A 60948-nucleotide genomic window follows, 5' to 3' on the forward strand; every position below is an offset into this window, starting at 1 on the left:
CTTGTCAATGCCTTCCCACCCAGTTTTCTGTGATTTTTAGCAGTTCAGCAAGTAATGATTTTTAAAAACATCTCCCAAAAGACTTGGAGCTTCCTGAAGACGCCCAAACCTTCTTTTTCTGCAAGCTTTTCCCACTGCCTTGTATTTCCACTGGCTTCAGTGAAACGAGGACTTGCTGGCTGCAGCTCTTGGACCACATCAATGACTGCTCACAGTCAAACATTTAATTTACCTCCCAGCCACACTAGGAGGCTTGGGAGCGAACAGCTATTTTTGAAGCCACCATCCTGCCACACTGGAACGTTTGCTCGGCAGTAGAGAGTGTGCTCGAAGAAATAATGACTGCCTTTTTATCCAAAGACTATTATAGCTTATGTTTAAAGTACACTAAAAAACATGTTTCTGTATATTTGTATGGAAGGTATATTTAAGGCAAATGTCCCTCCAACTCTACTCAATAAGCAAAGAGCACACAGCAATACTCCACTCTTGACATTTTAAACAGCTCTCTGATGTTCTTTTCTTCCTTTAACAATGGGGCCAATTTTCCTTTCCTGGCTGCCAGCCTGCCCTCGCTTTTTCTTTTATCACCTCTTGAAATTACCTTGACCTCACCTTTACACACTCCCTTCTCCAGGACACTGAGCTCAGGTGGTGTGGGAGGTGTTGCTGATGGAGGAATGGAAGAGCAAACATCAGCATAAAGATGAGAATATTATTAGCACTTGCTCTACTGATGACCCAGCAACTCCCTGGGGCCACCATTAATATTGATCATGGGCCTTGTCTCTGCCCTGTAGCTTCTCAAGGCTGCAAATCTCTGATGCTTTCTGGCCATCATTCTCCACGAAGGACTGACTGCATCTGTATTTGGGAGGGGAAAGAGTGTGGACAATGTTCATTATCTCCAGCCATTATCTTCATGACGCAGCTTGGTCTCTTGCTGTTTTACTGCTGACCTGACAGAGATAGATGTTGACTGCTGCTGCCACACACTCATCCTCACCAGACAGAAGGTACCCCACCTCTCACAGTTGGAAAATAAGCAGTCTTCTTATCTCATCTACAGGTTTAAACACAAAAAACCCCAAAAATTATGAGCCTCCCCATTCTAAAACTAGAGAAGTCCTCCACCAGGCCCAAAACTGTGAGTGTGCCTGTGTTGGAGGAGTTGCATTCCCAATTCAGCCTCTCTGCAGTCCCAGTTCTACCCTTGTGGTGCACTCTTACCCAAATTTTTCCCTTGCCCCAACTGATTGTCCCTGGGTAGTGGGGTGAGCAGCCCCAGGGAAGGTGCTGATACTCACACAGCTCCTCCTACACCCCAAGGCAGTGGACCAGGCCCTCCTTTCTCCAATGCAAATCCCCACTGCTTTGGCTGCAAGATTGATCACATCAGCATCCCAGAAACAGTGTGTCATGCTGTGGTCCTCCCATGCTGTTGTAGATCCCTGGGTCTTTGTCCCTGCTTTCCCATCCATCACTACTGACTTTTTTTTTTATTATTATTATTTTTTCCTTTTTAAATTTTCTGGCCAATCACAAGCCCTAATATTTTGGTTTGTGGCTGTGGGCTACTTGTCGTATAAAAGGAAGGAGGAGGGAGGTCCAGCCTAAGTGTGACATAGAGACAAAGGGCTTGTAGGAAATGCAAGGGGGAGAAGCGGGCATGCCTGCTTATCACCTTCCAAATGACTCAAATGAGCAAGGAGAGCTGGAAAAGCAGGAAGCACACTGCTTCAGCTGCTCCTGCAGCCGCGGTGTGCCAGCAGTAGGACCAACGATAACCATCTCCTTTCTAGAGAGAACCTCCTGCACATGTGGCTGCCACCGATTTTGGGTGACCTTTTTGAGCCAAATCAGCTCCAGAGGGCCCATATTTTTGCTTCCAGGAGATAAATGCCAGCAGCTGGCACAGCCACTGGCAGCATGGACCATGAAACTACAGAAGACGATGGGAAGAGGTGAGGAGAGAGGACAGACCTAGACATCCACACAAGATTTTCATAGCTGCACAGTCACCTTACCATGCCCTCAGCTTTCACAAGGTGCTCAAGATGCAAATATAAACACAGCCCAACCTGCAGAGGGTCAGTAGTCTCACAAGATATGAAGAAGGCAGAAGACCTTGAGAGACTGGCAGATCCACACACAGTGTGTGGCGTGGGGTAATATTACACTGTGGATGACAGCAGAGACATGTTATGAGGAGATTTGAGCAATGAGACTTCTGTAGCTTGATGAATCATCTCTCTTTCCAGTAGACGGAGGCAACACCCCACTCCAGAGAGCGCAAATTAGGGCTGTGCAAATAGCTGAGGTTTTTTGGCTTTAATCCCAAATCAAAATATTTTAAGAAATCAGAATCAGAACAACCTGAGAAAAAGATTGTTATTGTTTTGGGCTAAGTAGACTGGTTTGAGCCACCCATCCTTCTCCTTCTCTCCAGTGATACTACAGAAATATTTTGTATGGAAGCACTTATTTTGGGTCACTTGAAGAAAAAGGAAAAAAAAAAAAAGAAATAAAGAAAGGGCTGCCTTCTCCCGTACTGCAAATAACTGCAGGAGACTTCCCTCCCTGAGCTTTTCGTGGCAAGTGGCTGGTGTCTTGGGGCTCTTGGCCCTATCAAGATTTTATCACCATGTAGATCAGGGTCAGGAACACTAGAGCTAGGGCTAAAATCACAAGCACACAGAAGGTAATGGCAACCTGTTAGGGAGTCTAGACAGAGGGAGAAATCAAGACTGATCCCATGCTTAAAGGGAGTCCCTTGTCTCACTACCAAAGACCAATGGGGTTTGTACTGACATGACCCAGGAGTCATCACTGAGTGATTATATAGAAGTACTGGTGTGAAGAAGTCAAAATTGGGGCACCTGAGGAAGAGAACTTGTCAGTACTGGGCCAAAAACCAAAATTCTGCTTTGTAGCAAATGTTTTATTTAAAAATCTCGAGAATAGACCAGACTTCAATCCAAAATTTGAGTCAAATACCTAAGACAGAGTTTTAGCGCATCCTTTTTGGTATAAAACCCAAATTAGAGAACAAAGCCTTTCTGAACCATTCTCCATCCTCACCAATTTCTTTCCAGTAATTTCGGTTAGATTATCAAAATACTGTCATTAAAAAAAAGTATTCCTGAAAAAAAAAGTCATTTTTCTGGTAGAAAGTCATCTACTGGTATTTTTTTCAGCTGGTCTAGTGCTAGGAGTTATTTGGTGTTCTCTGTGATGAACTGGGAACCCATGGCAAATGCATGCATATGACCTAGTCAACATGAAAATATTATTAGGAAGAGGGAAAAACAGCTGTAAATTTTATTTGTCTTATCCTGAGTTGTGATTATTTTTATGAAGTAATAGGATGCTGAGGATCTAAGGGTTTTTTTACATTACTAAAGCAAAATTTAGAAAGCACCCCTTGACTGGCATTTATTAACTTTTTTTTCAGTCATTTCCTTTAAAAACATAACTGCATTTTCACTTCCTCTGAAGGTCTGCAAGAACCTTCAGCATGGGAAAAATTAAGCTGGTGGTCAACTGCATCAAGGAAGCAGTGAAGCAAACTGCACCCACTGCAGCTACATGCAAAAAACAAACTGAAAAATAGAAAGCCACTCCTCATTTGAACTGACTCCTCAGTTCTTGTCAGGCTGAAACAAGAAAATATATACTTACCTCTTTCATAAAGACCTTTGGGGTCTCTCAAAGAGGAAAAAAACTCTATAAAATCTGTTTACATTGTTTTCAGAGAAGTGAGATTTCTGCCTCATCAGCAGGCTCTTAAGCTCTCAGGCAAGGCTTGCTCCAGTTGGGGCTTTGCAGTCCTGTCACTTGAGAGGTGGAAAGAGGCAGTTTCTTCCCTTCTCACCATTCAAGTTATGGCAATGGATGCCTAAGACTAGGGAAACAAAATGCTTTTTCTTCCAAAAGTCGTCATACTCTGGTGCAGGAGAACGGTGTGAGGAGCACAAAAAGCTTTATGCTTTCCCTCAAAGCAGTGACCCTTTGCATTGGTCACATTTGTGAACCCCTCAGGGCCCTTTGTAGTTGCATATCCACCACCTTCTCTTCTCCCAGGTGTTGCTGTTCCCCTCAGACATCCATGCGCCTTCTCCCTAGACACCAAAACTCTTTCCTAGCCCCAACTTTCCTTACCTGGGACCCACATCCACGCTCTGCCTGGACATGACTCATCACCTGCTATGTTTGAGACTGTCTGTGGACCCCATGACCATCTGTCCATCCCTTTGGTCCTTAGAGAACCACGCTGTTGGGGAAGGGACAACCCACCTGGGGCCAGCTCGGCTCCCAGCTCCACTCCTCTCTGAGACAGACTGGCCCTGGCTGCTCCCTAACACAGGGAGCACATCAGGAATGCCTTTCTATCAGGAGAGTGCCATACACAGCACCAGCACAGTCTGAGTTACAGATAATTTTGAATTGGAGGGGAAAGAAAAATATTTAGCAAAATTATGTAACCGACATTCAAAAATAGCTTATTGCCATCTGGTTGTGCTATTTTGATGACCAAAAACCCCTCAAGTCTTTTTAGAGCTAGCTATACTGTTTGCAAACTCAGCCAATTTTTTTACAAAATCTCAAATTTCACATGCTTGATTTACCTCTGGAGTTTTTTGAACCAGCTTTGTCTGCACATGAGCCATACCCAGTCATACAGCTCCATTCCACCTCTGCCATTAATATTTTAAAAGCCCCACCACATTCCTGTAAAACCAGGTACACCATGTCAGGGGACTGCAGGAAAAAACCTAAAATAAAATAAAATATAAAATAAGGTAATTAAAAAAAATAACCCCCCTCAAATACTGTGGATTAACCCCCAGCCTGCTGCCCTGTCTCCACTGGGCATCAGGAGACAGCTATTTTAGCAGCCCACGCTGCAATGGAAACATCATTCCCAAGCTGTTCCATTTGCTAAAGCAACCAGGAATTGCAGAGAGCCTGAAACAGTGTCCAGGCATGACCTTCCCTATTAAACAGAGGACAACTTCATGCCATTTGCACCCAGTTGAAATGTCAGCATGGCAGGGAGCATCACCCTTAAACTCCTCCAGGCCAGCACGGTGGAGGCAAGGCCAAGCACCCGGGAGTGTAACAACATGCCAGGAGGATCAGCTATCCAGCCTTCCCTAAATCAGCCACACGTCATCACTTCTTAGGTCTAGTATTCAAATATCCCTACTGACTACTAACCTTACCAACAAATCCCAGGAAACCACCTTCCTGCAACTGCAATTGAATCTCGAAAGTTGTGCGTCAGTGAGAGCGACTTGTGTGGAAACCTTTACCATCCAATATCGGTTATTTATCTTTTTCTGTTCTATAGAAGAAAATAAGGCAATGCTTTCAAACGAATTCCTCCCTCATCTAGCCTGAATCTGACCCCTGCAGCAGGGATGAGTGGCTGCACATACCTGCTCAGCTCTCAGACTTGCCACCACAGCACTGAGCTAATGACTTCCACAGCCAACGGATCGGGGGAAAGACTTTCCCTTCAACGGTTTTATGTGTATTGCCTTTCAGCCTCATTACATAAGGTTAATTATCTCTGACCTGCTTCCTCTGTACATTTGGCTTTACACACCTATTGCCTGCTCTGCTGCTTTGCAGTCCTGACCTCTTTTTACATTTGCCTTCTGAGATAGGGACACGAGGTAGCCTCCCAGCATAGTCCTTCCTCACCTCTAGAGACATTATCCACCTCCACTGATACTCACAAGTGTCCAAACCTGGAGAGAAATCTGGTCTGAAGCAAAGCCTGGGATCACCTCATTTACCTCCAGGAGGCTGGTTGAGGCGCTCCTGCAGGAAGCATGGTCACAGAGCTGCACACCTAGTTGTAGGTAAACACTGAAAGCAACACATTTAATAGCGTTATTATAGTCTTACTTTCTGAGAGTGAACTATTAGCTAATACTCAGGACTTCATAAGGTTGTTTCTCCACTGGAAAAATTGAGACTCTAATTAAGATGTTTCCAGGTGCAATTCTGTTTATTTATGGCAACTGAGCACAAAGCCTTGTTTTGTCAAGTGTGGAAGAACAAAAAAAAAAAAAAAGGCAATAACAAAAAGAGCAATTTTCTTCCTCCCATTTGCCAAAAGTACCATTTGCCATGGCAGCTTATAGCTGAGGCTGCTGCCACCCTGCCTCCCCACAGCCTTGGCCCCTGGTGCTGCAGGGCTGCCTCACTTGTCTAAGATAAGAAGAATCTGATCAGACTGCCAAGGGGATCAGGAAGGAGGTGGAAGGGATGCCAGCATAGATGTCAGGATGCCATAGGAGTATCAGCCTCACCTGTCTGAAGCTGTACTCTGTTAGCAGGTCTGAGTTTCCAATGAGCTCTATCCCTGATGGACAGCAGAAATATTGCCTTCCTTCTCGAGGCTATGGCCAATTAATCCCTCTAAACTTGTGATTACAATCCCCAAAAAATCCTACCACTCACTGCTCCTCCGGACAAGGCTCCTGCTGGTCTGGGCTTGACTTGCAAGGCTATGCTTGCTGGCCATGTTGGCCATCAAGTGACAGCACCTGGCTATACCAGGCGCTCAGAGGGGAAAGAGGTGCTCAGTACATCTGTCACCCCTACCAGTCTGTGAATAAAGATCAGAAAGACTCTTGGTCACAGATATTAGATAGTTCTGCAGTTGGTGGCATTTCAGCCTCATTTTCCCTGTCTCCTGGGCAGCCTAACACCCTGCTTGCTGCACCCCTGGATTTGGTTGTCTGCAGCAACACACTGGTTTATTCTCTCCTTGGGCTGTCACAGTTAATTGGGAAACACAACACAGTACAAACACTTCAAATTATTTTCTGAAGAGCTATTGGTTAACCTCTCTCAATGCTGAATTTGATCAGTGTCTTATTTGGTCCCTAATTAACCTTGGTGCAGAGCTTTGGCAGCTCCATCCTCACCCTCCCTTGGTGGTCACTCCTCAAGATGATGAACATGAGCCCATGAGCCCCCTCTCACCCCCATCACCCTGAACACCCTGAACTTGCCCTGATGGTGTGCTGTGCCTTGCTGCACTCCCATCCTGGCTGTCCCAGAGGCAGGGCTGCTCACCTGTCTCATTGCCTCTGGGATGGAGGCTCTGTAGTCAGAGCAGGTCACAAAAACTTAATTCAGTGAACTGTAAGTTTGACATATTGTGCTGCTCTACATGACAACATGCCAAGTTCAACACAACAATTCCGGTTTAAAAAAAAAAAAAAAAAAGATTAAAAAAAGAACAAAGATTTATATTGGCATTTCTAGCAAAAAGCACTAAACAGTATTTTTTGTTTGAAACTGACTTTTTTCATGAAAAAAGAAAGTCAACAGGTGAAGAACCACATGGTCAGACAGAATTCTCCCTCCGTCTCCATGTCATGTAGTTTCCACAGATTACCCCCTACAGCAGGAAGAGGGGATAATCTGTGTTATCCAATAAAATAATAACATTAAACAACCAAAAACTGACTAGGCACTTAATGCAGTCATGGAACGCCATTTTCCCAGCAAATGCTCTACTGCTGGTTGGGGCCATTAAAGTTCTTGACGAAGTTTCACCTTCAGTCCAGTACAAAATCTCCCATCAAAGCCAGACAGGTTGGTTACTCTCATTGCTTTCCAGTCCCCTCTGATTTTAAAGGGCTTGATTTTGTTTCATAAGGGAATCACCTTTTCATTCTGGTTTCATGCTGGGTGGAGTGCACATCAGTTCTGTGCTCCATAACCACTGTGTGCATCACTTCCCCCTCCGTTAGGCACCATCATCTCTTCTACGTGTAATTAAGACAGATGAGCAGCAGTTAACAGGGCAGAGGTTAATGGCAGTTCAATTTGCAGCACACCATGGGCAGTGCAGTGGCAGTGGATGAATGTAGTCACACGCTCATCTGTCACCACCTCCACCGAGCAGCCTGATCCTGGTAAAGGTGTATGTGCAGAGTGATTCCATCTTCCCTTAACTGCTTCGAGTGCTTTGGGATAGTGCTGAGCAGGGTGTTCCAGCCAGAGTTATGCCTGCCTTACACCTGCTCAGGGCTGAGCATAGAGGGACTCCTCTCTCTCTTAGCCAACTATACAAGGAACCCTGCTCCTAGTTTTGAGACCCTAGTTTGGTGCCTAATACTAGGCAAGATGATTCCAGGTCATACATTTGGAGCTCAGTCTCTAATCTCTCTCTCTCTTTCTGTTCCCTAGCAGGCAGAATAGATCAGGAAATTCAGCATCTACACCTGCGAGTTACCAGCATGATTTCCAGAGAACAGTCAATTCAGGAAGGCAGCAGCCACCACCCCCAACCTGCAAACTCAGAGAAAGCATTTCTGGAGAGGGGCTCTTTGTACAGCCTTTGTGAGGCGGAAGAAGGGTCCTACCACTGGTGTAAGCTATCAGTGACTGGGGGATTTTTGCCCATGCTTCCTAAAGTAATGATATTTCTGTAAACACTTGTGTATTTAGCCTGGGAGCATTAGAGTGGCATCCAAGTTGTCCTGGGACAGGTCTGGGTGATGTGGGATGTTGGGCAGGTTGCATTATTGTTGTGGAAAGGTTGCAGAAGTCAAGCTTGAAACAGGTTTCACATAGTGAGATCAAGGGGTATTTCAGGAGAAAGCAGAAGAGCAGGAGGTGCTGACATTTCATTTTCCAGCAGTAGAAGCACAGTTAATTGGACATGTACTCAATTCAGAGATGCACCAGGACCCAGCATTCCCTTGCTTACCACATGCTGAAACTTTCATTTTACTTTGCAGCACCTGATGAGTGTCTCATGGGAATTTGATGAATTCACACCACTTTGTTCAGTTAACTGGAAGTACTGGTATTTCTTGACCATCAGTCAAACTATGGTTGCAGCTGCCCTATGAGGGAACAGCAGGAAGACAATGAGTTTGGAAAGCCAATTCATAGGTGTGCAGCAGAGATTTCTCACACAAGAGAGCATCCTATGACATCCTTCAGGATGTCTAGAGACTGAAAACAAGGCAGGGACAAGCCTCTCAAGCAAATCTGCTTTGAGTTGTCCACAACTGTACCTGCAGCTTCGGCTGAGCAGGGGCCAGTTGTGCAGCATGAGTGAGATACCAGAGCTGTTGCTCACCTGTGCTGCTAAAGGCTGGAGAGAGGTAACAGCCTTTCTGGAAGCTGTGGTCTTGTAGGTAAAGAAACTTGTGGATAAAAAAAAAGCTTTCAGAGGTCTTCTTGGAACTGACATTGCCTACACATCAAAGGGAACAGCATTTAGCTTCTCATGCATGGTAGGAAAAAAGAAGGTTTGGCTGCTGTTAGGGGTTAGGAGCCTGCAGTAAAGTGTCCCATCTGATCAGCAGGTTTTAAGGAAAAGAGTTGCTAGACAGGAAAGAGAAGCTCTTTTAAAAAGACTATTATTCCAGTTTCCTGCCACTGGCTCTGGCCTGGCATGTGCAGGCTGGTGCCCTGCAGACTGCCCAGTGGCCCTGGCACAGGCATTGTCCCTTGCAGCCAGGGTCTAGTTACACAGGGCTTGTTCAATTGTCCCAGCTGAGACCTCGCCCACAGGCTGGCTGGGAGCCAGGACTGGGAGCCTCTTTCATTTCCTTCATGCAGACTTTGTCCACAGTGGAGTGAGGAGGCCAGATCCCAAGCCCTGGGCACAGCCCATTTTGCTCCAGTACAGCATCTCCCTGATGCTGCCAGGAGACTGTGAGGCAGATGCTTTCTGCCTGACACCTCCTGGAAAAGATCTTGGGAAGCCTGTCCATGCTCTACTTAAGAAAAAAAAAAAAGAAAATCCCTCTACATCCACAAATTGCATGAGAAATGGTTAATGGCTGCAGAAACAATGACTACAGGGAAGAACCAGAGTCTTCATTGTAGGCTGGTGTCATTGCTGATGGGTTTGTCCCAAGCTGACAAAGACAAGATCTCCTTTGTGCCAAACACTCAGGAGCCTGGGAAAGTCCCTGCTTTGATGCCCATCCTGAAGAGCAGGTCACACTGTAGATATCCTTGATACAGCTCCTGCCAGAGAGCCATAGCAAGGCTGATGGGTAGAGCATGAAGCAGAGCACCTTGGTTGCCTCTGTGAGAGTATATGTTCAGGAAATATAAGAAGGGAAACATATTGGACTCGTGCCCTGTTCTGATTCTTTGTGTATGAGAAGATGGAGTGTTTTGTTTCTGCTTTTTCGTACTTAAAAAAAAAATTCAAACATCAAGTTGTGTTTTGGCAGAGGTCTCCTTGGAAGATCTATGGAAGTGGAGTGGGAGGTTTTGCAGTTTCTAGTGAAATGGGGAGAGGCGGAGGTGTCAAACTGCAAAGATTTTTTTCTTCCAACTGTTGGTTAGGAGTGAAGTTAGATAAATGTTAGCTAAATACAGACGGCCTAAAACATTTTGTAGGAAAAGCAATTCTACTCAAAATTCATCAGCTTTTACTTGCACTGTCATAATACTATTAGTTCTCCAGTGAAGAAAAAAACAAACAGGAGAGACAAGACCTGTATTGCTCGTGTGAAAACTAGAAGCAAAACAATTTTTGTACCATCTTCACACAACTAAGAAGTTGACTGAGTGCCCATTTCTCCTTAACTTTGCACATTCTTTGCTACTTCTTCCTCTTACAGTAAGCATGAGAAGGGAGCACATGGGACTTACAGTTTAATTCACTGCAGTGCAAGATGCCTCACCCTCTTCGTACTCCCAGTGCACAGGACCATGGGGATTTCTGACAGTGACAGGGGTCTAGGAGGTATAAGTATAGGCCAGGCAAAACTGATTTCTCAGGTCTAGAAATGGAGATGAGGATTGGAGGTTCTGGATGGAGGACAAAGCTGACAACTCAGCCCGTCACAAGGTATTTCTTAGGTGGGGGGAAGAGCCTGCTGATGGCTGTTTATGGTCCTTGAACCAGTTAGTGGTCCTCTACTGACAGATCCTAAACAAACTGTCTGATCAGAAGTCAGTATCATGGAGAGCAAACCCGGAGAAACAGACTGATTACAGATGAGTTTCCACTGTATACCTACAGAGACACCAGCTGGAAATTCAGCTTGAGTCATAGGCAAGATGGAGAGAACAGTGACCTGCTCTGCTTGAGTGAGCACAACCAACCAGGAGCAGGTTGCATCAAACTGAAGAATGAGAAATTGATGAACCTCTGAGACACATTGGCTGGAGGAAGATGGGACACTGCCCTGCCCCTGAGTGACACTGAGTGACAAAAAGACCAGCAAAACATGCTTGTTCTTTTGGCATACCAGTGTGAAGCAAAACTGACACTGTCAGGAACAGGCTTTGAATGCAACTTGGGTTTTGTTCTATTCTTGCATTGACCATATTTTCCACGTCTTTTAAACAAATGGAAGAATAGCAGCTATCATGTGTCCATTTTATATTGGCTTTTAGAAAGTCTTTGACAGGGCAGACAGAGACTTTACATCACAGATGTTCTCCAATACCAGAACAGTCACACTGTGTCAGATGGAATGTCCATCTAGCCCAACAATCTGGCTCTGACAGCAGCCAACAAGAGATGTTTAGGGAAGGAACATAGGTATGGAGCATGCACACAGTGATTTATTTTTTTCCTCCCTAGGTGTACTACTCTCATTTCCCATCCCAAGCACCTATGACTTAGGGTTTTATTGAGCCAGAAATCAATGTATTTAATTGCCTTCAGTGGATTTTAATTTTCCTTGACTACCTACTCACTTTGTGAATCCTCGTAAAATTCTGTCATCTACATCCCCTGGCAACGCAATTCACAGATCAACTGTGTGGTGTGTAAATGATTAACCTTTTCTACATTTTGAGCCAACCTCCTGCTAATTATACTTGATGATCTTCAGTTCTCATTCTGACAAAAGAAAGGATATGATCATCACACATTCAACTCTTCCCTTGCCTCCTGTGATTTCATAGACCTCTCTTACATTTCCCCTGAAGATTTTGATATGCTAGAAATATTTAGTTACCTAAACCTAGAGGAACCATCCAGACACCGAGAAATGCTCAGTGCTACCACTGAGCAACAAGATCAAATGTGTCTCCTTCCCTGAGCTGGAACAAATACTCCCTTCTTGCAAGGAATTGGCCTTTCTCACGGAAACTACAGTTCCAGGTTTGGACAGCATGGTTGGTGATCTGGGCTTATCTAACAACATTTATGTCCTGAGTGATAAACAGGATGTAACAGCATACCAACAGCCTGGTTTGAACCATCTCGCAATGAAAAAATCTTAAAATCAGAGGGGAAAAAGTGAGTTTGTCCTCATAGCATCTCCCAGAAACAGGATTCTTTAGAATTTCTGTTGCATTTATTTAGCTAGGCAGCAGTTTTCCTGAATCTGGTGACTTCATCCACAGTGGATAGCACTTTTTTTTTTTCTGAATCAGTAATGGAATTCCAACTCCCTCAGCACCAAGCTACAGCTCTTTATCAGTACTGCCCTAAGCACAGGTCAGAATGTTAGAGGAAAGGTAAATCCAGCCAACAGCAGTGAAATAGCTTTTATCATGAATGCCTGCAGCAGGTGTTCAGAACAGAATGGTCAGACACAATGAAAACTGCTGAGATCTTATAATACAGAAGTCCACACACAGCTGTACGAGTAGCACAGGAGAGAAGGATTTTCTTGGGTATGTCCTACAAAACCTGGGCAACAGGGTGTCTGAACAAACCCTGTTATAGGCAAAACCCCAAACGAAAACCAGTCCAGTGTCATCCCTGCAATAAAGAAAAACCCTTCACCAGTGATTTCACATGGGAACAATTTGAAAAAACAAAAAACATTTGTCCACTGTGGGGCTGTCTGGCAGGGACAAGCTCTGCATCCTGCACCTGGCAGTGATATATGTGTCAGGATGAACAGAGGTTGGATTGGAGCTCATCAGGAGCATCAGAACCAAACTGATCTCAAGTACCACAATCCCTCTACTATGAGTAAAGCCCTTATATGCTGCCTGATCTTCCTGGCTTGCTACAGCCTCATTATAGCCTTTGTGCTTTGAGATGCCCCAGTCCTGTGTCCCATCTCATGACACTCAGTGTCAAATGATACCACAATAAAAAGGGTCTCAGCTGTTCATATGGCTGACTAGAGGGCCTAATTTTATCCACATACATATAAAGTGTTAAATATAATCTTAAAAACCCCACCTTTTTGCCTTTGAATGGGAGTATTGAGTTATTTTGCCTTGAGTCTCATGGTATAGCATTACCCTTAGGAAAGGGAGTGAGTGAAGGGAGACGAGTTTTAAAGCATCTTCTATTGCAAGCTTATGTAACTTCACAAAATAATATTGCTAGACAACTTCACACAATAGTTTACAGATTCATAAGCTTTTTAATAGCAATCCAAAATTATTGTCTCCCAATGTTGCCTGACTTTGGAGGAGCCTTGCCAGTTTTCCATCAGCCAGGAAATCTGTTCCTTGGGCTCATTCACAGAACATTCTGAGCATCTCCGGCAAAACATTTGGCTTGAGAAAGAGAAGAAGTTACCCTGAAATAAACTCCAAAGTAAGTATGTAGACAGCAGTAAGCAAAATTCTAGAGTAAATTAATTTTCATCGGGATACACAGGCACTAAAATGTCCACAAAGTGACATTTCAGCATCCTCACAGCCCTGGCACAAAGCAAATGGTCCCAGAACTGACGGAGGAACAGCCAGGGCCACTGGGCCTGAACAGCACATAAATCAAAATGGCTCCAGCACAAAAAGTAAGTTTTTGTCTTGTTATTTTGTTGTTTTGTTTTGTTTGTTTGTTTTTTTCACTGAAGGATTAGATCTTCCATTTTTAAAATAAGTACCTAGAGCACTTGATGTGCAGCTTCTTCCTAGAAGCAGTGCAGAGTCACTGTGCAGAGCAGCTGTGGTCATGGCCTTCCTGTTGCTTCTACAGGTAGCTGGCAGAGAGGAAAATAGTTGCCTGAGACTAGAGCAAAAGCTGCCTGAAGGCATATCTCAAAGCCCAGTTGTGGAAGCTTGGTGCCCCCTTACCTGGTCTGACATGAAGGACCCTGCACACCCACAAGAGAGGCAGCAAAGGGGCTCTGCACAGCACCCATCTCTCCATACAAGCACATCTACAGCAACCCCACGATTAGGGGAGGTACTCCAGTGCTTAAGGCTCTGCAGTTCCTGCAGCGCTGATCCCAAGGGGTGCAAATGGCATTGGTTCTCAGAAAAACAGCAGATTAAAAAATCAAACAGTCTTCCAGTGGTCTTGCCTAACAACTTCAGGTTACCAGAGGGAAGATTTTTACCATGCCAGTGAGGGTTCTGCTGGCACTGCACCAGCACAACAACCTGCAGACCCTAATCCCAGCTCAGGTTAGAAGAATGTTCTCACCCCAAGACCCTCTGCTCCTGCTGCCTTTTCACATCAGAGCTTCTAGCATCTTTATGCACTCACACATCAGCATTTAGCTTCCATTCTCCTTCCCTCCAGCTCCTCCTGCCCTTCCAAAGGGTTAGAGGAAAATCAGCCTGGTCTTTGGAAGGTCAGAGGAACACCATCCACAAGGGAACAAGCAGCATTACAGCTCATCTCACTCTAATACTATCACAAAGCACAAAATCGAGGCATTAGAGATGCCTCTTGGTTACTTTGTTTCAGTAACACGGCACACAGCTGTGGAAAAAACCAGCGGTGTCATTACCATCAACTGTAGTTAAGGAGTTTTGCAGGCTCACATACTTCAGCTGGAAATTATCAGCTGATCAGCAGTGTTTATTTATCATTAACATAAATTAAAAAGTAACCCTAAGGAGCTCTTAGTCACACACACACACAAAAGGTTGTGAAGGGATTTCACCTGCTCTGTATCACTTTTCACCTTCCAAAAATAATGTGGCTATAATGACTCCTCTTCAGCAGGGACCTTTGCTGCCCGCCGCCGTTTACACTGCAGTTTTTTATAGATGTCCCATGCAAAGAAAGGAATGTTTTCCTGCTCAGACAGAATGAGCTGTGAAGTTCCTCGGCAGGGCTGTTTCACAAGTTACCTGTGCAGCAGAAGTCCCTGCCAGTGCACCCCATCAGCAGCTCATCTCCCTCCCCAAGGTCTGACACCTCCCTCACCCTCTCCCTCAGCAGTGGTGGGGCTTTGGGCACAGCCTGTTTGCCCGTGGCCTCTTTCCTGCCCTGTGGAGGGAAAAAAAAAATCACTGAATAGAGAAAGTCGAGCTTCCTTTTGTTTGCCTCCCCCACCATCCCTCTGAGTCACCACGTGGAGGGTACATGGTGCCTCTGAGTGCTGCAGTGACACACCGAGCCCCAGCACCAAAGCAGGGAGCACTGATGAGTGGGCATGAGTGGCGTGAGGAGGCACCGTGACATACACAAGTCATGATTGTTTTCCTTGCATAATGTGTGATCCTCTCAAAAGAAACACAAAGCACGCTCTCCACCTCTCCATTTCAAGCCCACGTTTTCCTCTGTGTTACCAAATCCATGCCATCCCCCAGTCTGCCAGCAGTGCTCCAAGGCTGTTCCTCACTTCTGCTCACCACTTCCCACATGGATGCTGCTGGACCCTTGCTCCTGCTCAGTGTGTGTGACTGCTCCCCAGCAGGGTGGTGGTGGGGGACCACAACACAGGACCACCACAGACACCTCTGGTGAGGAGTCAGATACTGGAGGGTCTGCAAACCATGCAAGATGCAAATGGAGCCTCATCACCCAGCATTTACAGAACTCTTCTGGAAACCCTGAAACAACTCTCAGAGAACCCTGCATGTCTCAGACTTTCCTCAGAGACTATAAAAAGCAGAAAAAAAGTTTGTGCAGTAGCTGCTTTTGGCTTCAGATAGCCTGTTTCTCCAGCACAGACAAAAAAGGTAAAGGGAGCTCTATAGGGAAGAAATTGCACTAAGAATATTTCTAAGTCACTGATCAGTGAAGGAAATAAAGGTCCTTAGAGCTTGTTGCTCACTTAAAACAAACAACAAAAAACCACCAACAACAAAACCCAACAACAACAAAAGGATCATTGATTTTATTGGGGCTCCTCTAGGCAAAGCAGTTACCTAAAGTACAATATATTTTTATTGTACCATTGGGAAGTGAATGCAAACATTTATAAATCTTCCTTTGAGTAGGTTATCACCCAGCTGTTTTAAATAGCTTTGTGTGATACGAAAATCTTTAAAACCAGACATGTCTTGCATTTAAAAGATGCCTGCAGAGAGGCAAGGGTGCATGTTTGGAAAACACCACACATCCTCATGGATGAAGCCACCCTCCATAACAGGAGATTGAGGCTGAATTACCTCCTAGCATACCTTCAATGCTGGCATGTGGACCAGGACCCACTGGAGCTGGCCCAGCCCCCAAAGGGCAGAGCAGATCTGGGCATCAGTGGGATCCCCCGGGGCAGGATAGAGGAAGCATCTCCCTGACGCGGGTCCAATGGATGCTGCATCAGGCAGAAACACGGTGGGTCAAGGCTACTGCAGCCCTGTGGGATTAGCTGCTGGCTAACACGAACAGGAACAGAGTTTACTCATTTAAAACTCAATCAGGTATCTCTGCATTCACTGTGCTCTCTTTGGGATTGCAAAGCCAGCACACTGTTAGCAAGACGCAGCTGTGCTAAGACAGTGGCAGGCCAAGACTGCAAGTGAGGTAAGGAGTGCAGGAAGATGTGTCTTTTATTATAGCACCTGATATGTTGGAAGAACTGGACAAACTCTGGCCCCGAAAGGATTTGGATACCCTGCAGCTTGTTTTTTTTTGCAGTTGTGTTAATTTACTGAGCAAGGATGGGGGCTGCAGAGACTCTGGAAAGCACACAGGGCTGGTACATGATCTATTCCGTGCTGCTTAGCTGCACCGAATTAAAATCAGTGTCTCTAAGGCAGTATAGCTCACTGTTCAGGCCACACAGTAATTAAAAGGTGTCTTTTGAAACAGTTTTCTCCTGTACATTGAAGGAAATATTGTCTTTCTCTTCCAGTAGAGGAATTAGGGGCAGATAGTGAAGCCTGCTTCAAAGTGAAGCCCAGCTTCCAAACAAGCAAAAGCGAGTGGTTCTTCAGAGAGCAGATGGCCATATGGGACCCCTTGCTGATAGTGTTTTGGATGCTAAAAGTCTGCAGGCACTCAAGAGGAAGCTGGAGAAGTTCCTGGAAAAGGAACCTACAGAGTGTTGTTGCAAGCACGCTGCAAACCACGTTTAGCTCAGGAAGCCCCTGAGCCGAAAATGGTTGGAGGCTGGAGGAGTATCTGATGTATCTGTTTTCTTCTTATTTTTCTCTGCATATCCATTTATGATGGTCTTCAGAGACAGGGTGCTGGGCTGGATGAACCTATGGCCAGAACTGGTATTGCCAAATTTGCAGTCTTTTAAAATAAGCCACACTGATCCAAGTCATCTTTACACCAGTATGACAGTGTCTGTACATTGGGACAAAAATAAACTACGTGGGACCCATGAAAAGGAAGAGCTGAAGGATGTAGGAATATAAAACAAGAAGTGAGAAAAGAAGCCAGCTCTCAGGAGCAGCCATGCCACAGGAAGCAAAGCTTTCTGTGGATGATGTCCTGACCCTTCTCTTTCCCCCCAGGGCCCTGATGAGGACAGCTGCAGCTCACCAGCTCCTGGGCCAGGATGGTTACAGTCTGTTCACCAGTCCTAGAAGGAAACCCATCTGCAGGGACAAAAACACAGATAGGAAAGGAGCAATTCCATTTTGGGCTGGGGGCTTACTGATTTCCCTCCTCACAGGCACCCCTGTTTGTTTACACCATGCATTCTGTACTTCTTTCTCTTGGAGAAGCAGCTCTGGGTGGAGGAGCAAAGGAGTATAGGTGTGTGGAGTCCAAGTGTACAGCTAATCCTCATCCACAAACATGGGCAAAATAAAGTATCAGGCTGCTTTTTTTTTTTCTTTGCATTTTTTCTCCATATTTTGAAAATGGTAACAAGAAGTAGTTTCCACTTCTTTCCCCTGTGTTGCCCCTGTTTCCTCAGCACTGGGCTCTACCCACCAGGGCACTCCAAGGTAGCAGTGCACATACCCCATTTGGAGGCACAACCGGGAGCATCACTTGGCCAGCACTGGTCTGAGGAGGTCTGTCCTGTCCAAGGAGGCTCAGCAGGAGCAGTGGAGACTCCTGGACGGTTCCCATGGGCAGGGAAGGGCTCAGGAGAAGGAATTACTGGGGCTACTGGCTGTGCTGGGCAGCAGCCTGATACTCCCATCATGGGCACATTTGAAACATTTGCTCAGTTCTCAGACCTTCTCAGTTATAAAGACCTTTCAGAAAAGTCAAAGAATAACAGTGATTAAATGCAAAACAGCTCCTGGACATGCCCAAGTAATGCTGGCCTGAAGGGTGTAACAAAGGAAGCCAGCAATATGTGTCCTGGTCTCAGAGTAGCACAGGTCTGTCCCTGCACCACAGTGAGTCTCACCAAGGCCATTGAGCATGAGTGAAGCACAAAATCCATTTGACAATAGACAGTCAGTCACAAGAAAGCATCTTCCTGGGGGCTGTTGACATTATTATTCTAGATCAAGAAGAAAATCCTACATGTTAGTTACTTAGCAGATGAAGTTACCATGCCAACTCATATGCTACCTTTTTTTTTAATTATTATTATTGCAAGAGTAGGCAGTGCTCCCTTGAGATTTCACAAAAGGGGAGGAAAAATGTCAAAGTGCCAAGAATATAATGGAATTTCTAGTCTCAACCCTCTTCTCCATAGATCTGTTTTTCAGCTTACATCCTGCTCCTTCTCATGGCAGCAGCGAGGCTAAGCCAAGAGACTCTCTGAATGGTAATTTAGTGGCCAGCCCACGATATTGTGGTGCTACACTCCAGTAATCCACAGTTCTCTGCCCCCGCTTCACACAATTTTCAGGGAACTAATGCAAGGAGCTGGTGCCAAATGATTGCACAGCCTTCCCCCAACCTCTCCTTGACTTCTCTGTGTTTCTTTCTTTGTTCACTGTTTCTCCCCTGCCTTCCCATCTGTCTTCTTTCCTCTGATGGAAGGATTTTTATTTCTGACAGATACTTTCATTTTTTTTCTCTGTTGTCTTTCCTTGTTTTCCTTCACAAAACATACAATATTCCTGCCTGTTCCCCTACTCAGTGCTGCCTCTTCTGCACTCCATCACTTCTAGGGCCCTCTTGCAAAGCATGGACCCTCCGGGGGAGCAGATGTGGGTGCCACCAGTGTGATGCTGGGAGGCAGGGAATTGCTGTCCATACCAGAAACAATTTCAGATATGCACTAGTTCAGCATGAACACAAGAAAGCCCTTGCCAGCTAGAGCTGGTGTGCTAAATCATGCTGGAGGCAGAGCTGAGTCTCCCTAAATTTGGTGCACTTTACTTTCTGCCTTGAGACTAAAAGCCACCCAGCTTCAAGAAGCACAGGTGCTGTAGCCCCTCCCAAGGAAAATCCAGTGATGGAGGATGTATGAAAAGAAAGGGGTTAGAGGGAAGAGGCCGGGGGCAGGATGTGACTGCCAACTTCCTACACCTCTTTGGGAACCTGCGTGGGATGTGGTGTTGAGGAACAACAAGACTCTTGAGTGTCTACAAAAAAAAAGTTAAATGCAGTCTCTACTGGCACTGCCTGCTGGCACAGCCATGAGTCCTTGGCGCTGTGCTCAGCTGGATCCGTGTGGGAGCCACTTGTGCCCATACACCGGTGGCTGGTTGTGTCAACATTTCCGTGTGTTTGGAAGACACACAGCACTGATGGGGAGAGGATTCCTGGCAGAGGCTGTGCATCTGCTGGGCAGAGGTGGGGAGGGCAGAGATCCCATGGCAGGCTGAGGGGTCTGGGTGCTTGCTAATCCCGCAGGAGATGTGGGCAGGGGGACATCAGTCACCACATTCAGATCTCAGTCCAGACATTATATCCTCTGTTGTATGAAGACACTTGAACCCGGGGTTTACCTTCACCATCTTGAGAGTCAGCTCTACCTCCTAAGAAGCAAAAGCACAGAGACCTTCACTAGTTTCACACCCTATTTTCTTTTAGACCTATATGTGAACCAAAGAAATGGGGCACAGACCTTTATCCCAAGTAATGGTTTTTCACAACTCGCCTTACATGGCTTTATGCTGCTTATCTGTTCACAGTCCTGGTCAGTTAAGTTCAAGGATGTGATATGGGTTGTGACTCAGCAGCTGGCTTGTGACCAGCACCAAACAGGATGCATTAATTTGTCCTGGTCAACATCCAAGGCCAAGTTCTGATTTTTATCTTACTGAACACTCTTGGCTATTGACCATTGTATTCAAATGCTATCAGGCACACGGGCCATCCAGAGGTGCTCCTTGGTTGTTCACAGACAAGGTAAATATGAACAATTACTGCAGTTCTAACTTTACATGATGTATTCCGATGCCTGGCTTTTTGTGGTCAGTTTTCACACATCTATTTGACTTTGCTGGAAAGTCAAACTTTCTGTTTGTTTCTGGACTGACTCAGTGATGCATAACAGGACTTCCCAGAAGTGCCCAGTGGCTGCCAGCTGTGCTCCCACCAAAGCTGCTGGACATGAGGTAAATCCACACTGACTTCACACCACCTACTCCTCCCAGATACAAGAAATACAAGCTGAAGCAGAAGCAATCCTTAGACTTTGGAGAGGCTGACCACAGGAATGATGACTATCCCCATGTATCAGTGCTGCTGAAGGGATGGAGAGATTGGAGGCTGGGATTCAATAAATTTCACCAGCGCAATTACTGGTTTTCACATAATGACCTGAGTCATGGCTTGTGGGGGGGGTATTTTCATCTTGATGCAGTGCCATAGCACCGTGGGTTGTACAATGTGATGCAGTGTATAGTAAATCTCAAACCCAACTGCACTTGCACCGAGTAAATCAGAGACCACAATTGCAGCTTGAGTGGAGTGTGAATTACTTTTCAGAATACGATGTTGAAAAAAAACAACAAAAGCTTAATAGGGAAGAAACAGAGGAGCTTAATAGGGAAAATCAAAAAGGCTATATTCTTTCAATCTGATAAAAGTCAACAATATGTTAGAGAGAAGTGTTTAATAGGTCAAAGAAGAGGAGATGACTGATGTTCCTCTGCAATGTGGTACAAAGATAATCACCATGAGGACAAACATTTTTAAACGTCATTCTAGCAGATGAAGCCAGAGAGGCAATTAAAATGCATGACACAAAATGTGCAATAGCCACAGAAACAGTACAAATTTGGCTTCATTGTTTATCCTTTGATTTTTTAGCAGGCTGGGGAAGATATTTGTGTTAGGATTTAAAATGTGATTTATCGATCACATTGTTATTTTGCAATCATAGAGAGGAAGGATTTATACACCTTAGTGTCATCTTCTCTAATCCTCATTCTCCCTTTCCAAGAAAAGGTGTCTCAAATGGCTGATTAGGAAACAAAGAATGTGGAAAATTGGAGGAATAGCCTTGGAGTTCAGTTAACCTAAGCACATCTATGTTTGCTCTTCTGGGGAATTGCTGGAAATGGCCTACAATCCAAATTGTTGCATAAAAGAGGGCTGAAGCTGGGCTCAGAGCAGACCTTTGTGGTTTCAGTATGCCTGCCAGGCACTGCCTCAGAAGGAAGATGCCAGTATCCCTTTCAGAGCCAACAAAGCACTCTGTGGTGCAAGGCCAGCCACCTCTGTCTGTGTGATCTTGTGATATCTAGGTGAGGCTGTGCCTGCCAAGGTGTGCTTGCATGACAGGGGACATCAAAGAGGATACCAGGCGCCTCCTGCCATCTCCTGCCATCCAGTTCTAAACACAGAGAAAGAAAAGTAAAAAGGGGAGAGGGGCAGGAGAGATCAGGCCAGGCTTCATGTAAAATACTTTAAAAAAAATTTTGAAAAATTAAAAATTTAGTTGAATAACAAATTAATTTCTCCCTTTCCCCCATCAAATTGGTCAGTGTGGCTGCTGGCCTAGATAATCAGGAAAGAGGGATGCCCCACAGCACGGCACCAGCCTGCCATTGGTGCTGCAGCTCCTTCTGGGACTGCCCAGCTCCAAGATATCCATCTGCATGGCCAAGGCAGAGCTCTGCAGCTCTTCTTGGCACATTGGATGGGGGTTTGAAGCAGCTGGGTGCTGAGGAAGGAGCTGCTGCTTCCCTGCAGGGAGAAGGGAAAAAGTCTCCCTTTGGGAAGGGATAGTGCTGACAGCCACCTGGAGCCGAGGCCTCATGTGGGGCTCCATAGAAACAGGAAGAAAGCTCAGCTGCTCCCATCTGATGACTTCAAAATCGGTTTTTTTTTATTATTAGTTCTTTCCTGTAGTAGCAGTGGGAAGCCCATCCACCATCGATGGCATTGAGAGGCTGCAAGGTTCCCAGACTCCACGGTGGGAAGCCCATCCCTGGGGTGGTGTGGGAAGCCCATCCCTGGGGTGGTGTGGGAAGCCCATCCCTGGGGTGGTGCGGGTGCTGTGGTCACAGCAACACACTTGGCAGGGACACAGGCACTGCTGAAAACTGTGAGGCTGGCTCCAGGACACAGTGCCCCAGCACTGGGAACAGTGTTCCCTGGAGAGCCCAGCTCTGTGGTGGCACAGCTAAAAAGAGCTGCATTGACACAGCACTGAGAGCTCCATCCATCTTCCAGCTTTCCAGCTAACCCCAGACTTTCCAGCACATACTCAGCTCTACAGAGATGAGTTTGGCTCAGTCGTAGGAGGGATGTGTACTGGAGTTTTCTGCATACCAAGGCTATGCTGTGGCTTGTAGGGCATGTCGTGTCCTCACAATGGTGTCAGTAGCATTAGGTCAAATTAAACCACGTCTATTGCTGAAAGAGAAGTGAGGTTGGCAGGGTTTGCCCATCTAGGAGGTGGTGCAGACGACGCCAGTTGCTCAATCTCAGCTGCGCCACGGCGTGTTTGATGTTGCATGAACCCCACAGACATCACCCAGAGGAATTTTCTGTGGGTTCAGGGAAGGAGTCATAGCTGTGCTGCCCTGAGCTTTGTCCCTACATTGACAGAGAGAGGGACAAAGTGGTCCAAGACAGGCTGCTGGGCTCTGCTCTTAGCAGTCATGTGAGGACCAGGACAGCAGTAGGGTCTGGTTGTCAGGTCCCTGAAAAAGTGGTTCTCTGCTATCTCCACCCTTTCCTCTTGTGCCCCTGAAAGCACGTGGGGTAGACAGAAAAGCTGAGTCTTAGGTCTGTACTATGATTTAATTCCATTCCTTCAAGAATTGCTGGGCAGAGGCAGACTGACTTTCAGACCCAGGAGTAGAAAATTTCTCACCAATATGATTCAGAGAGTAGAATAAAAAATTATTTGGGGCTTTAATCCTCACCCTGCCAGTACTAGAGCATCACAGAAGGAAGGAAGAAGAGAAAAACTCTACAGGATGGTGAAATGTTCACTGCAAGAGTTGGAATGAAGGGAGATGCAATGTCCTGGATTCCTTTGCTGTCCCCCACATACACGCACGTGTGTGAACACAACCATCTTTCTACGCAAGCACATGCAGAGAGGTTACAACCACAGAATGCAACTTGGTGAAATAGTGGCACGTGGAAGTAAGTAAACACTGGGTAAATCTGAAGCCTTTGTTTCCCAAGTTGGAATAAAGTCAGTTTTATCTCCCCAGGTCCAATGCTGCCTTACTGAATTTTGATGCAGGAGCAGATAGAGGCAATTAAGTAGATCGTTTACTTTGTGGTTCTGGCTCTGACACAGCGAGGCTTTTCAAGAGCACCCTGGGAGCTGGGACACCCACACACCCCAGCGGCAGCTCTGCCCCCCCCAGCATCACAAACTCCATGGCAGAGGGGAGCACATCCTCAGGCAGCTTCTCCTTGTTTCACCCTGATAAATCCCAGCTTCCCGCTAACAGACTCACAGAGTCAGATCAGCACTGCAGAATTACATCTGCTCCACTTGCCTCCTTGTTTTTTCCCCTGGGGAAATGCGATATATAGGCTTTCTTAAAGGGCCACACGGCACATGCAAACGTCACCCACTGGGGTGTGTGGCCCAGCCTGGTTTTATGTGGCAGCCTGAAACACCTGCGGTGCCCATCGGTAGGAGAAGTGCTGCTGCTGCACCGCGCCCGCTCCCTGTGCCGGTGGCAGCCCTGGCTTCTGGAGGACGGGAAGGTATGGCCAGGAATGCAGAGGCAAGGGACGGCTGAGTGGTTTGCAGAGTGTTTCCCGATGCAGTGATGCCAGAGGAACAGGGCTGCTGCCTCCCAGTGGGAAGAGATGCGTGGGAGCCTGTGGGCGAAAGGTGGCTATGGAGCGTAACCAGGGAGGGCAATGCAAGCGGCTGTGCTCCCCACAAGCAGCCAGCCTTTGCAGTAGGGTGGCCCATGGCCCCCAGAAAAGCCGATCTCCACAGAGGTGGCCCCTACAGAAGTGGGCTTCACCTGTGCCCCTGCAATTAGAACTTGATGGAGACATGGCAGCTGGCTGGCACTGCTCTTGGACACATGGACACTTGTGCTGCCATACACTGCTCTTGCACACGTTTCTGCAGGAGCCACAAGGAGGAGGGGCACAGCCTGCCAGAGCTTACGAGCAATCCATTGTGTTCCTGTCACCGCTTTAAATCAAATTAAACTCTATAAGAAAGAAGGTGATGTTTTTACAGCAGCACCTATAATGCCACTGCAATTAGGGCTCCATTATAGCCCCCCGCACTAAAAGGTTTCAAAACATGGCTATATGAACCCCCTTGGACTGAGAAAGAAAAACATTGCTAGCGAACTGGTCCATTTGAAAGGACAAATAGAATTGATAGACACCTCTCAGGGCTAGAGTGCTTTGGGGATACTCAAATTATACACCTGTGCCACTTGACTGCCAGAGTGACGTTTGACTGGGGTATGAGCAAGAGCCTTTCCCACCAACCTCCTTGGCAGCTGCCCACACTCCCACTGCTCCAGGTGATTCCGGCAACATTTTTGACTGGTCACCAGTTTTCCGTAGGGATTATGCATTTATTAAAACAAAGGACAAACTCCTGATACTGGTTCGCAATCATGACATTAGACAGACTCCAGTCAGTGCCCAGTGTTTTGCAGCAGCAGGAGCAAGGGTTTGCAAACATTCTAACTGGTTAGGAACTACTGCCTTCGTCAGCTTGATAACCAGCTATGGCTTAACCAGTTCCCTCTGAACAAAGTGACACCATGATTTCTGTACCAGCTGGATCCAACCACCCCACCATCACCACGCAGAAATGATGCACGACTCGCTGCACTTGATGGGAAACACTCTGAGGGTCAGACCGATGGACTGCACATGAAATAGCCTGGAGCAAATCAACCAAAGAGGGTGACTGGGCTCTAATGTTCACCCTGAGAGTGTCTCGGTTGTAAAACCTTCAGCTGCCTCACACAGACGAGGTCCCTCTGCCATCACTGACCCTCACAGCAGAGGCTCCTTAAGGGAATCATCTCCATGATGATGAGCCCCTGCAGGCATTGGCTGGCACAATAGATTTGAGCAATTTCAACAGATTTATGGGTTTAAGGTTTATGGAGTCATTGATATGTGAATTAAGCACTGACTGACTGAGACTAGCTCTTCAAAAGGAGTCATTATAATCTCTATAGAAATATAATGATTCCAGTGACAACAACTTCAATGAAACTTCAGAAACACTCATTTAAAGAAAATGGTACAGAAATATATATTTAAATAAAGCACTAGTTCTCAGTTTTTCCCATCCACCAAAGGTAAGGAAAATTCAGCTTTCCAGAGGTCAGATATTCAAGCTTCCTCCGGGGAGATGTTCAATAAAAGTCACTTTCCCTTCCCTGGGGCATTGCTATGGGCACCACAGCTCACGCTGGGTGTGAGAAATGCAAAGGTGTGATACATGCATGCTTCAACGTTGGAAGAAAGCCACGGACCCACAGTCTTATACAGATAAGAACCAGCTTGCACCTTTCCCCCTTCCATCAAACCAAGCCTGAGATTAAGCCAGAGAAAGTTGAGCCAGGAAGAAGCCAAAGGGGTTTCTTACAAGGCCCCACTAATTTTCCTCAAGGTCCTTGTGCTTTAGAATGTTCTGCAGCAATGTGGCAAACAAATGTTAACACGGTAAAGTTTTTGAACACTGTAGAGTGGAAATTTTGGTGCAGTAAAGCAAAGCCTTACAAAGGAAAAGCTCAAGTTCCCGCTGTTTGCAGCAGAGGCAGTACTGAGCTCTCAGCTCAGTCCTTGGCCCCAGTGACACATTTTCAACACAGACATCTAGCTGTGGTGACAGGCACAGCAGGCAGGTTCCATGGCTCCAGAAGTGGTTTGCTCTTAGTCACCTAATTTAAATGACAGAGTAGTCTAACTTCGCTTGAATTGCTCAGCAGTGCTTAATCCCCACTCAAAGTCTGCTGGTCATGAGGGAACATTCAGCTCTCAGCCACCTCCAAGGGGAAGCTCTCACTGTTATTCCCCGTCTCCGGGTGATGGGGCTGGTTATCTCCCTGCACTGATGGACCTCAGGCTCCATCCCACTGAAGCCAGTGGAGTTGCACCACAGTGAAAAGCCATGGCATCAGGCTGGTGTTTTGGCAGAGCATAGGGTGAAGTAAGAGCAGAAGCAAAATCACATAGATAAACTGTTGTCACTGTCATGCACAAAGTGCTTCTGCTCTTTGAGTTCTGGTTTGGCAGCTCCTGTGATGAGAGATGAGGGCACCCTGCTCAGTAGGACAGCAGCTTCCTCTTGAAGTCAATGAGCTCTGACACTTCAATCTCGAGGCTGCTCAGAGGACTGGGGTGATGGACTCCACCCTGGCCTCGCTGATGTTTGCTGCAAACTGATGGGCTACAGAGCACAGAACCCGCACAGCTAGTTCTTAGCAATTACCACCCCTCTACTCATCAGCTCACCACTGATGACAAACAAGCAGAAGGAAACGCTCAGCAGGCAGCACCACAGCGTGTCCCTGATGCACCAGCTGAGTGTCCCCAGGAGCAGAGCTCCTGCCGGGTGGGGGAGCACACGGGCGCTGAGCCCTGACCTTCGATGCACCACACAGCTCCGGGGCTGGGGGGGCCAGTCTGTGCATGTTGGCAAACATGCTTGTGGGGCTGTTGAACTGAGAACCAGGAGAATGGGGAAGCCTGTCTCCCAGTCACACCATCCCTGTTGACCTCACATGAGTTCCAGTACGCTTCGGCACAGCTCCTGGCACAGCACACAGGGCTGATGGCTTGCTGAAAGTGTTAAACATTTTCACTTCAAAAGAAGAAAACCAGTGTGAGAGATCCTGCTCGAACAGGCCTGTTTCAGACCTTTTCTGGGAGGAGAGGAAGGAAAACTTTAATGCTTATCCTTCCAAAGCACCCAGCGTGGGCTTCTGCAGCAGTGGCGGCTCTCATGGAAAATTATCCTGGCCCACTTTTCTGCAACAGAATGAGCACTCTTGGTTTTCTTCCCCGGCATAATATATATACCAATTCCAGTGGTCTCCTTCCATGGCTACACAGAAACAGTGTAGGATACCATCCTGGGTCTGGAGCACTTTCTTCTTCCAGGTAACACTCCCGTGTTTTGCAGAAATGCATCTTCCAAATTCTCCCACTCAACCTTGAGGCCAGCATCCCTTCTGCAAAAGCCAGTTTCCAAACCACAACCTGCTTCTTGCCTGCAAATGTACTTTTCAGCTTAAGGCTCAACCCTCCCACAACCTAAAAGCAGAAAGAAAAATATTGCAGGTGAAGCAATATATCTCATTTCTCTGCAAACCAACCCCCAGGAGGCAATGGCTGCACAGGCACATGCAGCCCCCAACATGCCTTTGCCTCATCCATCACTGGCAATGCTGTTAAAAATAGCAAGCCAGTCTCTCTGCTACAATAAATCACTGCAGCTCTGGGGTCTCCTCCACCTACACGGGTTGAGATTTCAGCCCCACCACTGAGCAAACGAAACCTGCAGAAAGGGAGTAGGTCACAGCATGCCCCATCAAAGCTGTGCCAGTTGGGTTGCCAAGGCTGTGAGAGTGCATCCAGTGTGGTTTTCTGGATGTGCATCAGAGCAGTATTCCTCTGAAGCCTCAGCAATGTGTTTTTCTCCTGGCTCTTGGAGCTGATGAAAACCTTGGGGCTGTGGAGTGAATTGTGGGACCCCCAATACCATTCTCCCTGCCCCTCACCCCACCAAGGAGCACTGCACCTCTGGAGCCTTTCACTGTGTTCCATGAGTGGTATCACAGGAAAAGAAATAAGAAGATAATAAATATGAGTAATAAACACAGAGAAGGGAAGAGAGAGCAAATAAACCTCAAACCAAATATTCAGAAGGGTCAGGGTCAGGAGGCAAAGCAGCTGTCTGAAAGCCCCACAGAGGTTAGTGGGTGCACGGCATTAGGGAGCTGATAGTCAGCAACATCCTTGCAGATTTGGGCTCTGCACATCCTTCACATCTTTTCTGAGGAAATCAAAAACCCTTTAAAACATTCTCATAGCAAGAGATCAAGCAACACAGCTCCTCCTCACCCAAGGAGCATGAACTGAATACATGCATTTCACAGGTGGGGAAACTGAGGCAGAGGGCACAGCAATGTGTTCCCAAGGTTGTCCTGCCTAATTTGTGTCCATTATGCACGAATTAAGCCAAACCAAGGACAAGACATGCAAACACAGGGCTCGAGGACATCTGTGAGTACAAATACCTGCTGGGAAGAGACTCCTGAGCCCCAGAGGGAGGGAAGGAGAGAAGGAGGGAGTAGGGCAACTCATGCATTCTCTTTGAAGCTGGAGGGGTAACTCCCCATACACAAGGCAAACAGGACAGGAACTGCACCTAAACCGCTGCTCACAGACACTTGTCGAAATCCATCCTGAAGGTCTCCGATAATGCAGCTTCAACAGGCAGAGGATCACTGTCCTCTCCCCGTCGCAGAGGTAAACAACTGCACAACATAATAAATTTTTAAATTCCCATGACCTCCCGGGGACAGACGTCTCTGGAAACAGCATTGCCCTGATGGCGTTAGAAGAAGCAAGGTTGCTCCCTAGGAGCCAATGCTGGGAGAGAGCACTAGAAAGGGTTGCAAGCAGAGAGGTGACCTCAGTTGTGGGATTCAGAGCTCCCCCGGGGTTGTCTTGATTAGCATTCCAGCAAGCCCTGGTGCTAGCTGTGTTCTGAGGTAGCTTACAACTTCCAGGGAGATCCAGATCAGACTTCACCCATGTTGGATTTGCTGCCTGCTCTGGCTGCACCCCAGTCATAGTGAGCTTGTCTGTACAAACCAACCCTCTGTAAATGTTTGATGGAGGAGAAAATTACCAGCTGAGATGGAAAGAGGTTTAGTCAGACTTTGGGTCCAAAGGGGCTTTCCACACCTCAGCATGTGCCCGAGTAAATAACTCCTTCCTTTGTCCATGTTGTCAACCTGGCAGATGGCAGAACAGTTATCGATTACAGTTTTCCCCAGTACAGCAGGGCAGTCTCTGTCTTAAACATGACTTTGAAGAGCCCAAGGATAGAAAGCTCAGCACTGGGCTGCCAAGCTGGGGGAAGCTTCAGTCAAGACTCCTCCTGCCACAAACAGTACTCTGCCCAGTCCCATCTTGCCATCCGGGCAATTTCACACCAGTACGTGCTGCTACTCTTCCCTTTTTAATTGATCACAGTTATTCCCATCCCACACACTTTCCATCTCCTGGACACGCAATCTCTCCCAGAGGTAGAGGAGACTCTGTTCAACTCTCTTCTCTTCTTCTGTTTTCCTTTACACAGCATGAAGTCCAAATGTCACTGGACTTTATTGCATCAATCCCTTGCTAACCCCTTTATTTCCCCTGTCACACCAACGGGTGACATGCTGGCAGACTCCTAAAGCAAAGAAGTGCACACTGCCCGTGGCATGGTAACAACTCTTGGTTTATCCCTCTTGCTTTACACCAGGACCTTGGCCACTTGGAACTGCCTGGTGTGTCCAGCCTGGCAGCCTAACTCGCCTCTGTCTGGGCACTGCAACTTCCCCGGAGTTAAATCACTTTACACCACTTAGTGAAAAAACAAGTGAATGTGTTTAGTGCTGTTTAAACCTTCAAGGCCTCATTTTTTTTTTGTGCTCATTTGCTTTGAGTTCCTTTCAAGGTTCCCAAATGCTCCAGGAATGGAGAGATCCAGGGCCAGCAACCCCACGGAAATAGGTGCCCTTGGAGCAAAGTGAGGATGTGAATATATAAATATTTAACCAGGGGACATAGTGCCCCCTGTCCCTCACCTGGCAATCATTACTGGGACTGAGCCACTCATGATCTGCAGAAACAGGACAGAAGGTGATGAAATGAAGCCACTCCCACACAGCAGCTCTGGGGTTGCTTTTGAACCCCCCACAACCAGACACTCCACCGGGGCAGGACCACATGCCAAAATCCTTCTGCCCACCGTTGTCCCAGGCCAGCTCAGTGCAGCAGCTCACCCCATTTGAATGTCTGGTTCAAACCTCCATGTGTAGGGTAATAATTAACCTTGAATGAAGGTTGTGCAGCATTTTTTCCCCAACTCCTTCCTTCTTTTAAACTCTCAGACACAGAGAAAGTGAAAGTGTCATAGTCTCTCCCGGTGAACAAGGAGGTGAAGGTGCTGGAGGTGTTGGGCAGGTGCGGACAGGCCTTTTTTTCCACTTTTTACAGCCCTTTTCAGACGGAAAAGGAGGACGAAGAGCAGCGCCATTCTCAGAGGGAGCCCCTCGACCAGCATGTGCGTGAGGAATGATGTCCCAGTCAGCTGATGTGGGTGAACTGGCCTGGTCCTCTGCCCTGCAGAGCTGCCCACCTGCCACTGCATCTCCCCTGGATTTCCTGTATCAGGGAGCAGCTCTCAGTTTCATTCCTGTGCCATTCCTGTGGATTATTCCTGTGCCATCCCAGCTCGCCATGGATGGGATCAGTTTGGTCAGTACTTGGGTATATATTCCATCCCTTTTCTTGCCCGTTTCTTGTTCCTTCTTCCCTGGCTCCCTTTACTGCTCACTTCGTCTCTCTGATCCTTGCTGCTCTGCTCTGTCCGTAGAGTCCCCATGCAGAGTTTGAGCTAGGTGTCAGCCTCCTTCCTACTGAAATCCCTGGACAATGGGGTGCCCTCCTCTCCCTCCCACCCTCTGTATGGGCTGTGATGGGGTGAGATCCTGAGCGAGGCAGATATTCCTGTGAGAGCATGTGATGCAGGGTCTGATCCCTCTGTGAGAGCAGCTCAGCAAACCCATGGGAAAGTGCAGTCCCTGCAGTTCACAGCTTGTGAAATAACCATGCACAAGGGAGTGAAACTCTGATTGAGGAAGGATGAAATCTATTTCCAGAGTCCCAACATGTCCATTCACTGCAGTCATATTTCAACCTCTGGACTGGACAGATCTGAGACAGGCAGTTCCTGGGTCACCTCAAGCAATAGCTGTTTCTAATGATTTGAACTATTCGCTGAACTGCCCTGAGCCTGTGCCAGGGAAACATGGCATTTTCCACCCTCAGCTCTGCAAAGTATGTCTCCATGAGTGGGCTGTGTTAACTGGTGACCTCATGAGAGCCCTTTGCAAGGGAAGGAAGGCAAAATCTCTCTCTTCCCCCTTTGCAAGCATCTGGGCCAGCCCTCAGGGTGGGCAGAGGGGAGTTAGTCTGTCTGCAGAAGGACAGGAGCTGAGCAAGTGCAGAGGACGTGATTGCAGCCCAGTAGCACTGACAGAAGCAGTCCTGCTGAAATCTGAAATCTGCAGCATCCCCTGCAGCATCCCCTGCAGCATCCCCTGCAGCTCGCACAGAGCTTTGTTTGACCTTAGAGATGCCCATTCTTGGCATGCTGGGATGCAGTGCTCTGAGGCAGAATGTGAACCCCTTCTGCATTGTACGGCCTCCTGCACTGTAACCATGATGATTCAGAGTGCAGGGATAGTTGTGGTTTTAATGGAAGAGGCTAGAGCAGAGCTCAGATACCCAGTGGGGACCACTCACCCCTGGGCCACCGCCAGCAGCTGCAGGGCAGAAGTAACAACATAACCCAAAGTTGCCATATTCAGATCAGAAAGTGGCAACACCCCAGTGAGACTAAGGGGGGATCATCATTCCTGCATGGCTGGAAATCCACCTAGAAGAATGGAAAGTAAAACCATACCTTGCTACCAAGTGAAATGGTATTTTTGCACAGACTTCAGCATCTCTGATGGTTAATGATTCCTTGGTGCAGGAGAAATAGCTGCCACTTTCCTGATTTAGGGAGTTAAGTGGAGCTTCCCAGAGCACCAGGTGCTGTGGGTGCTGGTGCCTGTGGGTAGAGAAATTGTTTCAGCAGCTGCAGGCTACAACAACTTTCCCTATTTTGTATTATGCACAGGAAAAGAATGGGCCAGATTTGCACTCCAGGACTGACTTTGGAGAAAGAGTAATATCCTGTTAAGAACACCTCTAATTCTGCTGTTTTATGCATTTCAGTGATTACCATCAACCTGTTTGGTAAACCTCTTGTTGAAAGACAAGAAAAATACAAATATGGAGTTAGACCCAAGGACTGTGACCTCAGAACCAGCCTCTCCGACGAGCAGTGCTGGGGAGGAAAAGATGGAGATTACTTCTGAACTGAGCAGCCCAACTTCACACAGCAGGGACAGTGGGTTCTTTGGAAGTATTAGAAGGTTAAGCACCTGGAAATCGAAACAAAGTCCGAACAAAGGGAGTGGAAACGAAGATACTGGCACTTGGAAAGGAAAAAGACTTTTGCGATCATTTAGGAGCTATGAGAAGAACAAAACCACGATATGTGATGGTGTAGAGAAGATTGGTGAAAATAAAGAAGCAGAGCCCATTCAAGGAAAACCTCTTTCAGGTAAGAAGCAAAACCACCAGTGTTATTTGCTTGGCAGGATTAATGTAACCTTGAAGGTTACATTAATTTACAGTGTACAAATGTTGGACCCAACAGAGGTACCAAAGAACAAGGTATCCCATCACAAGGGAGAGACAACTGCATCCCTTGCACGGTCTCGTTGGGTGTTACCTGGCCCAGGCTGGGCAGGTCACCTGCTGTCACTGAACATGCTGCTCTGTAGCCACCACTGCATTATTTCAACCATATCAGCAACCTACCCATCAACCTGTCAGTGGACATATCGCCCTTCATACATATCAGTCACCAATCTGCTGACCCCAGTTTGGGAACTGCTGGTCTGACAATACCTAGAAGTGCAGTGTGGACTATTTCGACACTATTGCCTGCATTGCCCTTCTGGACAATTTCTGCTCTTCAGCTCTCAGACTGATGGTCCCCTGACTGTGCTCTGTAGGTTGGTGCAAGGCCTTGATGGGGAATAAAGATAGTTTGGCTGTGATCTGACTTGGCATCTCCGCTTTGGTTCCTAATCTTAGAGACTGCCTTGCAAAGACACTTTCACAGATACTTTGCTCTCTTACACTGACTTTCCACCTGTCCTTCTCACAACAGCAGTGCTGCAAGTATTTATTGTTTGTCTTCCTCTGGCTGGTTACTCTCGTGTGTTTTGTCAGCATTATGTAGATAGGTCTTGGTCTAATTATGATAACTACCTTTAGCATAGCTCTCACCTTTCCCCAAGTGTGGGCAGACTGCAATGACTTTGATCATGGTTTGGGCACCGCTTCACTCCATCTTTTCAAGGCAGAGGTACTAAAATGCATCCACCTGGTGATAGACTGAGGTGGGTTGACATGGCTTGACCTTTCCTTGGGCTAAATTTCTAGAAAAAAATTCTTGATCTTCTGCATAGGGTGCCACAGGGATCAGATAGATGGGCTGGCATTGTCTCACTACTGTAATGTGCTCTACTTCACTGTGAAGTTATTTACTGCTTTGCACTGATACATTGTGAGGTCGGTAAGCTGGATCTTAGCCTGTCTCATGAACTTTGCTAGTCTGATCTCAAAGGGTCATAGATGAGGAGCAACAGGAAATGTTATCATAAGATTTTTCATCTCCTGCAACAAATGAGCTGAATAATTGCATAAATAATGCCCATTCTCTGCTCAATAACTCGTGTTTGGCCTGGACTAGGGCAGCTCTGTCAGAAACACATCCCATCCTGAGATAAGTATGGCAAGTGATGGAGACTCCACCATGTGCACCATTAAGCTGAATAATAGTTAATTGCCTTTCAATTGTCTTCCTTCAACCACCAGCTGGCTGATCTTGTATTGCTAAATTAAAGATCCATTTAGCACCCAACATCACCTCCCTGAATAATTACCCTAGATGGTGATTAAATGGTGTTTTCTCACTTTGATAAACAGAAGAGAATGTATTCCTCTAGTCTCTCACTGCAATCATTTGTATAAAAACAGGTTTTATATTAATTTATCTAGAAGAGACTAAGTTAATTGGTACAATCTTCCTCCCTTCCTGGTGTAGAAGCAACTGTAGCACCATATAGGTACTCAAAGATTTATGTGTTCTATGATGTATCAATAGTTGGGATATGTGGCATATTTCTGTATTTATACAGATACTCTTATGCTACACAGATAATTTAATACATATGGTATAAAACCCGTGTGCAGACAAGCCCAAGGGCACAAATTACAGGCTATGGACCAGTCCTTCATATCTTCTTTGAGTACTCTCCAATTTTTCCTAATCATTTAATATGTGTATGTCCCAGAAGTAGTGGTCACACATGCCTAAATAGGACCCTTTCCCTTCTCTTTAATATTTGCCCAGTATCACAGTGGGATCTCCTGTTGAGAGCATCTGTTACAGTGCTGGAGATGGTGAGAGCTTCCCAAGGTCTCTCAAAAGCTAACAGTGCATCTGGATCTCCTCAACACATGGCAAATACTTCCTGTCTTACTGGCAAATAGGCAGTGGTTCTTGCATGAGCAAGGCTTTGTAAAGTAAATGTGAAACTCAGTAGACCTCAGCTACTGCTACCCCCACACACACACTTTGGGGTAGCACTATCTGGTGGCTTTTGCCCAGCCTCAGCCAACACCAGCCAGTACTGGTAGTGGGTGCCAAAAGCAAAGGAAGTGGGGAAAACCCACGTGAGACCTGAGCACCAGGAACACCCCAAACCTACAGGTTTGGATGCCCCTCCAGTGCACACACCTCCCCAAACCACTCAGTGCTTGCTGCTTGGGAAACAAACGTCACTGGTGCAAGGCAGTGCTTGGCATCTGACTGTAAGTTTATATACAGGAGGTGAACAGCCAAGTCATCCAACCCTGAACCACCCCAGGAGGGTGAATTTCACATACTTGGTGTTTCGGTCTTTATTCCGGGACACCAGGACCACCATCCCAGAGAATCTCCTCACTCCCCAGCCAAAAGATTATTGCAGGTTGCAATAACTGCAGAGCTAAGAAGCGGTGTCTTCTGGTCCTCCAGAAGTCCCTCTTTTTGACTGAGAGGAGGCTGAAGACCACAGGCATTCACAGAACATCTAAATATCTGGAACAGGTAAGAGGCATCTTACCTGTGTCAAGAAGCCAGTTTCTGTGACTGACACAGGCTGCAAAGGGTGGCCAGTCCCAGATGGACCAGTCTCTGGCTTGCTGTCTCAGTCCCTACATCTCAAGAAGAGAGATCTCATTATGGAATCACCAGAAACCATCTCTGCATTTTGTTCAGCCTCAAAAATGCAGAAGCTAGTTTAGCTGTGACATTAGTTGGATGTATTTTAGGAAACCTTGATAATGCACAAAATCAAAAAAGGAGAGAAGCCTGGGGTTTGCCCAAGGTTACATTTAAACAAGAAATGTTCCAAAAAATGTGTCAGGAGCAGTGCTGAGCACACTGGTATACAGGAAACAAGGACAGATATGCTAAAGGAAATCCTGCTGGTATGGTATATTCTGAATTCTTCCTGATGCCAGTCACACTTCATCTCCACACAAGCAGAGAGGCAGAGACAGAGGTGGTTTTATGCTGTCTGAGCCACCAGTATCCCCCTCCGCAGCCTCATTAGACATTGCTTGAGGTTTTCCTGCAGGGCTATCATCAGCTTTTTGGATATTTCCTACCTCTGTAACCGGCACTTTAGAGATGTGGCTCGATTTGCAGTGATTGCATTCCCACTGTTTTCCTCTCCTGTGTCAAACAGGAGCTGAAGAGGTCGAGGGGGTCAGTCTCAGGGGCACTGCTGGGACCTGGCTACTCAGAGCAGCCCCCTGCAAGCCTCCCTGTGGGGCATTTTGTCCTGTTACCTACCTGTCAAGAACCTAACACCTGCTTTGTCCCAACCCCTTCCCCTCTCTTTCTGCAGTAATGGAAATCAATGAACTTATTCAGAAAAGACAACTCCTGGAAGCATTTGCAAGTATCAAGTTATTGGAAGATGAGACTATCTCTGAACGGAATGCTGAGAAATACAAAGATAACCCACAGGAGCTTTTACGGAAATCCAAGGATGTGAATTTCCTTTATAACTCCATCGCAAATGCTATCCAGTCCATAGTGGAGGGAACGCTGGAAGCTTCCACTGTAGAGGAAACCATGCTGACCTCCATGGTGACTTTAATTGCCCATGAAGAAGCAGCTCATCCCAACACAGACAAAGCTGTTCATCCTGGGTCAGACTTGCTTGGCAGGCCCAGAAAGTGGAGGGAGATGTGGAGGGAAGCAATCAACGAGAGTGCTAAAAAAAGAGTCCTGAAGGCACCCATGGCATCAAAGGAAGAAGATAGTTCTTGGCTTGATCTCCACTTAAATTTCCTCCAGAAACTCCTGAGGGAAGATTTGCTGAAAATTAAGTTATCAGTAAAAAAGTGCTATCCCGAGGAGTATCAAGTGTGTGACACATATGTGGAGGCTTTTCATAAGGCCATTGCCTCACATTTGCAACACCTTTGCCAGGGACTGCTGGATTTCAATGAGCTCTACACCTTGCTCAACTGGGTGGCCAACACCTACCACAGGTAAGCTGCTGTGCTTGTCACATTTCCTCTGCCTCCTCCAGAGAGCGGCAGGGCGGTGGGGTACTCCAAAAGCACTGAGCTATTCTTAGTTTTCCAAGTGAGCAGGAGAGACACAGTGACTTCTACAGTGGAGCCAGATAGTAAGTGTGTTAATAGGTGGGGACAAAGGTTTGTGGATAAAGCACTTGCTGGTTTTTAAAGATGTACCTCACCCCCTTTTTCCCCTCCCTGTCCCACTTGCTGTTCCCACATGGCAGGAAGCTCCTCCTCACAGCTCAGATAAACCTGCTCCTTTCTGCAGATATTTTGCAAGATCCAACAGCTGCTCAGTGACTTTTCCAGGCACAGGGAGGGACCTGTGGGGGAGGTCTTTTTCCTGTTTAATTAAAACCATGATGCATTTGGCAATGGGCCACATTAACCCCCTTGCATGGGGTCAGAGTTCTCTTGAGGAGGTGCCAAGACATCATCAAGTGGAATTTTTATCCACATAAAAACAAAGGCTCTGTCTCAGACGTGTCTGCTAGTTGAATGAGAGGTTTCTAGAACCTCTTAAGGCTCCTTGCAATTCAGGGGTGACTGAAATATTCTAGGAGCTGTAGGGATGTAGTAAACACTATCCTCAGGGCACCCTGAATGTATGGGGGTACAGGCAGGAATTTTTTGTAAAAGCCGTAAAAACTGTGTTGCTTGTACAGCCAATGGAGACATCTTAGGTGCTCACAGAAGGTCCATGCATCGAGTGTCAGTGTCCTCAGTTATTTCCTGCCCTAGACCACAGCCCATCACCCCAGCCCCAAAGAGCTCCCAGACTAAAACTCAACAGAGATACACAGCGAGGTGGGAAGGAGATGAGAAGCAACATTCACAGGAGACGGATCTGGAAATAAACATGCGAGAACAGCCATGTCAAAGCAAAATCCTGTCTGTTCCAGTAGCTGGTCTCCAAGAATGGCCTGAACCAGATGCCCAAGGAAGGGACAAATGCAAAGCAATTGACAGCCCTCAAAAAAAAACCTCCAAAAAACAACAAAGAGGGAGTGAAGGTAGGAGTATCAGCACTAAGTCAAACAGTGGGCAAAAATGACCAGGGAGGGAGGTGGTGGTGGAGCAGGGCAAGCAGCAGTACATGGTTTCCCAGAGCACCCCTAGTCTGAAATAGCTTTTGGGTAAGAAACACTTGCACTGCAGGTAGTCTTTGTTTTAAGCAGCCCTCAACATATTTATTTCGTGAACTTGTCCAGTTACTCCTAAACCCCTGTTTACAGTGTGGTGACCATGATGATGTGTGTAACCCCCTCAGCATCATCAGGCCCTACTGATCTCATCTGGAGGGAAATTCCTGCATGTCCTCAGCCCCTGGAAACTGTACTGCACCCCAGCATTGCAGGAGAGAGAGGAAAGAAACAAACTTCAGCAGCTGGGTTCTGCATGAAAGAAAAATACACACACCCCCCATATTTCTCTAACTAAGCTGTGAAAAAGCTTATTAAGAGGTTGCAGCTGTTTGGGGCACTGTTTGCAATCACCTTGATGGTTTGGGCTGTTTTAATTTAATTTAATTTAATTTAATTTCATTGCTCCTTGGAACCCATTCCAAAAAAGAAGAAATTGTCTGACTGAAACTCATTATTGGTGTTACAATTCAAATTAATGAAAAAAAAAGAAAGAGTGGGGACTAAGCTCCTCAAGTATACACTTGAGACAGTCCTTTCAGTTGTGGTGGAGAGTCTGTATTTAGATCTGTGATGTCCTTTTGAATGAGCAGCAGACTCTGGTAGCAGTGGGCTGTGCAATGCTCCACATGTGCAGATGTACCTCTCTGGGAAATCTAAACCATCACTGTGGACTCCAGGACACTATCAGCAAGCTGAGTTTATTTTCTGCTGAGCAGTCACTGCACCAGGCTGACCTTGTACAGTACAATCCTCACTTGGATCCGAACCTGACTGTGGGCACAGTGCTGGTTTGGCAATGGGAACCCTTTTTGGATGAGGGAATGAGCAGGCTGTGTGTAGGACATCACAGCTGTGTTCCCTGGTAACCAGGTGACTGCTTGAAACTTAGGCCCTACCTTCATCAAGTGCATAAATATTTTCTTCTTTCCATTTTCCACCTTCATCACCCTGCAAGATGCAATGCCTCCACAGTCCGTGGCAGATTGCAAGAGCAGCACATTCAATTGTACAGGCTAATGACGTTTCTTGCCCTAGAGAGAGAAACACAGGCACTCCCTCCCTTTCCCTGCTTCCAGGCTAATCAGCTGGTCTGAGTACATGTCAGTCCAGGGGAAAGTGAGTGGTAATGGTAAAGTCGTGTGTCAGCTGAGCACACTTCGGAGTCAGACTCTGTAGCTGCACATCCACCCACCACTTCCATCTGCGGGGGAACATGGCTCGTATCCCAGGCATGGGAGCGCCTTCCAGGGGCTGCCCTGCACGGAGCAGGTCCTGCTCTGCACGGAGCAGGTCCTGCTCTGCCACCGTCCCTTGCTCCGGATAATGCACAGAGAAGAATAACAGGCTGATAATGAGCCGTGATGCGACACGGGAGAGGAGCCAGAGGGATCAGCTAGCGACAACGCAACAAGCTACTACAGGAATTACCCTGAAAGGCATTTTGCAAGCTCATAGTCGAATGAATCAGCTTCAGGTTGTTTATTTTAAAAAGTAAATTCTCATAGCACTTTTCATGTCCAAACAACTCAGAAGTCTCATGATTTCTGAGGTGGGCTGGAACCTTACATCATTTTGGGTTTGAATAATTAGGATTGTGAATAGCAAGGAAAGATTTTCTTGTTAAATCTTGAAAACAGGCATCACAATTTAAGCTTTAAGTATATTTCTCATGGCTTAATAATAACGTAGTTCATGCTGCATGAATATTCCATCAGTTTATTCACACTCTGAGGCAATATAATTTGTTAATTTGAATCTTTCCAGTGAACTCTTTCTGGGTCACCCTGACCTCAAACCAGAGGTTAAGACAGAAAACCTGTCCCTGCTGTTAACACCAGCTGACTGGGATAAACTGAAAAACAACTACATTGCTTCTGCAAAGGTAAGAGCTTTGACCTAGCCCCCACATGCCCCCTCAGGGAACGTACAGGAGCCCCAGCCCCCCTGGTACAGGTCTTGGATGACCGTGTTGTGGTTTCTAGCCCCACCAGCTGCTGAGTCCTGCCAGCGCTGCACAGAATGGCCTTTAATGAAAAACAAGAAGGTCCTGAACACCAACTCAGGGACCCAAGCTGAGTCAAAGGGACTGTAGCAGACCCACACAGTGTGGCAGAGGCTTAATGAAAGGTTGTAGCTGGGCTTTATCAGATTGAATGCACTGCAAAGCCAGGTGTAAAGGCATTTTAGCTGCTACTGTCACTGTGTGGGATCTTCTCCAGCACATCTGAGGTTTGCTACAGGCAGACAACTTTTGGCATCCCCACCAGAAGGCACCCCCATGGTTCATGTCCTCTGAGGAAGCTCCTTCTGCAGTTGTTTTTCTGCAGTCCTTGCTGGCACCCTTTGTAAGACTACAAGCTTTCCTGGCTTTTTGCTGGGCTCAGTCATTTTCTTGCAAACCGTTTCTGAAACAGGGCGCTGATCAAGGTGAGCTCAAGGTGCCCAGCTGAATTAAATCAGTATTGCTCCACTATGCTGGTGAAAGCTCACTGTTTCACCAGCAACAAGATTGATTTATCAGCCAGGACTGAACACTGCTGTTGGTTACTTGAATGGCTGTAACCTCTGGAGAGGATCGATTTGATCTTTAATCCTGACCTGGTGCATTCCATGTGCTGGAGGACTTTGTAATCAAGCAAACAGCTGACATACTATTTCCTGCCAGGAGAATGACTCTCCTTTGATATGAGAGTACCTTGCCCACACACAGCACAGCTCCTGATTTCTCCTGAGATCCTGTTTAGACTGACAGGACTGGAGCAACACCTGTGACTCTGCTTACCTTTCCATGCTGTGCACGTGAACCTTACACACGTGACAATGGAGCAAAATGCAGTGAGCCTCTGTATTCATGTTTGCTTCCTTATCCTGAGCTGCATGTTTCCTTCCTACGTTTAACATTTAGGAGAAAATCAAAAGTTATTTTGGAAACATCCTGAGACTAGAGGTCACAGAGAAGTGGGAGAAGGAAGTTCATTCAGAAGCGAAGGAAAACCTCTACCACGCCTCGCTCTCCTTTGATATTCAAACGGTATTTAATTAGCTGGGGTAATGCTGGGGGGGCTCTGTGGCTCCAGGGAAACTGAATCGTTGCCTTTTGGGGTGGAGGTACTGCCTCCTGCCATAATTTATGTAAGTCACGCACTGGCAGAATACATTAGAGCAGAAAATGACATTTATTACAGCTTCTGGCTCTCCCGCTTGCCTTCTAGCTGCAAATTAAACCTGCTGTCAATTGTGTCAGCAACATAATAGGCAACTGATTTTAAAGTCCCTAAGCCTCTTTGATTAGAAAGAAGAAAGAGAAAGGGAAAAAAAGATGGAAAGAAAAGGTTTGTTAGAAAAAAACCCTTGGCTTAAAGAACAACTTTGTCCCGGGGCTGTGGAAGCTGTGGAAAGGCCGTAGGCAGTAACAGCCACTCCAATTTAAACAGTACAAAAAACAAAAGCTCCTACTAGGTTTAGGGGCTACAGGGTAATAAATCCAGGAGGGGTTTGGATTCATACTCCTCACTCAATTGGTTGAGTCACTTCAACTAAATAATACTAACAAAAAAGAGAGGGAGAGAAAAAGAAAATCAAAGAGTTTTGCTTGCTGCCGTGACTATTTTTCCTTAGAGAAATATTACACATTATGTGATCGTGGGGAAGGCAGGTCTGAATTGGATTAGCAGATGGATAGGAGGCCTTGGGAAGCACCAGAATGGGACTACAACATGCCTCACTCTGGAGGTGCAGCCAGGACTGTGGGAATGGGAATCCAGGAGGAGTCCCAGTGCAAACAAGGCTTCAGGGTGGTGCCTGACCCTCTGTGCTGCCCTGTTATCACTCCTGAGAATGGGACTTGTGTGAGCCTCTAGGGATGGGGCTTATAGTCATCCTTATCATGGGGTCATGCATGGGAACCTCTCAGCTTCCCTTGGGTTGCCGATTGATCCCTCCCAGAAACCCCCCAAAAGAGGAGGATGACACTGGGTGAGGTCGGAGCTCCAGCCAACACCGCCTCTAACTCACACTCAGACAGCAAAAGGACGTGAAGCAATTAGGGATGAATGATTATATCACAAATCAATCGGTGCTTCTTGGCCCATTCTGTGTTATAATTTTTAAAACTGCCAGAGAATAATGAAAATCTCCTGGCAACAAGTTGGCTGTTTGCCCCTTTGCTAGGTGAGCCATCCTTACTAACCAAAGCTGCATGAGATCCTTGGAAAGGATGTTTCTCCCATGTCTGTCCCATTCACTGGAGCTTTTTTGTGCCCTTTTCTAGATCATCGGGGAGCACATGAAGTTATCTGGAGCTATCAGCAGAAGCCTGGAAACAAAAATGCTTGAGCTGTGCATGACAGAGCTGCTTGAATTTATACCAAGGTCATTACCACTCCTGGCAGTACTTTCTTTTCAAATGAGTCTCACACCGGTAAAAACACAGGGAAAAGGTCTGTGCACTGGACCAGGTGCTGGCATCAAGCAGGTATAGGTCTGCTCTTGGGAGAATTAAAGATTACAGTGAGCCAAATAACAAGCAAGCTGCAGAACAACCTGGAGGGAGTCATAAATAGATCCAGACAGGACTCTTGCAAGTCTTAGAATCTAATGCCAGAGCTCCAGGAAGGAGCTGCTGTCTGGGAAGGGATGGTACCACCGTGATCACATCCATCCAGGACCTTTGTGCATTAGATGCTGGTCACTTGCAGCTTCAGCCATGAGCAAGCTGCAATTATGGACCCCTCAGACCCAAAGCCTGCTTGCCCAAAACATCATCTGGGGGTCCTAGGGTGAGTCCTGCTGAGAGGGTTTTCTCTGACCTCCCATGTCTTTGGGCATAAAAATGGATGGTGAGACCCTCTCTGCTACACCTGGGCAAAACATACAGCTGGGCTGCCTTCTGAGTCTCTTTGAAATTCACCCAGTGTCCAAGGGAGATTGCTGAAATAATGGTTTTTTTACTTGATAGTCTCCACGTTATGGCCTCAGATCTTACCCGCTGCAACATGCTTTGGGAATGCTCCAGGGAAGGTTTTAGGCTTGCAGAGGGTCCCAGCACAGTGACACATTGTCTGATGCCCCTGTCGGGGCTGTATTTGGGACGTCCATGGATGTTTGCCGGAGCAGCAATCTGCGGAGGAGAAAGGCTGTTTGACGTGAATCAACTATGAACAAGACTAAAAATAATTTTGCATTAACCTTTGAAGTTTCCCACCTCCAGCAGGCACCAAGTGTGGAGTTTGCTAATGCAGGAGCATGGGTGGGGAACCTGAGCACTGCTTTTTCCCACCATGAACCTGGGGCATGGCAGGGGTCCAAATTGCACTAAAGGCAACACTTTCCCTTCTAAACCCTCATCTCTAGTAGCCCAGCAATCTACACTTCTCTCCCATGCCCTGAGTGAGCATGGTAGTTCAAAACAGCTATTTGGCTCTGAAGTCTGTCTGGGTTTTTGAGGAGAAACAAGGCAGTGATGTTCTGGCCTTTTCTTTCCCCCATTTTTCTTATTTTTCTCTTTTATTTCTTTTTTCTTTGTTCTTCTTTTCCTCTTTCTTTGTTTTATTTTTTAATTATTTTTTCTTTTATTTTATTTTTTTATTGGGTTTTTTATTCTTTTTTTTAAATACTGTACAATTCAAACCAGGGCAGCAATAGCTCTCAGAGGACCACTGAAACTTAAGCTTTTATGGAAACAAACCTGAGATACAAGTGCTTGAGGCCAGCCTAAGCAGATCCCTTTACCCTGACAAAGAATGGGACCAACAAACAAAGCCTTCTTGAGCACACAGCTTCCTGTCATCAGCACAGACCTGTCTGTAAAACAGCTGTGAAACCCATAGAACCTGTGCTACACAAAAAAAAGCTACCTGACACTGAGGTCAGGGGGAAGAAAAGTCGGATGTGCTACCCTGTTCCTATTCACCTTCTGTTTTAAAATCAGCCCTCAGGTAAATCCTTTACCTGTGTTGTGCTTAAAAAGGCACGTAATATATTGTCCCAAAAGCCAGCAAGATGAAGGTCCAGACTTACAAGCCTGAGTACCACAGCTGCAATTAAACCCTCAGCATGAGGAAAAGTAAGAGTTGGCCTGCCCACATCCCTGGCATCTCTCCAAAAGTGCTCTGTACCTGCTCAGGCGAGCGCATCCTAGACCTGTAATTATCTGCCATCTATTTTCCTCCAATGCACACACATGTTGTGACAGCTGGAGAAAACACGTCTGCATACAGAGGGGACAGGTTGGGCCAGCCATGGGTGTCTCCTGACATCACCACGTACACAGAAGATGAGCCATCCTCAGTGCCCCCACCATTAAGTGTTACCTGAGTGTCTTTTCTTACAGGTTTGAGAAGGAGTTTGAGAAGGCTTGGAGCACTGCCCAGGACAGCCCCATCTTTGCACCCTATGTTGTTGCCTACATCAACAGCTTCCACGACCTAATGTAAGTCCACTCCCCCTGAGCTCAGATGCCATGTTTTTGGGGTCTGGGAGCGTAACAGCATCTGTAAAGGAAAGATCAAGGTCTCCAGCCCTTCTAACCTCACAGGAGGATTTTCACCAAGGGATGCAGATAAAAGTCACAGGCATGAAGAGACAGAAACATAAACAGATGCAGTGCTTGCATGAAAGTTTTAAACTCATTTTCAGCCTCAGAGGAGGGGTTTTTCCACGTTTTCTTCTGGAGGTTAGCAGTGCAAACCCAGAAACACGGTCTCAAGGCTGCCTTTGGCACTGGGCTGGAGGAAACTCTATGAAAGCACTGAACCTGAAAATAAACCCCTGCCATTGCATCTGGCAGCTGGAACTTCTAGGACTTTGCATGAATTAGTTATTTCAAGCCATTGGTTGAAAAGTGCCTCTGATGAACAGGTACCGTCAGTGCTGACTATCAGAGATCTGGCTATCCCTCTCCCCATAAGTCGGATGGTGCCAGTGAGCGCATGTCCCAGGGTCTGGTCCCTCAGCCCAGTGCTGTGGCACATGATGACCTTGCACATCCCACTCTGCAGCCGCTTACACAGCTGCCACAGCCCCTCCCAGTGCCAGTTCCATGGAATACTGGTGCTGTTCATATGCCTGCCCCAGGGGGATGGTCTGCAGCCACGCAGGGACATGGCCCACCGAGGCCCAGGGGCTCTTCAGCATCTGGAGTCACCTCTGCCATGCAGATATGGTGCTTCAGAGGCCAACCCAACAAAACAGCACAGGAATAATGCGTGGGCTCTAGCCACCAAAAAGCTTGGGTTGTGATCTTCAGCTCATGTTGCTGCACTGCTGCCTGGCACTGCCTCCTGTGAGGATGCTATATGCCAAATATTACTGAGGGGATGGAGAGGATTTCGTGTTCGGTGTCTCGCAGGAGCCGACGGCTCCAGCCGCAATGAGCACTACCGTAGGGAAGTCTCTAGATGGCACGGTCTCTCCAGCAATGCTAACCTCGCCGAGGAGCTGGCTTTCACTGCCTCCTCCTGACCCTGCGGAAAATTGCTCTCCCCTTCCCTGCTGGAGACTGGCGAGGGGGTGAAGGAAGACGATAGCCCCAGGCACGGAGCTGGCAGCGTTTGGGTGGCGGATTGGCTCTGCTGGGTTTATTCCTGAGTCAAGCTGTCTATTCATCAGCCTGAGGTGATGAGTGCTGGGCAGAGCTAGATGACCTAACAGCATGATTTTTTGCATGCCGTACCCAGAATTCAACGGGAGTTGCAGCCCTGAGCTCCAGCCTGGCACGACAGGGATGCTGTTGAGTGCTTTATAGTCCTGCCTGGGCAACCTCAGACATATGAAGTCTGGGCAGAGGCAGGAACCTGCGGCTCTCCGTGGTCACAGCAGTGGATTTGGCACATCCATGGAAGCTTGGGCACTACTGGTGTTGCCTTGCTTCCTCAGTTACCCCACCCCCCACCCCCCCAAAGTGTGTTACAGTGGGACGGGAATGGAAAGTGAGAAGAAAGACAGGAGCACACAATGCCCCCAAAGCTCACACACACACTGGGGATTCCCTTAACCTCTCAGAAGTTGTGTTTTCTTCCTCATGGGGTGAAATCTTGCAGAAGTACGCACTGTCCTTCGGAAATTCCACAGGTTTCCATACCCATAGTCCCCATCCTAGCTGCTGATGATAGACATTGCGTGGAGTGACTCAGATGGGCTCTGGGGGACACAGGCTCAGCAATTTTCCCTTCTCTGGCTTTATTATTTACTTCTTTCTTCACCCACGGCCCCTCAGTGCTCTCCCAGGTACTTGCAGACCATTTAGCAAAGGTGTTGCTCAAGTGAAAGAGCAACCAGCCTATGCAACTGCTCCGCATGGCTGCACCATCCCACCTGATGAGGAAATCTGTGGGGTTTTTAAGCACAGTCACAGCTGTGACTCATTTTCAGTGCACAGGATTGTGCAAAAGGAGCCATTACTTTGACCCATAAAGTGTTTCCAAGAGGAAGTACTACAAACAAAAGTTTATTTAAATATAATATCCAACATTCCAATCCAGATAAAATGCTTAAGGCACTGTAATAGTTTACATTTTAACATCAACTCACTGGTGTTCTCTCTCTCTCTGTAGGTCAGGGTTAGAAACAGAGTTTGAAGTCGACACTGAGGAGCTGCAGAAGATTTTGGCAGCTCTGACAAGGAACTTCACAAATATTTTTCTAACAAAATTAAAAACAAAAACACAGGTAAGAGGATCTTGGCCATGTTATTTCCTCAATGTAAGGGGTATGTGCAGGACCACTATAGAAGCTGAGAGCCATTGTCCTTCCCTTGTCTCACCAACTAGACCTCATTTTGCAGCGCATGACATTATGGTCCCTCCAAAATGCATCAAGCCTAACACTCCTGTAGAAATCCTCCTTAACTCAAAGCAACACTTCTGGCATCCTGGGAGTTTCTTGCTTTGAGCAAGGATACCTTTGTCAAGCTGTTTACAACAATCAAAAGAAAAGGATATTTAGTGGCTTCCAGTATCTCAGGCAAAGCAGTAGGGAAAAACCTTCCCCATAATGAGACACATGGGAAGTCAGCTGAACACCACCAATGAGACATTTTTTCTTCTACTAAAACGTTTGGATTTCTCAGGACTTTGATTTATTCTTACTGATTCGTTGATCTGCCATCATGGTCTGTAAGCAGCCTCTTCAGATAGGACAGAATTAATTCTGGTAGAGGTGATTTTTCCAGCCTGTTCCCATGGTGAAGAAAGGCTGATTTTTCCAGCATGAGGATGCTAAAGCTCTGGTATCAGCTGATAAAGCTCTGATATCAGTTTAACTTGTGTTGAGGCCTAAAATGCAATGCAATGTGCTGCAATGAAGTTTGTGCTTCCCAGGTGCTGTAGGTGGGACTTTCTGGTCTCAGCCAGCTGGGGCCCACTAGCTCTAGCTGGTATAATACAAGAGATGAGGCAAATCAAGCCTTTGGTCACATCCTTTTTCACTCAACCTCATTCACTTTCTAAATCCCCAAACATAACTTTCAAAAACCAAGGCAGTCATGGGAACTGATGCAACCTAAGCCCAGTCTGCCTGGCCAAGGGGACTTTCCAGTGACTATAGATCTTGTCTTGGAGCCTAAGTGACAGGCAAGGAAAGGAGTCAAGCCAAGGCATTGAGCAAGAGACCCGAAATGTGAGAACTGAGAGAGGCTGAGGCAAAGCATTTCTAAACAGCTCTTTTGGCACTTTGTGCCATGGTCTGGTAGCCACGGCAGTGTTGGATCAAGGGTTGGACTTGATGCTCTTGTAGGTCTTTTCCAACCCGGCCGATTCTATGATTCTATGATTCAGCATGCTGGGAGCATAGCAGGAGAGCACAAGGAGGGGGAAATAATTGGGAAGGAGATTGCCAGGAGTCTAAAGCCAGAGATCCTGAGAGCTAAGAGGAGAAAAGTACAAAGAGGTTGTGCCAGAGAAGGGATATTTTGCATTTGGCCCTTAGGGGAGTTTCTTCCAGAAGTCTTTAGCAGATATTGCTGTGTTTCTGTGTGAAGGCACATTAAGTCTAGAGACCCAGCAAGGACAATAACCCTCTGAGAACACTTGGTCAGAGTACCTTGAACCCAGGACTGATGTGAGACTGCCACAACTCCCATGTCATCACTGATCATGAGGCATCAAGCTGGAGATGCTCCCAGCTGCTATTCCCCTCCCATCACATTAGACCAATGAGCAGAAGGAAAATCCCAGTGAGACTTCATGCAGGTCTGCAGGAGTACAGATAGCCTCCTGGAAGGGCTGTGAACATGAGGAACTTGATTTCCTTGTGGACAAGGCTGTAGGGGTGATGGATTACTGGGCTAATTTCCAACAGATTCACTCCCAAGTGACCTGTCATTTCCATAGCTGGTGCAAACCCAAGTAACAGTAACATACATGACTGCACAACACAGCTTGTTCTAGTCATGCCTGAGTTTTCTGTGATTAACATTCACATCTGTTTCTTCACCTATGCAGTAGGGATACAAATTCATCTACCCAAAGAAATAGAGCTGGTGAGTCAGATGGTGGCACAGAGAAAAGAAATGAGGTATCTCAAGTAAGCCTTTAATGCCAAAACATCTGCTCAGGGAGCGATGCTTCTCCTCTCTGCACTGGCATGCCTACCCAGAAAGGGGAGACGTGTCTGAATTCGCTGGAGTGGAGAGAGAAACTCACCCTGCTCTGTGCTCTGGGTGTGTCTTCCTGCAGAGAGAGTGTGCCATCAGTGCTCTGTGATTTTTGTTTTAAGCCAGCAGGTGTACAGCTGAGTGCCTTCAGCTAGGGCATCAGCTAATCTGAATGTTACCAGTGCCATCAGTGAGCTGGTCTTTTTTCAGCCATTCCTTAAGAAAATCCTGACCAAGGACTGGATTTTGGACACAGGAAGGCCGGACTCACTGGCGTCAGCAGTCTCGCAGTTCTCTGAGCACCTGCAGCACATGAGGAAGCCCACGGGTCAGGTAGGCCACTGATCCCACACCTGGGCACAGCGGTGCTGGGGAGGGTCACAATGTCCTTTTCAGGCTGTGGTCAGACCTGCAGACTCCTCTACAGTGGTGGTTGCTCTTTATAACTGTAGGAACTGCGTATGCAAAGGAGTTCAGATATTACTATACTTCCACATGTGAATTAAAGAACTTTCCTTCCTGTAGTTCAAATACAAAAACTGATTTTGTTTAAAGAGGAACAGAAAGCTTTCATGACAATTGCCTCTGAACATTGCAATTCCATGAGTTGCAGGCTTATGTGCTCCTTTCACATCTATGCAGTTGTGAAATAAAGAGATAGGTGACAACTGCTCTGTATGTAAAATCTGCAAGCACCATTAAAACTGGCTTTTAAAACAATCCAAAATATCCCCCTTTGCTACTGAGAACCCAAACTACCAACACAAAATTACAGGCTATTTCGGGGTGAGGAGTATTTCCGTGGCATTCCCTTGGGTGCAGCCACTGCTCTGTGCCAGAGCAAGGGACTGTAAGCCACTGATTCCTTTCATCAGGGCCAGCCTGGGCAGCATGTGCTGATGGTGTGTTGCCTTCATGTACCTCCTCTATGTCCTCAGGTGCTGCTAAAGACCTAAGAGCTTTCCCTGCCCTCTTTCACTGCCTTGGCCTTGTATGGGAACCACAGAAAAACCATGAGGTTTGTTTTTTTTATCCAGGAGCTTCTACGTGAAGTTCATAGATATGTGGTAAAGGAATATATCACACAGGTCATCAAACACAGATGGAGAATGAACAGGGAGACACGGCAAGAAGTGAGCAAAAAGATGGACCTGGAAGCCAGAATCTTTCATAATACTCTCATTGATCAGGTATGTGAGTTCTCTCCTGGCCCATTCCCAGAGGTACAATATTTCCACTTGGCTTCCCAGAGACAAAGGCAGCAGGCTTCTGAGGAGGCCAAGCCTCAAGAAGTATAGAAGTCCTTAAAAGAGAGCAAGTGAGGTTGTTACTGCAGGTTCATGGTGTGGGCTTCCAGCCCACCAGCCTCTCTGCAGTGGCAGCTTTGTGTGTTTTGTGGCTAGGCCAATGTTACAACCCATCTGTGAAGGCGAGGTAACTGAGGTTCTTGTTAATAGATCCCTTGGGGCAGATTAGAGTGAAACAACACTGAATTACCAGTGTTTATAAACATATATATATATGTGGCAGGTTTATTTTAGAACAATTTGATTGCATTGGAAATGAGGGATGTAGCCATTTTGGTTATTGTCTATAGTAATGTAACAATATAAAGGTATAAAAATACCGCTTAAGAAAATATGTAAAGGAAAGGAAGAAAGAGAAAGAAAGCATAAGAGTAGATAGTGGAGAGGAAAGATATCACCACCCATGGATCCAGCGATGAGGCTTGATTGTCACAATTTAGGTGCCTGTTGGTTGAAGTGATGGTCACAGTCTTGATCCATCTGAGGTGGGAGAAGGCTGTAATGGGTTTAATGGGTTCAGGTGGGAATGCCCAGGTACCTCCCGGGGGGGATGGCAGGGAGCAGGAGTTTCTCACTGTCTGATATAACGCTGTGGATAATATGCAGTCTTCTGTTGGAAGGCCCCAGAAATGAGTCTGGAGGAGCTTCGGGGTCTCTGATGGTTCATGACCCCTTCTAAAACACGACTGCTCTTTCTCACACCTGTGTAGTTGAGCCAGTTATGCCTTATCAGAAGAGATACGTGTGAATGTCCCAATACCTCCCCATGAAGGGGGAGTTTTACACATGAACCAGCTGTGTAAAGAAGGAAATTGGCATGATAAAAAACATTATTCCACCTCACAGGATCTGCTTCCTGTTGGCTTTTTCCTTATCTGGCTCAAAAACCACCTTGTTGCTTAAAAAAAGGTTAGTTTGTCACGGTCACCCTCCGGTGGTGGGTGCTCACGCGCTCTGCGCCTGGGTTGTTCTTACACAGATCAGAGGTTTTGCCACCACACACCCAAAAACTGGGTGTAAACCTGGCCTCAGCAAAGCAGCACCCTGCCACTTTCGAAAATGGCTGATTATTTGAGTCATTAACTTTAACATTTCAGTCTCTCATAGCAACATCAGTCTGTGATTTTCAGGGAAGCCAAAGTTGAATTAATTGGATTTTGCAGAAAGTCAGGCATCCAGGGCACTAAATCCCCTCTCAAAAATAAGGCACATGAAATTATTAGGCAGCAGGAGGTAAAGTCTGGCATCTGCCTGTGTGCTAGACCACAGCCACAGTGCCCTGACCAGGGTCTGACTCATGGGATGCTCATGAGCACCGGGAAAGGCAGAGTCTGGCCTCAGGGGAACTGCTTGTTGGCACCTTGCTGCCTGCTGGAGGCAGCCTGTCCTGCCTGCAGCAGTTCTGCCTCACACCCAGGTCTGTACTGTAGGGAAAAAGGCATTTAGCAGGTGCTGCTCTCCCCCTTGACATCCCCATGTGCCTCTTCATCCACAGGGCTCTGATTCTGACTGGCTTGTTCCCGCCATACACCACATTGCCAAGATCATTAGAGAGAAGAAAAAGGACAAGATCAAGGTGTATGTCAAGAAGCTGTGTCAGAATTATCCAGATATCAGGTACAAAACAACAGATGCCAGAACTGTTGGGCTCCATCCCGAGCTCATCCATCTCATTGTTGGTAGCCATATGTTAGAGGTCAGGGTGCCAGCAACAGTGGGAATCCTATCTTATTTTTCTCTCTTTATGTCTGTACACTTTCTCTTTTTTTCCCCTGTCTGCTAGATCTTATGATGCACACAAATTAACTTCAAAGCCTTTTCATTTTAGAATGGAATGGAATAGAATAGAATAGACTATTTCAGTCTATTAGGAAGGGACCTACTACAGTCATCCAGTCCAGCTGCCTGACCACTTCAGGACTGACCAAAAGTCAATGCAAGCTATTAAGGGCATTGCCCAAATGCCTCTTAAGTGCTGACACCTCTCTAGGAAGCCTGTTCCACTGTTGGACATTCCTCTTAGTAAAGAAATGCTTCCTAATGTCAAGTCTAGAACTCCCCTGACACAGCTTTCAACCATTCCCATGCATCCTATCACTGAATTCTATTTTTTTGCTCCAAATGAACCTTATTTCACAGTAAAGCTCTGGTTTGATTTCAGTGCATCACCAGTATCAGCCCAGTTTGCCAATTTGTAGGCTCCAGATTTGAAGCAAATACTTTGTCCCCTCTTCCGAGGCTCAGACCTCGAAGTGAGGCAGCCATTGATGGAGATCAGCTGTGGTTTCTGAAGTGACCTCAACACAACCATTAAATTTTGGAATAAATTACATATTCTTTCTTTTGTACTTTCCGTTTGTTGTTCCAAAGCTGCATCTGAAAAATTTAAAACTACTGCAAAAGTAAACAAAGTGACTGGCTCTGTGCATGGCTAAACAGCTGCCAACTAAATCAGAAGTTACCTCCTCTTCTACAGCTCTTCTACCAACAACTGAGAATGAATATCAGTGGTACAGACTGAAGAAAACTCCATTTCATCAGAGTAATTTCAGGAAAAAAACCCGAAGGCTTTTGTACAGAGTTACACTCTTTCTGATGGATGACATTTATACAATCAAAACAAACCATAAATTCAACTAATTGCTCAGAACGCTGAAGTGGATCCTCAAATATTGAGAAAAAAAAAAATCACATTAAATCTGTTTTCCTTTCCCCATAGCTGCAGCTCAAAATTTTTCATAACTAGATTTAACTTTACTGGGTCAGATATGCTTCAGGCTTATCTGTGTGGGGAAATTCAAGACATGGACATGAAAAAAAAAATTGTTCTTGAGTAATTTCCTAGGTGAACACACCTATTAAAAAAAAAAAAAGGTTTAATCTCAGTGGCCAGATTAAGCTGACGAAGGAGGCAGTGCCTTTTCTGGGAAGGATGGGGGAGGTAAATTATGCCTAGTCATCAATGATGGTTATTTGAAAACAATTTTCCACTCAGAAAAGCCATTTACAAGGCTGTAATTTGTGGTACTTTTTCATCATTAGGCTCAGACCCAAGCCAGGTTTTAAGGCTCGTCCTCTTGATTTATCTAATTATTGACTTTCCATTATTGAGTAATACTATTTTTAACAATCAAGTTTGGAAAACGGGGTGGAACCTGTTGGGCCTGCATTGCTTCCTGTTCAGGTCTCTTAATTCTTCCCCTGAGCTCTCAGAGACGTTAAGGAGTTTGTATATACTGAGATTACTGGAACAGGGTATGTTTCCAAGTTGGCTTCCCAGCTCTAATCTAATTGGTGCCTGTCAACTTCCTAAATATTAGCACTTCCATTACTCAATTCAAAATAACCATTAAACAAAAGGTCTGCAGCCTCTCAGGAAAACTTGAAATAGGCATCACGTGTGTGTGGAGACAGAGGAGGAAATTCCCTGAAGCACCAGCCAGCAGGAGGGCGTCCCACCAGTGCAGTGTGGCAGGAGCTGATGTTCACTGGCTTGATACCTCCATAAGCTGGAGACCCAGCTCCTGGTGGCTCCTCCAGCGTGGTGAGGGGACGGTCCCTGGCACTTTGCTATGTCCTTGCTCCATCTCCTTCATGGTTGTTGGTTGTTACCTTTGGGGCTGGTTTTCTTGCCAGGTCTGAGCAAGGTCGTGTTTGGTTTTTCAGGAAGGACCACATCCTGGCCATCCTCGCGCGCCGGGGGCTGGGGCGCACCAGGAGAGCGGCAATTCTTCGTCAGGTCTGCCATGTGCTGGAAAGCTCCAATGGAGGAGAGGGCAACACGCTCTTCGCTGAAATTGATGTTCCGGTGGTCATATGCTGCTTCTAAAACAGAACCAGAACAGCAGTCAGCATCCTCCCGCCTCCCACACTGCCTCTATACATGATCCAAAATCTGCTACCCTCCCTTGCTCCTCTGCAAACCCAAATATTTGATTGCCATGGAGAAAGAAGCAGTTTTCTGAACTTGCTACCCTGAGTTCAGAACCCAAAGGCAACAGAGGCACTGAGACACCAACCTCCTGCAAGAGCCCCTGGGAAGCAGCTCCAGTTCAGACACCATGTCTACCTCACGTTCCATACAGATTCTATTGCTGGGAGGCTGCTCTGTTGTTTGGTCCAAAATTAAATTTCTCTTCAGAGAAAACCAAAAGCAGTTCGCTCAGAGCTATATTAAGGCTCGGACTGTGCTTTGCATAATTATACAGCAGCAGAGCGAGAGCCTCCTTTGTAATTAGTACCCATGAGCAATCAAGGGGCAGAGCTTGGGCAGGGATGTGGTAGCACCCAAGTCTTATTTCCTCCACTGTGAACCAGCTGGCCAAGCTGGCATGATGCAAGGCGGTGATGTTGTGACCTGATGCCAAAAACCACTACCTGCCTGAGGAGGAAAACTTTGGGTAAGCAAACCCCACGGGTGGGACATGTAGCACATGGACTACTCTGCCCTCCAGGATGGCCCTGGTGGCCCTTCAGGCATTTCAGCAGATTTTCCTCACTCACGGGCTGCCTTGGGAAACTCCTGTTGGACCGAAGATCTGTTCATGCCATCATAGCCTCTCTGTGTGGACAGGCATGTCTGGATCGGATGTGCCATGTGGAGTGAAGCTCCAAGTTCTCCTTGACCTGAGGAAAAGGGTCATCATGCCTCTAGTCCATTTTCTTGTATGTTTAAACATATTTTAACAAATCTGGTACAATCTGACTGTAGTATGAAACCAAATGTGAGGTGGACAGACATAGTGCTACAGATCTGATCCTCATCTGGTGTAAGCCAGCATCACCCCATCGACGGGCATGGAACACCATTGGTTTAACACCATGAGTGATCCAAAGCATCACATCCAGCATCTGCAGGGGAGACTAAAAGAAACATCCAGCAGCCTAGAGATGTACAAATCTGATTTTATTTAATTCAATTTATCCTTAGGTTGCCCTCCACAGCAATAAATCTGGACTTTACAGAGATGTATTTATGATCTATCAATTAATCTGATAAATGTGGACATGGCATAGCCTTGAACACTAATTTGTCTACAGCAGAGCTTACAGCACCAGCAGTGAGACTTTCATTTCCTTTGCTTCGGGTTGCACCAGTATAAATTTCAGCCTGGGTGAGCAGCAGGCACTGGTGACAGGCCAAGGGAGCTGTTCTGATGGATGAGAAATAAAGAGTGCACCTTTTATTCACAATCATCCTATGAGAATTTTTCTAAGATAAACCTGCTACCTCCGTAGTAAAGATAAGGTGTTCTTCTAAAGATGGCTTTGAAATATCAGGTACAAATTGACAGCTTGAGACAGAAAATCCTGGAAGGAATTTTCTGCCCTGCATCTTTCTTCAATACAGCTCATGACAATTCCTGCAAATCCTCAGCTTGGTGACTCTTTGTATTTGCTATGGAGAAGGAGAAGTAAAATATCATATGCATCTCCCATTGGATGTGAGGAGCTCAGGAACACTTTGGAGCTCCCCTTTCCTGTCCTGGGGTCATGGTGAATCAGGGAGCATTGGATTACACCCCTCATGGATCTGTGAGCTACATCCCCCATCCCAGCAGAGGGGAAGGACACCAGTGCTGAGAGATTAACGTTTATTGTTAAAAGCATTGACTAAATGGAAGAAACAAAAAGATTTCTTTTACATACTCAGAGACTTCTAAGACTGCAACTTCGGTGGAGTGCAGGATTTGAAGCACTAAAGTCTCAGTGGGAGTTTTTGTGCATCAGAAATTTCCCTCTGTCCTGTATGCATCTCTCATCCAAGCACAGGCATCTGTGGCACAGGCATTTTCCCAAGTGTATTACTTAAATGTATACTGGGTTTTCAATCTTATTATTTGACTGGCAAATGTTTCACAAAGCCTCTCCTCAGCCTCCAGATGCCTGGCCCTGGGATTAGATATGGAGCTCGGCTTCCGTTTTCTAATAAAAGCAAGTTGCTACCCTGGAGTCATGGAGGAAAGCTGGGCACAATGGCCTGCCTTTTGTCACAGCCTCTCCTGGGACACTCAGATCCTGCAGCCTGGCATTCTGTAAGCCAGTGACAGGCACAGAGCTGGCTTCCTCCAGGCTGCTGCTCTCCAGCTGCCTGCTCTTGAGCAAATCATTATGACAAGACTATGGTTCAGTCCCTGTCCTGCCCCAACAGCTGTCCAAGTGGAGAGGGAGATCCAGGATGGGTGAGAGGCAGGGGTCTCCCTGGGCAGGGGGATGCTTGGTCTGGGCTGCAGAGCAGACCCTGGAGCCAGTTAAACAAGGAGAGAAGAAGGACTGTGTGCTTTCCAAAATGAGCTGCTGCTGTCCAGCTGTCTTCTGTAAAACATCCAGTGTTCATTACGCCACATCTCACATTCCAAAAACAAGAGAAGAAAGGCCTCTCAGGGCTTTTAAATGTGAAATATGTTGCTCTTGTAGGAAAGTGCCAAGGAGCTCAATTATTATCATCCTGTTACCTCCTCCTACTTGTTTCTCAGTGAAGAAAAACACCATCATACCCATTCCTACCCCAACACACAGTTACATTCCCTCCAGGACATAGAGCTCACTTTTATCCCCAAAGACCCAAGCTACATTATGCAGATGCATCCTCTGGTGAATCAAGCTGTCTCAAAAGTATCCAACTAAATGGAAGAACCAAACTCTCTCCAGACTTAGCTTCTCAGGGGTGAACAATGCATTTTGAGGGAGGGGGAGGGATGTGCAGATTTGGCACAGCTGACAGTATTGTGTGGGTGGTGAAAGACATTTTTTTTGTTTCAGAGGTCTCTGCTGTTTCACAATACTGTTTGTTTCTGGTTTGGGGTGAAAAGCAAGGGAACAGTGCCTGCAGTCAGGGTACATGGGCTGGCATTTACCATCTGAGACCAGCCTTTGGGTACCATCATTTCATCAATTTTGCTCTGTGAAGTTGCCCTTTCCTGGAAGGAAGATATGGAAAACAGGCTCACACAAAGCAAGAAAGGAGGAGTACCAAAACATTGCAGTGAATGCCCAGGAGGCTGTCCCTGAGCTGAGGCTCCTAATCAATCAGTCAAAATACTCTTGAAAAAAGTCTTTTAGTGCAGCACCACTATAATGTTTAGCTCCCTGTCATGGTATCTTTCAGAAATGAGCCCTCAATTGGGTGAAAATATTAAAGATGATCAGTGAGAAGCAGATTGCAATATTCCGTCCACTTTATGAGCTGGGTGATGTGGCCTGACACTACCCAGCACACACAGCTGGCATGAAAAGAGGTGCCAGAGCATTATTATCTCAGGGGTGGCTGAAAAGTAAAGTTGTATTAGTTTTAGGTTTAGCGACTTTGGTGATTATATATCACACTTCTCCAAAGTACTGATGTTTAGCGAACACTTGTCTTCTGTATTTTGCATCTTTCTCCATGAAATCTTGTTGTGGTTGGATTTACTGCCCCAAAGCCAGTCATTTTCATTCTCTTGGTACTGGGTAGATACAGCAGTGCTCTGCTCAGTATCATTGTCCGTTTCCATCCCTTCAGGACAATTTTTTTATAATACTGCTTATGATGACGTGACATTAGCACGGGGACTGGTCCACCTCTCCCATAAAACCCGTGCAAGAGATCAGTCAGGCTGACAGAGCACTGATTTAAACTATTTACTATCACTGTTACAATAAAAAAACGGTATTGGGGAAAGGTTAAGACTGATGTACATTATTGTGTGGCAAAAGTGGATTAAGATAACCTTTACAAAACTACAAAAATTTTCTCTAGTCCCACAGCCACATAACTGTCTACTGCCTGAGGATACTGAGCACATAAACTTTGTCTTCCTGCCTTCATCCCTGTCACACAGAGCACTGCAAATAGCCTCTAATACTCTTTCAATGTACCACTCTCCATTTATATTTGTAAATTCATACCAAGTCATTCAAATATGTTATCCAGAAAAGAAGTAACATGTAAGACAGAGAAACCTCTGAAAAAAAGGCTGTTGTAGTATTTTTGCCATCTTGATACTACTTGAGAGTCTTGAAATGTCGGCGTAGGGCTTTCTCTGCTAGCTGCACAGGGGTTGTACCTCTTGCTAAATGAGGCAGGAGAAGTGAATGGCAGATTAAAGATGAGCACCTAAGTCCCAAGATGTCTGACCAGGCATGGTTTATGTTTGGCCAGGCATGAAATTGTGCCTGGCAGCATGAGCAGCCTGAGCTCCATAATGAGTGTGGGACTGGGGAGATGCCATGGCTTCATTGGGAGATGCAGGATTATGCCTTGGTTCCCAGGACTGTGGGGAGACTGGCATCAGGCAAGACAGAACTGGTTTTTTGTGAAAAGTGTTACACAAGTGCAGAAAAAGCAAACCAAGCCAGAAGGCAGAAAGAGGTGGTTACACAGCTTGCCAAGCCATCCCCCAGCTGCACTCAGTCCCTGGGAAGGGGATGGTGAATGACAGCTGGGAGAAAAACGCTGAGCATCAGAAGGCGGCCCAGAAAACTGGAATTATTTCACAAACTGCATCCACAGAGAAAGAAAGCTTTGCTTAACATTGGTCAGTGCAGAGCAGTGGCCTTCAACTTTTTGCTGCCTATGGACTAAGGTGTTATTTCCAGCGAAGGCACAGAGCGCAGTTGTGACAATTGTCTTCTGGTCGGATAAAAAATTACTGCAAAAGGGAAGACATATTCTCCTCACCATTTTCTGTGGGGGTCAGGAATAGAGAAACAAGCTTCTACTTCGGTAAGTAGAGGCAAGTTAGATGCAGCAAAACTACCAGTAGTGCTGACGGGGCTGGAGCGCTGAGCACAGTGTGTAGTCCCTACCATTGATGGCTCTTACAGAAACACAGAATTGCAGAATGTTTGGGGTTGGAAGGGATGCCAAAGATTAGCTAGGTCCAGCCTGCCTCCCATGAACAGGGACACCTTCCACTAGACCAGGTTGCCCAGATCCAACAGCGCTTCCTGGTGAAGCTCGTCATGGGTAATTCCAGAACTGAAATTAAGGAAAAGCAAAGTAATCATAAAAGTCCATTATCCTGAGCAAGGCACAAAATGCTGGGGATCATTTCCTGAGCAAGGGAGCTCACAACTTTACAATACTTTTTCCAAAACTCAGGGGAAAAAATATTTCCTGAAAGAACTGTGCTATGAACAGAAGCTCATTGAGTAGATAAGAGGCAATCATGGAATTAGTCATCAGGGATTCATTAGAAGGAGCAAGGCCAAAAATCTGGTGGCTTTTGTCTCTAAAAGCACGTCATGCACTCATGGACCGTCATCTTCCCCTCACAGCCCGCGCGACAGTTCAAGAATGCATTACTCATGCTTTAGTCTTGAGAGCCCTTTAAACAAATGGGTCTTGAGCCTTCAAGGCACCAGCGAAAGCACATGGTACCTCTTTCCTCAGTGATCTCAAGGCTGAATCCACCCTGTGCCTCTTCTTGCTAAGCAGCTGTTAGTCACCCTCTGAAACAAAGACCATTCCCCAGGACCACATACGTGCTGTCTTCAAGAAGACGTGTGGAAAGAAATAACAGCCCAAAGGGCCAGGCTGGATTTGCACTTGGTAAGAAGCTCTCCCAGCAAGCTCAGGAGGAGCTGTTATTTCTGTTATTCGGAAGCACCATTGCCTGAGGCTGCCAAAGCATGGATGATACATCATGTTGGCGCAGGAGACCTTCTGGATGTGAACTGTGTCCTTGTGGCACAAGGAGAGAGGCAAAGGGGAGACAGTGGAGTGCAGAGAGGGGAAGGACTGAGAAACAGTTTGTGCTGCTCATTCCATGCATCTCCTGCCCCTGCCTCAGCCTGCAGCCCAGCCCTACACCTGCCTCTGCCACCAGGAGATGACAGCTCCAGGAAGAGGCACCTACACAGCCCTGGTCCTAGACATCCCCAATGTCTCAGGAGCTTATGTGCAGCCTTGTGACATCCCATGTGAAATGCCTCTCTTCAATTCTGTTTTATCTGAAAAAACAGCTCTTTTTCACCCTTTTTTGTTAACCATATAACTTTATTCACTACCGAACAGCACAAAGCCAAATTCAGCCCTGGCATAAGGAAAAAAAAAAAAATCCATGGGATTCCACCTGATTGTTCTGTGTAAGGAAAAAAACCACCCTTGAAAGGATCCTGAATTTGCAGCACTGGCCAGAACCTCAGAGGGGCTGTGGAACCCTCCCAGGCTGGGTGTGCCCTTGGCACAGCAGCACTTGGTGTTGCAGTGAAGGCTGTGGTACAACATGGCAAGAGAGCCCCTGCCAGGACCCCCGTGGGGGAGTCACATGTGGCATTTCAGCACTGCCTGGGGGAGGGGGCTGAACCTGAACACACCATTTCCTCTGGTTTTGGCCCCGACACTTGGGTCTGGGATACTGTCTGGGATTTCTCGCTTCCCTCAAAATACCTTTTGCAAGTGATTAAATACCTAAACGGCTCAAGGTTGTGTCTGCTGAGTGAATTAATAAAAAACAACAACAAAAAAGGATTTGTTTGGTTTGCACCAGGGCAGGAATACTTGAACGGATGCCTATTTTTGTTTTATTAAACATCCAAAGCAGGAGAAAATTTTGAGTTAACCAAACTGCCTACAGACAGGCAGCAAAACTCACAGCAATATTGTTCTGTTTCCCAGAGTTATTCACAATCTGTTACAAACAACAACTGCTATGTCTCCACAATCATTTAACCTTCAGCCTTGGTGTGTGGATTTAAATGCCATTGTTTTAGTCACAAGAAGAAAAACTAATTGCATTGTTGCTGTTACAGCTGTATTTCTGGGAAAATGCTTGCATGGGGTGTATCAACCAGAATCCTCAAGTGAATAATATTTTCCACAATAAAAAAAAAACCTCCAAAACTTTAATACTATATGTAACTGCCCTTTCAACCTTTTATGAGTGAAGCAGCTTCTTTCTAATGCAGGTAGATAGAAGCCTGAAGTAGTTAGAAGTGCAAACACGGGGCTTACCTTTACATCCAAATTAATGCCTTTACACTGGCATTGCAATATAGGGTTTCATATCCACCACTCATATTTACTTACTTTAGAGCTTTTCCTCTATT

At 46.5% G+C, this 60948-nt stretch overlaps 1 protein-coding gene across 2 annotated transcripts; it reads left to right on the top strand.

The window, feature by feature from the left end:
• Positions 1-30308: 30308 nt before the first annotated feature.
• On the top strand, positions 30309-60727 carry EXOC3L4 (exocyst complex component 3 like 4). Of its 2 annotated transcripts, XM_064659242.1 has the most exons (12): positions 30309-30865; positions 32393-32783; positions 36190-36841; positions 39784-39901; positions 40925-41050; positions 42290-42390; positions 44351-44449; positions 46572-46686; positions 48821-48943; positions 49648-49800; positions 51413-51534; positions 53584-60727. In XM_064659242.1, the coding sequence occupies exons 2-12, from the start codon at positions 32450-32452 to the stop codon at positions 53744-53746; spliced, it is 2106 nt and encodes a 701-aa protein (XP_064515312.1). In that variant the 5' UTR covers positions 30309-30865; positions 32393-32449; the 3' UTR covers positions 53747-60727. The 2 variants fall into 2 exon arrangements, with proteins under 2 accessions (XP_064515312.1, XP_064515311.1); XM_064659241.1 differs by lacking the exon at positions 53584-60727 and having other exon boundaries at positions 51413-51875.
• The last annotated feature ends 221 nt before the right edge of the window (positions 60728-60948 follow it).

This window comes from Pseudopipra pipra, chromosome 6, assembly GCF_036250125.1.
Source record: "Pseudopipra pipra isolate bDixPip1 chromosome 6, bDixPip1.hap1, whole genome shotgun sequence".
Taxonomy (NCBI): Eukaryota; Metazoa; Chordata; class Aves; order Passeriformes; family Pipridae; genus Pseudopipra; species Pseudopipra pipra.

Coding starts and splice junctions, on each gene's coding strand:
- EXOC3L4 (XM_064659241.1), top strand. CDS start 32,450: ATGGAGTTAGACCCAAGGACTGTGACCTCAGAACCAGCCTCTCCGACG. Junction 39,902..40,924: donor ACTACATTGCTTCTGCAAAG/GTAAGAGCTTTG, acceptor TTTAACATTTAG/GAGAAAATCAAAAGTTATTT. Junction 49,801..51,412: donor ATAATACTCTCATTGATCAG/GTATGTGAGTTC, acceptor CTTCATCCACAG/GGCTCTGATTCTGACTGGCT.